At 38.7% G+C, this 72,089-nt stretch overlaps 1 long non-coding RNA gene across 1 annotated transcript; it reads left to right on the plus strand.

The window, feature by feature from the left end:
* The first annotated feature begins 7,244 nt into the window (after window positions 1–7,244).
* LOC116508743 lies at window positions 7,245–35,565 on the plus strand. Its single transcript, XR_004255414.1, has 3 exons — window positions 7,245–7,398; window positions 12,203–12,302; window positions 34,864–35,565. It is a non-coding gene; the product is annotated as an uncharacterized LOC116508743 (long non-coding RNA).
* Window positions 35,566–72,089: the final 36,524 nt, after the last annotated feature.

Consider the following 72,089-nt stretch of genomic DNA (forward strand, 5'->3'; position numbering starts at 1 on the left):
TGGGCTTACTTAAAAGCAGTGAGTGACATCCCAAAGAGTTTCTACTATCAATCATTTATAGGAAGGTTTGGATCTTCCTCTGATAGTTTCTGCTACTAGTGTGACAAATCCTACATGATGTGTAGTTTTCACACACTTATCAGAAATCTTACCTTCTTAATTAGAAGGAAGGAGCAGAAAGTCTCACTCAAAGGACTCATCTGCATCGGAAACAAGTCAAGAGAAAACTCCACATACAGTGAATTAGTATGGTTTTCACTGTGGCTTATTATGTAAAATGTATGGTGCACACAAATTTAAAATATATTAGGCTATATGACCATAGATACTTTAAGGCTCCTTTTCATTTCTATGTGATTTACAGGATTCAAGCTTCATATATGCATACGGATCTCTATGCTTCCCACCAAACTGTAGCTATGGTACTTCTGGGTTGGGGGCTTCCTCCTTTTTAACACAGCCATACAATAACAGAAAAATGCTGAATCTGAAGAATTTGACTCTTTAGAATTATTGGGGCTGGATCTTTGCCAGATATTAGATGGATCTTCTGGAAGATCAGTAAAGCTGTGGAATAGACTTTGCACCAGGAAGGAAGAGACTATGAGATGAGATTAAGAAAAGAGGTTAAAATGAGCATTGCCTATATGTTCTTGTTTTATTGTTTAGAGGTCTTTGAGACCCAGCCCCCTTGTGTTTTCCTCAATCTTCTGGAAAAATAAAATACTTAGCAAGTTCCCTGAATGATTTTGGGGGCAGTTTTTGGTTCTTGCCTTCCATTCTGTTATACAAAAGTACGGTTTTTGCTTTCTTTCCTTGTAATTTTACCAAAATACTTTTGGACTGGACCCTCATGCTCATTCTAATGTGGACCTCCTTTGTGTACAATGCGATTCCTCTTCCCCTTTTGTCTGGTCTACACCTTTTGAATAAGTTATGCCTTCTAATACTTCCATTCCACTTGTGAGGTTTTTCCCCCCTCACTTCAGTAATGCTTACTTAATCATATTCACCTTTCTTCATTAAGATTCCAAGTTCTTCCTGTTCATTCCCAATACTCTGAGCACTTTTACAGATACACTGGAATCTTTGGGTCATGTAACTTAACCTATTCCATTCTGTATTTGCATACTCATTTTCATATACCTTTGCATCCTGTGCATTCCATACTGTTTTCAGAATTTAACATTGCACTATTATTCAGGTTCACTCTCACACCTAATTAGTTGAAAGCTGTCCTGATCAGGTTTTAAGGTTTCTTCTTGGCTTTTTGTGAGCAATAGCTTGTCTCTAATTTATGATATGAAGGGTTAAAAAGAAAATCTCCCAGATTAGGTACTGAGAAATGAAATGGCATTAAAATATCAGAGTAGAAAAGTGATGAACACTGAAAAATAACAGTTAACCTCCAAATATATGATATTACTATGACTTCCTCCTCAGAAAATTAGAATGGTGTTCTGCCATTCAAAAAGCAAATCAACATTTAACCCTAAACTTACAAGTCTTGAGTAGACTCAAGGTTTACAGTCTTATATTAGAAATGGTTCATACTAAATGTTCCATGTAATTTTGACAAAAAGAATTGAATTTCAAATTTTATTCTTTCAACATCTAGAAGATAGCACTCTGTTTATGAAGGATGACTAGTGTTTCTATAGTCACTCACTAGTGTAAGTGAGATGAATTGCTAGTCTGTTGAATGAGTTGCATATATTTATCAAAGGAAGAGTATAGGTTTTATAAAAGTGCAATTGTCATATGTGATTGATGTTTTCAGGGGGTGGTGGTATTATAGCAAGCAAGAATCATTAGCCCTTTCTTTCCCAATATCAACAACTCATGAAAATACCCCTCTGCTTAATTACTGGGATTTTAAAAAACCTTAGAAGGTGCAAATTGAGGCTTTTAAATTACTAAATTGTGATATGGAGGAAGAAATGAAAAAGAGGCTATGGGCCAGATGGGAAGGTGCTACAGGCCACATTCAGCTGATATGTTCAGCTTATCAACTGGGGTTCCCACTTCTGCTACAGCATTTTCCATACAAGGGAAAGATATGAGAGACAAAAGAAATTGCCAAAAATGGAAATTATAAAAATGTTTAGAAACATGAATCATATCAGAAAAATGATGACCGCTGTTTGTCTTGTCAGACAAGAGTATATTTGCTTATGGAACCCTGTTCTGAATTTTTTCATGATTACCATGTTGCAGTCCTATCTTTAAATCTCTATGTGCACTACAAGATAAAACAACAGCAGCATTTCTCACCTGGACATTCCTTGCTAGACCCTTGCTAGAAGGATATATTTGTAATGTTAATCACTATATTACAGGAGCAAAAAGAAAGAAGTTCATCTTTGCAGTGAATTTCAAGATGCAGTTCAGTTTTTCAGAACTTATTTGAGCAAAATCAAAGAGTTTTAATTTCTATAGGTAGGTCTTGCTGTAGCTAACCCCTTTTTTCTGAGACCAAAGTGTTGAGCTATCTGGAGTTGTTATTCATCTGAATTATTGTGCCAGAATGATGGATCAAACCCCTAAGAAAGTTGCCTCCCACTCTGTTTTGTATAGTTTTAGGTATCAGTAGAAGAGATTTTTGTTTATAGAAGCTTTCAAAAGTTTTATTTGGATTCTGTTTATTTTAACCAGTCAGTTCAATGTTTCTTTGTTGTATATTATTAAAGTGTAGAATGTATTGCATAATCCATGGGGTACAAGATAGTAGAAATCCACTTTATAAATGTTAAAATAAATTATGTTGTATATAATATAATGAATTTAGAGAACTAACGAAGAACCATATGTTCTCTTAGGAGGTATGTTTCCTAGAAGTTCTGCAAAGGACTTTACCTGAATCATCAATGTTTCAGAAGAGTTCCAGAAGATGGAAGTTTAATGCTTAAATTTCATTAGAATGTAAGGAAGTTCTGTTCAGGGGTGAAATTCAGCAGGTTCTGACAGGTTCTGGAGAACAGGTAGCAGTATTTTTGAGTAGTTCGGAGAACCGGCAAATACCACTTATGGCTGGCCCCAGAGTGGGGAGGGAATGGAGATTTTGCACATCCTTCCCCTGGAGTGTGGTGGGAATGGAGATTTTGCAGTATCCTTCCCTTGCCACACCCACTAAGCCACGCCCACAGTACCTGTAGTAAAAAAAAAATGAATTTCACCACTGTGTTGGATCAGGACAAACTAGTCCAACATCCAGTTCCCATAATGATCAGTCAGATATCTGAGAGAAGTTCCTATACGTGTATAGGGGGGAGGGGGAGAGAAGGGAATAAAAGGAGGAGGTTTTGGCAAGAAGAGGAGGAGACAGAAGGAGTGCAAGAGGAGAAAGGAGAGAGTTTCCTGGGGGAAAAGCTGGAAGGTAAGGATAGGAAGGTATGCTTGGGGAAAAAGAGGCCTGAGAAGATAGGAAAAGAGACTTAAGGGGGAAATGGAGAAAGAGGCCTGGGGAAAGGGAGAGGGAATGAAGGCAATATGGAGGATAGGAGAGGCTTCTGTGGATCAAGCAGAGGAATCCAAGAGAGAGAGTGAGGGGGGAGGGAGGGAGGGGAAGGGAGGAAGGCCGACCAGCCACAAGAATACCATCTCATCATGTGACCTGCCTGCTGGGAAAAGACTGACCATCACCCCACCACGTGTCCTGCCTACTAAGAGGAGACTAACCACCATGACACTGCATGACCCAGGCCAGTAAGGGACCAGTGTGGATCAGTGGCCATACCAATAGAATCCGGGCTCATGGGTAGCACTGTACAAGTCTCCTTCAATCCCCTGTGGAACATTTCTCACTCAGCCTTGTACTTTCACACAAAGAATTTCCAGAGCTACCAATCACAGAGCATTGTAGGGCTATCTCTCTTTCCTTTCTTTAATATGGTTTTGGTAAAAATGGTATGAGTTTGCTAAAAATCAAAGATGTTGACATCTGGGTGCCCCGTACTATTTGCAGAATAAAAACTTCCCTGAAAGCAGACTATGAAAACCTCCATATATGGTGTTTGTGCTGATCCATGGTCAGCTTTGTATTGATCCCTCAGTTTTATCCCTGCTCAGCAACTGAACCAATTTATTAAACCACACAGAAACTAGTTTGTTTTGATAACCTGCAATTCTGTGAAGCTTGTGACTCAGTCATTTTTCTTCTTTGTGAAAACACTTGCTTGGACTGATTCCTAAATTGTAGCTGTATCAAAAAGGACTTCCAAGGAGAAAGATGGCTTCATAGCTTGAGTCAAGCTAGCATGTGCCCAGGAATTGTTTTGATGGCCCTCAGAAAGCTGAAACAACATATTTCACTTTACAGGTTGATCCCAGACTGTCACTGAGAGGTGATTATTATCAATACTAGTAGCACTATGACTATGTGCTCTGGCAGATTTGGTTCAACTTCATGAATGAGCATGAAACAGTTGGGTATGAACCAGAAACTGTAATGTATACAATCAATGAATGGATGGACAATGTGCTATACAGTAGATTGCATACAACTCCTTTTTATTTAAAACAAGGAGCTCATGAAAATGAAAATCTGTAGTTTTGCTCAAGGATGAACTGGCAACTTGTAATTGTGAGCAGTCCACACTTGTAAAAAGGGAATTGGGCTTTTTCAATGAATGATTAAAGTGCTACTTGCATATTGTCAAAGGGAACTGTGCTAATCTAATCACAATCCATCTAGTAGTGCCACATCTGTCCAACACCTCCACCTCTTCATTTCCAATCATCTTTAAATAGTACGTAATTATTAATATCTGTCAGCTAGAGCAGTGGATTTCACTGTCTTTCTATATTAAAGATATAGTGCACATCTAATTTTGTAGATAGTACTGGAATAAAATCTTAGTGGATATGTAACAGTATCAACCAGGTTTCATTGCTACTGGCCACGAACAATATAAGGCCAGCATTAAATATAAACAGTTATAGCCAGTCATGGAAACAGGTAAGCAAAATTAAGAGGAAGAAAATGCAAAATAAACACAGGACATGCATTTTGGTAATACGGATTCTTAGGGTAGCTTGAAAATAGTGTGCAACTATCCTATTTCATTTCATGATTTTTATAAAATGTTAACCATTAACCATCTTCTTTCATCTGTGACTTTCTAGAATTTCCTGACATTCTTTTTCTTACCAAGGGAGACAAAAAGAGAAAAAAAATGCATAATATCATTTGATTGCTATTGTAATCTGTAAGGAATCACTCATTAACTGGCCACTGTTGCATTATCGTAATATTTGGTTTAGTGCAACAGCAGAGATATTAAATAAAATAGTTTTTAACTTGAGAAATTCCAGATAAGAAAAGGCCATCTGAGCCCTGGAGATGTGCTGTTAATTAATGGAAACAGTGTTGAACTAGACTGAGAAGGTATAAAATATTGTAATTTTTTATACCTAGAGTAACTTTGTAGTACTCTCTTTGCTTTTTAGACGTGTTACATACAAAGGCAATAACTTGTGTATGCAGTATCTTCCTTCAGACATATACTATTCTGTATATAAATTGCAATAAGAAAAAGAGGGCTATTTTAAGTATTATTTTTGGCTACTCCAAAGCACATATGAGCACCATAAAGATGGTGACAATATTAAATGACTCTCATTGCTTACCTTGGTCTAATTCTATGCAAGGATATACCTATCATACTTAAAACAGAATTGGGTGTCCTAGATATTGACATGTGTTCAAATATCACTTTGAAAGAGTTAATCACATTTCAATAGCCTTTAAGAGCTATTATAATTTTAACTCAGACTTGGGAGTACTGTTCAAGATGTTAGCCAAAAAGTAGGCACTGAAACTAAACCTGCCATCCAATCCAAGGACTTGAGGAATCATGAGAACTTTCCAAACTTAATCTTGGTTTTCTCTCCAGCCAAGCTGTGAGTTTTTGACTCACATGACTCTTTTAGCAAAAATGTGCTAGCACAAGAAGTAGAGTCCTAATAGTTCTCAATGGAAAGGGAGGGAGCGAGGGAGGAGAAGGAAGGAGAAGGAAAGAAATAAGGAAGGAGAAGGAAGGAAAAAAATAAAGAAAGAAGGAAGGAAGGAAATAGAACCATACTGATCAGATAGGAAGTGCCTCATAAAAGTTTAAATAATAGGGGATAGCTTGTAAACTCATGAAACAAATATTAAATGTGGATGTATGTGTATATACATATACACATGCATACACACAAATATATACAAAGCCCATCTATGCTTTGCAGGTGACCAGGATTTAGATGGATTTGGGGTTGAAAGATGGCTTGTTGCATTTCACAGTTCATTCCCAAATAAATCCTGCTGGCTGTTTCAGTTTTTTCTGGCAGCCTTTCTTCTTATAGAAATATGCTCAGCACGCCCAGGAAGAGAGAAATTCACACCATCCTAGGCATTTAAAACAGAGAAACTGAAAGAAATTGTGCTAGAAGGGAGCGAAGCAACAAAACCTGACCCTTTATATTGTTTTTCCATAACTCCTGCCTTGTATTACGAATTAAATGTACATGAGATAAAGTGAGCTATAGGTTAAGGAGAGGTAAGAATTTGGCATGAGCTTATCTTCATTTTCTTGTATTGTATGTATGTGTTCTCAGAAAAAAAATATGCTTCTATCACATATGGTCTCATTTTGGGGGCATTCTGAAATGGTCTTTCTGTTGCTCCATTTTCTAATCTGAGCTTGAATAATTCAAGGCCTTGGAAAAAAAGCTTCTTCCCTTTTTCCTCTAAAAACAAAATATGCAGCAGGATGCAGAGATAATACACCTTTCTTTCTGGTCTCTCTTCAGATGTATTACAAACCTAATGAATGGCCCTGAGGGCTTTGCGAATTCTCTCTTGGCACAAAGAGGCTTTATTTTGTTAAGGAGAAGATAGTTTTCTCCTCAAGCCTGTCAGGAAACCATACTGGGATGGAAGGCCGGTGCAATTTCTTTTTTATGTGAAGTGGAACAAATATTTGATGGAATGAATAATTTTAGGGGACCTATAACCTGCTGAGCCAAAGAATATTGTGGGTTCCTCCCTTCAAGTGTTCTTGATGGACAGTGGAAAGCTACTGCTATTTGTCCTTCATCATCAGCGCTCCAATAAATGTAAGGAGACTGGTGTTTATGAGGTTAGATTTTCTGGATTCGAAGCCCACACGTTACCTTAACGTAGCTGGGGTAGAAGTATATACCAGCTGCTCTGGAACTTGTATAATCGTTTCCTTTCTTTCTAGGGAACGAGAGAAAAAGAAAGATCATCCAGAGATGACCACAAGATAAATGGAAGCGCTAAAGCACGGCACAATCTAGGATTTCTCTCTGTGTCTAGCTATCATTTCAGCACTTTAACAAGACAAGGCTAAAACTTCAAAGACAGCCAGAAAATTGTTCTGCAAACAAAAGGTTTGCCTGCTTCTTCTGATTTAAGCCTGCAGTTATACCCATAGAGATGGAACTTGGGGACTTGAAAACGGCATTGCTTCTTACTATTTCAGGATAAGGTTGGATTTGGGCTGGTTGTTGTAGCTGGTTTTATTATCAGTCTGTTGGATATGTACATGCTTTCTGGAGTCTTAGCAAATTTTAAACTTAATCAAAGTTAGACCCCCCCCCCCCGTTGCAACTGAAATTTTGATTAGGAGGGAGGGGGGAAGAAACCCTAATTGACGAGATCCAGAAATGGATTTTCAACTCTGGGCAAGAACTGAAAAAATAAACATGGTATTTGAGCATCTTTTTTAAAAAAGTGTTTTATTTTCTCTTTTCTGAAAGTTTTGCTTTTCATCTTGCAGTGGAAATGTATCCAAAAATAGGATAATACGAAATGTCACAAATCTATGAAGGTATATTTGAATATACAAAAGTATATTTAAAAATATGTAAAAGTAGGAATATGTGAAAGAGGAACAAAGACCCTTGTTTATAGTGACAAACCCTTAGTTTTTGGTAATGCACAGCAATGCCCTTAAAGCTTCTGATAATTTGACCCCAAGCTGGGAGGCCTAAATAGAAGGAATCCAGCTTTTGTTTCCTCCAAACGCCTCTCCCATGCAATCCCATGTATACAATGGCATAACTGGTGAAAACTAGAACGCGCCTTTCTAATTTCACCAAGGGTCAGGAGGAAGGAAGGTTTAGTCACAAGAAAACACGGCTGCACATACTTGAGAAAAAAGGATTTGGAAGAATAGCTGTTACTTCTAGAGTCACATTAACTTCACTTTTTATATAATTTTATTAAAGATTTTTTTTAAAAAAAAGGAAGATAAAAACTAAAATAAAGCAATATAAGTCAAAGAAGAGAAAGAAATCAAACAGAAAACTATGTGAAAGAATTGAAAATAAAAATAAAAGAAAAAAGAAAGAAAAATAATAGAAAGAAGTAGCTTCCAATCTACTAAAAATAAATGCAATTATAATTTTACTTCTTACTCTATAATTGCAACATAACTCTTTTTTTCTATAATCTATCTTCAAAACCATAAATCATACTTTAATTTTATTCTGTTTCATGCAGAATAATGTAAGGGATTTCCAGGAAGAATGCATGTAGAAATTGAGAAATTGTTATTTCTTTGATCAAAGAAGTCAGCCACCTGAACAAGTTGAGATTATCTTCCCCACCATTCCTCCATAGTGTAGAATCCTTCCTTCTTTGTGCATACAATAATGCTGGTGCAATTTTCATGTACAAAAACAAGTGTCACATGAATATTAATGAATTAATTCTTTTAAGCACTCACACTTTTTTCAGTTGGTGCAGAAGGTCCACATTTTTTGGATCATTTTTGAATTGTGTAGGCCTTTTAGATAGCTTCTGATTTGCTGGCTAGAATAAGGACATCAAAGATGGTACATTCTTTGTAAAGTGACAATCAGTTTTCTTAAACATTCCGGTTCTCGTTTATCCCCCGTTTGTTAAAAAATAAGAAAAGAAAAGGAGGAGGAGGAGCATCGATCAACATCCAAGGAGGCTCAAGATGATGTCTTTTCATTTATGCTTTTTGTAATGAATTGTGAACATGTGCTGAAATCTGAGATTATATTTAATAAAGTGATGTGTAATTAGTTTAGAAAAGCTGTTTGTATGGATGTTACTCAGAAATCCATACTGTTGTTACTTTCTCTCTCTCTCCCCCCCCCCCCCCCGCTTTTCCCTCTTTTCCCAGTATATTCTGTTTGGCTTCATTGGTTTAATTTGGAATTTCTCATTAAAGCCTTCCACACATGCAAGACTGCTTACTTCTAGAACTAAATCATGCCTTTTAGAGTTGACCAAAAGTTTATTAAGTTCTGTAATTCTGGATTTTGAGCAAAAAAAAAGGAAAACACTTTTTATTTCATGGAACTGAGTTTAAAAGAAAGCCCTGAATAGAATGGCTAAGAATTACTGAGCTAGATGGATTAAGGAGTAATAAGAGGTTCAGCCGGATGGGTTGAATAAAAGTGAAGTTTTAAATGATTTTTCTTCTTGATTCCTCATAGCCCAAAGGAGAAGGACTGTATCTGGAGTCAAAAAGTAAGAAATCTTACATGTAAACTTTGAAAAGCCTGATAGGAAAGGATGAGGCAGTATTTCTCTGAAAAAGCAGTTCTACAGCCTGAAGTTGTTCTTGACTCTGCACTTATCCCTGAGTGCCCAAGTGAGCCCAGTGGCAAGGGCTGCCCTCTTTCAGCTGCACTTGGTTTATCAACTTTGTCCCTTTATGGTTTTTATGGTTCATGTCATGGTAACCTTTGAAATTGATTATTATAATGTGCTTGATGTGAAGATGCCTTTAAAGGAAATCTACAAACTGCTGTGGCTACAAAATAGGACGGCTGAACTTCTGTGCAGGATTTTTTTTTTATTGTAAGCTGCCCACTTTGCAAAATGAGATTTGAAAATTTAATTTGATAAATAAATAAGTGATACAGGCCCTCTCTTGGTTGCAATGGCTTCCTGTTGTTTTCCAAGACAGATTCAAATGGCTTGTTTTAACACATGGATCATTTTATGGCTCGGATTTTGCCCAGCTAATACAATGACTTTTCCATTATGTCACTAACTGGGAGTTCTAGTCATCCTTTAAGGATTTATTGCAAGTGTTGCAGAGAAAAGAGGGCTGTCATGAAGCTTCTAGGATCAGTGCTTGTTCAGTGGTGGCACCAACACTGTAGTATCCACTCCTCCCAAGACATGGTTTTCATCCTGACCTGCTGGTTTTGGGATAACCTTGAAAATCTACTTTTATGAACAATCTTTCTTTTCTTAAACCCTGCATTTTATTTCTATGTTTTATGGATGATACTTGTCTTCAAAGTTTTTCTGTGGCGATGTTTTTATATGATGTTTACATTTTGATTGATGTTTTATGCTTTATTGTTTGATTGAAGTATCGATATTTTATGTTATACTGTTGTTTTAAGGCTGATGTAGCTACTACTAATGCTATTTCAGTGCTATATGTAAACCACCTGGGTCTGGTGTATCAGAATGAGGATATAGGTTTGACAATCAATAAATCAAATAAGAGAATCGTAGGGTCTTTCAATGCAATCCATAAATTATGCAGGCAGGTTATGGTTAGTTTAGGATATTTTGCTAACTCAGGCAAAAGTGAAGTGCCTTCTTTTGCTAAGGTCACATAGATAGGTTGATTGGCTTGGCACCCAAATCATACTCCAGTATTAACAATAGTATAGCCCTCTGACATCTGCTAAAGTAGTGCCCTGAGTCCAGTGTCTATAAGCCATGGTTTAGAGCCCGCTCAACACTGCCTTTGGATACAAGGAATAGCCAGTCAGTTCAGGAAGGTTGGTGTGCTACTTACTGAAATCTCATTTTATTTGGCCTAAGGATAGAGTGGGAAAGCAAAAGGCATGGCCTTGCCTTCTGTCCTTACTAAGCAGCAAAGAAATTCTTATAGAAATCATAGGTTAATATCAACTGGCAGAAAGAAGGACTGGGTCAGACAGGATAGAAACTCAAATACTTATCAGTGGCTAAAGTTTACTACATGGGCATGCTATAGTTTGAAACTTCTGATTTGTTTGGTTACAAACTAATAAATAACTGAGCCTCACCATCTGGCTGGTTTCCATTCATCGGTTGGAGTTAATCTTCAGTTTGAGATTAGCAAAGTTTTCTTTCAGACATCTCTTAAAGGGCTGCCCTTAGCTCCTTTTTCTGGCTCAAAGCAATAATTTTGGTAAATTTTTAAAAAGCATAGATAAGAAAAACAATGCCAGTCTCTTGTAATAAGACTTTATCTCCCAATAGTTTATTGCTTGAAAGGATAGCATTGAAGAGAGGTTTGACCAGGGCTAATTATGTGGAAATGCTGGCAGATTTGCATGGATAGTCTCAGAAATATGGTGTTTCTCAGAACCCCATAGATTTACCCATCTTTGTGAAAAATGTTTTGTAGATCATTGCAAGATCAGTGTCATTTCCATGTTTTCCAGGACAGCTTTTTTTGACTCAGTGAAACTATGAAAATATTGGAATTTGCTTTATTCTTTCAATCTGATTGAATTTTAAGTTTTGTAGAAATAAAACACAAGAAGGACAAACAAGATCTATCACAACACTGTAATGTGTAATACTCCTATGATTTCTTACAGCTGGTAGAATTGCTCTCTTCCTCAATATTCTTTTCCACTCCCCGTCCAATCCAATTTTTGGTATCCCCCAATTAAGAGCTTGAACATATTTAGTGTCCCTGCACACATACTACTCGGTTTGGGGGATATTCCCTAACTGAGGCTTTTGTTCCTAAGTAAAATTGTATTTCTGAAAAGATTGGACTTTTCCTACTTCTGCAGATACTTACTTCTAATGTATGGGTACTTTTGCCTTGCCTACTTGTTTTGGCTGAGTCAGCATTGACACTCACACCAGAACATTGGAAACAGAAGGAATTGTTATGTAGCCATCTGTTTCCTGCAAAATACCCATTGGTAAACAAAGGTAATTAGGATGAGACCATACGTCACCTCCCCTCTGCAGAATTATTGCCAGCTTTCCAATTTCTCTCTTTTAAAATTACTAGCTGAATGGGTTATCGCTATTACCACTAGGGGGCATATTACAGCTTGCATAGCATGTGGCAGCCTAACTGTAAGTTAACAAGAGTAACATAACCTTTCCATTTTTTCTTTTCTTTTCTCCTTTTATTATATGGGATCATCTCTGGACACCGCTTGTACTTTGATCGCTCCAAAGTTTGGCATCATTCCTACAAAAGGAGAGAAATCACGAGTGAGAGAAAAGAGGTCTTTGTTCTCCACAGCTGCTGTCATTCTGTAGAAAAATCTCAGCACAGGTATTAAACACTCATTATTGATCGGTCAGCCGGTGGTCCAGTTTTATCTTCTCGTACCTGTTGGAGTGAGGTTATTTGCACTACAAATAATTTGGTTCCTGAGGTCTTGCTAAAGTTAAAAGCACAGGGTAGGCTGGAACGCTGATGAAAAAATGTTGGAGGACCTGCAATGATGGCTCCTATCCAATAAAACAAGCCCGTACTCCCAGTGGCAGGCTGTTAATGCAATTCCAGAGGCTGCATCAATAGCACCATGTTCCTGAATAGTCATATTTTCATGTAAAGCAGGGTCTGTATGAGATGACCATACTCCCGGGGCAAGCAATGATGCAATTATTTGAAACACTACTGGGCAAGACTTCACAATTCTGTTGCGGCCAAGTTCTTTCTTTCTTTCTCTTTAAAAACATCACTGCACTCATTATCTCTGTGCTTTTCTTATAATGATATTCTGCATGCCAAAACTTACGGATTCCTTCCTGCCAGGTTGTTAATATAGCACTGAACTATCACAACTTGGACACACATCCACTCCTTTGAGATAATGGTAATGGGCATGGCCCTGTATAGGTATACCACTTTTCCCAATGTGGAGTCCTTCAGTTATGTTGGGACCATTTTCCAGACCAGCAATTGGTCATGCTGCTTAGACCAAACAGCTGGAAAACATCAGATTAGAGAAGATTGACATATCCTTCAAAGTAATAGCCTTTTGTGTGTTCTTACCATATTTCTAATTAACATCAATATTTTTTCCATTGGCAAGTAGCCTTTTTGAGGGCTTTCCTCCATTTGCACTTAATCATAGAAGAAGTATTCCCGGGTTATATCTTTTTTCTTCTCTGTCCTGTGATATCATCTTCATTACATGCGAGAGATAGACTAAAGTCATCATTTAGTTGTACCAGTATAGATATTGTACCACTTCAGTTAACATCCATCAACACCTGCAGGTTGTGTTAATTCTGTTATGCTTCACTGTTTGTTACAGCAGAGGAAGTTGGGTGAACAGCAGCCAGTGGGATCACAAACATGTTTACTGACCATTGTGGGCTAATGTGGGCACCCCCATTCCTTTGAGTCCCTGCTAATATTGTGTCCCCACATTCTACTATTATCATTGTTAAGGGCTGGATACAGTGACACATTAAGCCACAACTAACCTGGTCATGAAACAGTATGAAGTGCCTAATCAGCTGAAACACTGGAATGCGAAGACCTAATTACAGGTAGTCCTCGACTTACAACCACAATTGAGACCAAAATATATGTTGCTAACTGAGAAATTTGTTAAATGACCTCCCCATTTTATGACTTTTATGGCCACATAAAAGAGCCATGGTGGCACAGTGGTTAGAGTGCAGTTTTGCAGCCTACTTCTGCTGATCACCAGCTGTTCAAGTTCAAGGTGGACTCAGCTTCCATCTTTCCGAGGTCAGTAAAAAATGAGGCACCAGATTATTGGGGTAATAGGCTGACTCTGTAAACCACTTCGAGAGGGCTGTAAAGTGCTATGAAGCAGTATATAAGTCTAAGTGCTAAGTGCTAAGTTGTTAGTAAATTAGTAACACAGTTGTTAAGTGAATCTGGCTTCCCCACTGACTTTTCTTGTCAGAAGGTTGCAAAAGGGGATCACATGACTGCAACGGTCATAGATATGAACCAGTTGTCAAGCATCCAAATGTAACTCACATGATCATGGGGATGCTGCAACAAATTGTCATAAGTGTGAAAAACTTCATAAGTCACTTTTTTCAGTGCTGTTGTAACTTTGAACCAGTGATGGGTTACAACTGGTACATAGGGAGCACCAGGTACCATTCTGGTATGGTGCTCCGGAGGGCCCACTTGTCTGCCTGCGCTCCTTACCGGTATTTGAGGTTTTTTGGGCTTCCGCAATGCTCTGAGCAGCTGGAGCATTGTGGAGCATCGCAGGCGATAAGTACGGATGCGTGCGCCGCGCGTGTGCACACGCACTATGCATGTTCATGTGGGGGACACCTGGTCCTGTATTGGTTGCAACGGGATCTGGAACCTGCCACTGCTTTGAACAGTCACTAAACAAACTGTTGTAAGTTGTAACTTTCTCTCCACTAACTCCCCAACCAGTAGGGAGGAATCTGGAGGTTGGCATTTGTTGCATAAGTAAAGAACAGAGAGGGAGAGAATTCCTAAGCAAAGGTCTTGCTTGCGACTGTGCTCCCTTTGCAGTGGTGTGTTTCAAATTTTTTTAGAACCTCTTCTGTAGGTGTGGCCTGCTTTGTGGAAGTGGCTTGCCAGCCATGTGACTGGGTGAGAATGGCTTGCCAGCCATGTGACTGTGTGGGCGTGGCCAACTTGTAAAATGTGGTGAAACTCACTTAACAATGCTTTTGCTTAGTAACCAAAATGTTGGCTCAGAAACTCTGGCATTTGAACACACAAGTCTTAAAGCTGTCAAGTTACAAGGCAGCTTTAACACTTGTGGACTTCACCTCCCAGAATTCCTCCTCCAGTCATGTTGGCTCAGGAACTCTGGCATTGAAGTGTACAGGTCTTAAAGCTGTCAAGTTACAAGACCCTTGCACCCCTAACCCTTTAGAAAAAAAATCCCAGGGTTGTTCAAACTTGACAGCTTCAAGACTTGTGGACTTCAACTCCCAGAATTCCTCCTCTCGCTCTTCATCTTGATGATGTGCGGACAGGCAGGGGGAGGGAGGTGGAACCGGTTCTAAACAGCACTGTAGATTTGTGGAACCTCTTCTATAGAAGAGGTTAGAATTGGCAGGAACCGACCCCTGTCCCTTCGTGACTCCAGTCAGATATATTTTATTTTATTTTATTTTATTCATCTTGGGTTATGGCAGAATGAGATACAGAAGAAGAAGCACTGGGCAGGCAGTCTTGCAGCTATTTCTGCTGTAATGCAGAGATTGACATATTGAGCCATTTTTGAGTGAGCAGCCATAAAAAAAATGACAGAATGAATGAATAGTTGTGTGTTTTTCTGCTGGTTGGCAATATGCAGGGTGAGGAGGACAGCAAAACCACAGGAACCAGTCACTTTCAAGGAGAGATTCAACCTGGAAATAAGGAGAAATTTTCTGACAGTGAGAGAAATCAACCAATGGAACAGAAGTTGCCTTCAGAAGTTGTGGGAGCTTCATCACAGGAAGCTTTCAAGAAGAGACTGGATTGTCATCTGTCAGAAATGGTGTAGGGTCTGCTTGGGCGGACTGGATGACCTACACGGTCCCTTCCAACTCTGTTAATCTGTATCTGTATACTACACGAGCATGACAGGACAGCACTATTTGACACTGAATCTGAACAGAGATTATTTCATGTCTAGGATGATTTTTCTGCTGACCGAAGGAAGAATGGATAGCATTTTAATTCAGCAAGTGAGGAAAAGTCCTGGATTAGCTTTTATATTTGACTGTGACATGCATTTATGATAGCATTGGGATTCATTGGAACCTCCCATATACAAAACTACCATCAAGACACATCATAATGCTGTTAATTGTGTTCAAACCATCATGGAAAAAGGAAATGGCAAGCCATTTCCATGCTGTTGTCAAGAAATGCGTGGAATATGCACATAGAGTCCCCAGAAGAAAAAGTATTCTCATGGTAGACTTTATCTTGCAAGGGCTTCCTGATTGCATCCTTTCTCAAAGCATCCTAAACTGGTAATAACCTAAAACACAATTCTTTCCACTTTTATTATCATCATCTGATGACCTTTTTAATGTTTATAACACTTCTACCTCTGCCCTAGCAAATCTCTTTGTGGTCCCTTGCCCACTATTACAGCAATTTCACATATTCCTTTTTCTGGCTGAGAGCTGAATCATTTTGCTGGCAAATGGGTATACACCAAATCGTAAGAATAATTTTCTAAACATTTCCATTTGCAGGGTATCCCAGATTTCTGATGGCCCTGAATAAGCTGTTCAGCTTGCTGCATCCAGATGTTATGAATATTCTGCATAATAATCCGGTTAAATTGTTAAGAATAGTAGGATTCTCCATATGAGCACGTGGAGAGAGAGACATGCTAAAGTTATAATAAGACCATAGTTAATACAAATGTTAAGGGACACGGTGGCTCAGTGGCTAAAGACGCTGAGCTTTTCAATCAGAAAGGTCAGCAGTTCGAATCCCTAGGGCCACGTAATAGAGTGAGCTCCCATTACTTGTCCCAGCGTCTGCCAACCTAGCAGTTCGAAAGCATGTAAAAATGCAAGTAGAAAAATAGGAACCACCTTTGTAGGGAAGGTAACAGCATTTTGGGCGCCTTCGGCATTTAGTCATGCTGGCCACATGATCACAGAGAATGTCTAAGGACAGCACTGGCTCTTTGGCTTTAAAACAGCACCACCCCCTAGAGTCAGGAACGACTAGCACATATGGGCAAGGGGAACCTTTACCTTTACCTTTAATACAAATGTATTACTATTTCAGAACATCTGATAGAAAATAGTAAATACTAATAAGAACATAATTCACTCTTTCTGAATCTAATTCATTGCAACTCCCTTGCCGGAGAATTGTTAAAGCAAATATTTAGATATTCCTGCCCATTTTATGAAGGCTATCTTTCTTTTATTTCTGAAAAGAGAATTTGTTCAATTGATGCGGTTTCCAGGAATTGTATTACTTTCATGAAATTTATTGAAATGATGTCTAGTTACTTAATAAAATATGTTATATTAGGTGGCTTCCTCGTATCATGAAGTTGACAGACTTCTTTTAACTCCATTTAAAGTGGCTTACATACTACAATGAAAACATTGGCTTGATTTACTATTTAGTATTGTGTGAATCCAGAAATTTGTGGTTTGTGACTCATGTTTATTGTACAGTGTGTACTGTAGTGCACACAAAACTAGTTGTGATTTATTTTAGAAAATATGGATAAACAACATGGTTTAGCATATTTTTCTGAACCGAGTCAAAATCTGCAGCATATCAAATACAAGGATTACCACCGTAAGTATAGAAAAGGACACTATACATACGAATAGCTCCCCATCCACTTATTTAGTTGACAGATATATTACAATACAGTTAATGGACTAGTTGCAGATAGGAATTATTGTTATTTCCAAGTATCCATTTAATCTGAAACAATATCACTTGTGTCAATTTATGTCAATGGGTAAAATTGTATAGAAATGGGCACAAATCATGTAAGTTACATCATTTGCAAGTGACATCATTATGCAAGTGGATTAATTTGCATTAACAATAACATTATATAAATGTTGTAAACTGTCATGGAAGTTGTAAAATTAAGACATAATTGATATATATATTTAATTGCCGGGCTAGTATATTTCAGATGCAGCCTGCGATTTGGAGAGATGTCTAGATAGAAATTTGTCCATTGGAACTAAAATCTGCTGAATGGGAGTCACTGTATTAACTTAGGTCAGATCAACTGGTCCATCTAGCCCAGCTTCCTGTTCCCATCAACCAGATATTTGTTGGGTCCTTCAGCAAGATGTAATAGCAGTAGTCTCCTCCTCCTACTTAAAATAAGTAGCCATCATGATTGGTACCCATTGATAGGCTTAATTGTCAATTGCTATCTAATGTAAAGCTCAACAGGCTGATGTCTATCATTAAGCCCTGTGTTTAATTATATGCTATGTGCAGAAGTTCCTTTTTATCTGTTTTTAAATTTAATTATGAAGCATCTCGCAGTATAAGAGGGAATCATTATTTTTTCAAAAAAACAAAAAACTATCCCCTCCAATGTAATGTTTCCTCTCTCCTTATTGCATTGTTATTTTCTCATCCTTCAGTGCAGTGACCAGAACATTATTCTAAGCTAAGTTCATATCATAGATTTGTGGGGAGTCTTTATGATATTGACATTTTTATTTTCAAGGCTGTTCCTAATGATCCCCAATTTGGAATCTAACTTTTTTTTTTACTATAGTAAACTCAGTCAATACCTTTCATTGAACCAGCACAGCATAATCTATGATTAGTGCCAATGGTGATGCAACTCCCTTTCTCTAAGCGGGGAAGAAATTAGAGAAAGCTAAAGCAATTCACTTGGCTCCGAATAGGATTTTGGTGAGTGTGCATTTTTAGATATGTTTAACCTTCTAGGATACATTGATACTCTTCTTCCCATATTTTACTTGGGACATTGAAACTGAAAAATAAAGTTTATCTAAGGCTGCCCAGCAGAGGGGAAACATGACCTTTGCTAAGCAGAAACCTAAAGTAGTTTAAAAAAACCCAACAGCTCCTCCTGCTCCCAGGTATTTGCCTTGAACCTCACACCTGCCCCATTATCCACAGCCAGATGGGAGCAGCAACCCCCATACAAAGGACGGTAAATGGGTGTTGCTTTTTGAGAAAACTGTGCTCTTCTTTATCAGATAGCTGAATGTGGAGTCCTCAGTCAGAGCCAGTAAATAAAGAATGGAAGGTACAGAAGCAGCAATGGAGGAGATTTCAGCACGGTCTGGCTCCCACATGTGCTGAGATTGTTAGAATGATTTATAGGAAAGAATGCCACTCTCTCCTTGCCTCCCCCCCCCTTTTTGCTTTATAATAATACATTAGGCTTTTAACCTTTGACCAAAAGAGGTGGAAAGGAAGATTCAGAAAACACCATGGTGCTCAGCTCACAGCCCAGCCTGACCTGGGAAACTGCCTCCCTTCCCTGCCTCTCCCCGCCCCCACCCCAGTTGGCCTTGGCTCTTTGAGCTACAAAGGGAAGGGTGCTTCCACAGCACATGAGGGGTTAAGCCAGGCTTTGGAATGCAAGAGTTTAGAGAGAGGCATCGGCTGCCTTAAGGTCACCTGTGAGGGATTAGCCAGGACTTGCAGACAGTTGTTGTTTGAGGACTGTCTGAGGCCTTAGAAAGGGGGTAGTGGGGGGATGGAGAAGGGAGGGGGGGAAGAATAGCCCGGCGGGAGGGATCTTCCTGTCCTGCTGGGATTATACAACTATCAGATGCATTTGTGAAAGCTGAACTGTAAACTCTCTGTCTTTTTTGTTAAGGAAATAAATCCATCATCAGCTTCGGGGAGAAAGCAGAGAAGAAAAAAAATGAAGCGCTCTTCTCAGCGTGTTTCAAGGCAAAGGTGGAAGTGACCCGGCAGGGATAGTGCCTTGCACATGCTGGCTAACTCTTTAGACAGGGGGGAAGCCTTTGTGGTCCCAGGCAGTGGGGATCCCTTGTCTTCTCCGGATGAAACTGGCCAAGCAGGATTGCCCGACCCCTCCTTCTCTGGAGCGGCTTTCTGTAGGAGAGACAAGGATTACTCAAAGGCTGGGAGGAAGAGGGGGTTCAGAAAGGCCATTTTCTCTAGTGGGAGGGAGAAGCTTCTTTCTGGCACACTTCAGATCTTCTCAAATGGTCCTTGGGGCATCCCAGAGGAAGTGGGGCTCATGCTCTAAAACACAGCCCAAAGGAAGCCCACTGAGAGCTCCATTATCCCTTCCTTTAACTAAGAGGCTCTGGGACTGTCTTCTAAACACCTCGTTTAAAGTGATGAGAACAAAAATAAGGTATGTGTTAGGTGAACACCTAGAGGAGGGTTTATGTCTTTTCTTACTTTTTTGAGTAGCACCATGTTGTATTTCCCTTTTTTTTTTTTGGTCTTTTTTTTTCCAGTCAGGAGAGTGAGGGAAAAAGCATAGGCTCAGGATGGTTTATCCCTCCAAATCTATAAAAAGCCTGCAACCATTAGTCCCTCTGGCAATTTCCTTGTTGGATTATTGCAATGTGTAATTGGTAAGGTTGCCTTTGCAAATGGTCTGGAAATTTCAGTGTGTTCTGACCCAAGGAGTTAGCCTCTCACTGAGACTGGCTGAACCTCCATTGCTAGTTCTTTGCCATCTGCACTGAATGTCAGTCTGTCCAGAGACCCAATTCAAAATCCTGATTTTGGCTTCTAAAGCCCACAACAATTAGGACCAGGGAACCTAAAGGAGTATCTTCTCTCCTATGCACCTACCTGGGTCTTAAGATCATCAAATAACGCCTTCCTCCAGATTCCCTCACCGAGGGAGGTGAGATGCGCTTTTCAAGGTAGAAAACTGTTTCTGTGGTGCAGCACATTTATGGCACACCCTCCCCCAAGATGTGCAACTGGTGCCCACATCATTTTGGCAACAAATAACGTCTTTTCCATTTTACCCAGGCTTTTAATTGTATTTTAATATATACCATTTTAGTTTGTAAATATGTGCCTTGTATTGCCTAGCATATATAGTGTTTTTAGTTTGTATTTTTAAAATTGTATGCATTTTACTGTATTTGAATTGTGTTTGATTGTAAACTACTTTAGCTATTGCATATAAGGAGTCCTTGCAGATTTTATTCTGCTATTTGTTGCCAACTATAGGGGCAATGTTCATCCCAGTTCCAAGGACCATTGAGTCAGCACTGTCCAAAGACATTTCCATGGTCATGTGGACAGTATTATATTATGGAATGCTGTTACATTTTCACCGAAGTGGTACCTATTTATCTATTTGCATTTGCATGGTTTTGAACTTCTAGATCAGCAGGAGCTAAGGTGGGGACGAGAGCTCACCCCATCATGCAACACTTGGATCTTGATCCCAGACAGTCGACTTTGCAGCTGACAAGCCCAACTTAACCACTGAGCCATCACACCTCTATAGCTAAATAAATAATAAATAAAGATATCTCAGGTCATATATGTGAAATATTAATAGAAACAGTACACATCTCACAAAAGACCAAAGGAGATTGTTCTTCTTCAGAACCTCTTAATAACTACAGAGGTGACTTCTTATTGACAGCAAGGTTAGGCTTTGGCCCATTTATCTAAGAACAGAGAATTACAACCCCTAAAAACTTAGGGTTAGGTTTCTGCTTTCATTGATGTGCCATACAGTCATCCTAATGTAGACTGGCATGAGAGAAGTTAGTATTTGGATTATATGCCTATGCAGAGACATTTGCAGAGAGTTAATAATGTCAAAATGACAGGCACACAGGTTTCAGGCATTGCTTCTGTGTAAAGATAGGTGGGCTTCAATTGTCCTGCTCGTGCCTGCCGTTTTGAAGTTGTGGGTCCCTCTGTGGATGCCCTTGTGCCTATGAATACCGTCTCAAGAAACTTTCTGTGTCATGGATCCATAGAGTTAAAATCCTTCTCCATGTTTTAATATAGTTCTGAAAATCAGTTATTCTGGAAAAAATATCACTGATTATGAATATGTCCTGTCCAGCTGGTGTCAACATTTGGTAACGATAGAGCTAGATCTTCCCCAGGATGATCTGTCCTAAACTTGATCCTTTAGGTCAAATCTATGGTATGGTGCCACTAGTGGCACGCAGAGCCATTTCTGAGGGCATGTGAGGCGTTGCCCTGTCAGCTCCAGCATGTATGGACGTGCTGGCCATCTGATTTTTGGCCTTGATTTTTGGCCGTTTTTCGCCCCCGGAGGCTTCCCTTTTGGGACCCGAGGCAAAAAAGGTTTGCCATCACTGTTTTAGGTCTTCCAAAGTTATTAGTTCATTGCTGTAACTGAGTCTATTCACCTGGCTGCTGATCTTCCTCTTTTCTTTTCTTTTTCCAGCATTATGGATGTCTCAAGGGAGGTCTTTAATGTGCCCAAAATATGATCATTAATAATTGTGTCTCAAATGAGAAATCTGGATTGATTTCTTTTATGATCCATGTATTTGTTTTCTTGGCTATCCAAGCTTTCTCAGGCATCTTTTCCGACAGGAGATATCAAAAGCATCAATACTCTTTCTATACTTCTTTCTTCAAAGTTCAACTTTCACTTTCTGAGTGTCATATGGAAAACCATGGCCTGCACGATTCTGATCTTTCTTTGCAGTGATATATAATTCAAAAGAGAGGAATTATAAATCACTGTAAATCTAGAATCATTAATTTTTAGCAACAACTAAATCATTTTAACTAAATTTAGCACAATTTGGCTAAATGTGTTCATAATCATCCAGGAACTCTTATCAGATATGCAGCAGCCCTATAAAACAATTAAATTTAAAGGTATTTAGTTGATTAAGGATGAGTTCATACATGCTGCTTATTTACTGGGATCCATTATAATCTTCCAAAGTGTTTAATAATAAGTAGGCTTATTTTACTTGTGCTGCAAAGATCTAGAGGACTTCCACATAGTAGAGTTGCACTGAGAGCATATGCACCAAAGAAAAATTCCTTGTGTGTCCAATCACACTTGACCAATAAAGAATTCTATTCTATTCTATTCTATTCTATTCTATTCTATTCTATTCTATTCTATTCTATTCTATTCTATTCTATTCTATTCTATTTTAAGGAAAACTTTCTTTTCCAGGGGATTGTGAAGGATAGAAAGGGCTTCTTTATAGGCTCGTTTCTTGTTTGTTTTTATATCTTTGCTACCATCTAGTGGTCATCTGGATTTTTGTAATTTAGACGTGGCATGATAATAGCCACAGATTGGGAACTAAGGAGGATTACCTTTTACATTTTCTATTTTTTTTGTTCCCTGATCCAGATTGTCACACTTATAAAGAATATTGGCCATCTTTTTTTTCTTTTTCTTTTTTGTAATGTCAAGTATCCCTTTTTTATGATCTGGTAGAAGCAGGATTGAAGCAATTGATGGGCTACCTCCACCGTCCCCTCTCTTACTGATAGTCTATGTTTCTGTCTTGCACTGCAGACTATCATAGATGGATAAAAGACACACACCTTTATTTTGAAATTGTGATGAAGAGCTTATGAATTTAGTCCAAGGGCTACTTATAGTTCCTGGTGTAATGCCAATATGCTTTTGCTCCATAAAGTAAATAGCACTCCAGGGCAAGAACAATTTTAAGAGAAATTTAACAGCATGAGAGAAAGTTCCTTTCATGTTAATTGGGATTGACGGCTATTAATATATATTTTTTAAAAAAATCCACAGATCTTGAATGCTGATGTCCTGCATAACATCTGGTTTGGCCTGTAACTGTAATATTTATACGTGTAAAATACTGCAGACTAAACACAGATAGCCTTTATTTGATATTACTTAACAAAATCACATGTGAAAAATCACTAAATCTAAATTTTTCTCTGCAGTGTTATCAACTGGGGGGAGAGAAGAAGGGAGGTGAAAAAGAAAAATTATGAGTTTATACTTACAGCTTCAAGAAAAAAAAAGTTTTCATGCTAATGGAGCTACATTGCTTTAAAGGGTACAATGTCTAATCCCAAAAGATCAAGACATAAGAGATGACACATTTTAGGAAATAAAGTTGAGGTAGATGATGTCATTAGAAGAACTTTGAATATTGTTGCTTTTTTGTCCAATTTATAGAAAAAATAAAAATATTGGTCTCTGTTCGGTAGAAACCTTTTGGTAGGCTAAATATTGCTTCCAATGATGTAAAAAAAAAGACTTCTGATAAATACTTTGACAATCCATACAAAGAATGTGAATCTTGTTGGAAGTTATTCTGAAATGGTTCCATTCAGAGGCAGAGCTTACAGATATGGACCACAAATCCCAATTAACATGGGAAGGCAGCAAAGAAATACAAAATCTCTTTTATCTGTCCTGCCTTCTTTGCTGCTACAGAAAGTGACTATCTGGATTTTTGTAGTCCAGATCTGATAAAACAGATTTTATTTCTTTTTCATTTTTAACATTTTATTTTACTTATAGCCTGACTTTTGTTAAGAAGATGACATATCTGGGGCTGCTTCCAGAACAACAACCAGATGGGGTAGTTTGGGCTGGAAAAGGACTAGTTCAAAGTCACCCAGAGAGCTTTGGTGACTCAAAATGGACCTGAACCAAGCTTCCCCAAAACCATCCTGGTATATTTTCAGAGCATCTGTGGGAGGAAATGATATTATTTCAGAGGTGGTATTCAGCCAGTTCTGACCAGTTCTGATGAACTGGTAGTCGAAATTTTGAGTTGTTCGGAGAACTGGCAAATACTACCTCTGGCTGGCTCCACTCCTATCTATTTGCTGCCTCCAAAGTCCCAGCTGATCGGCTGGGTCCTCTTCTGTTGCCCTGAACAGGAGAACGGAGCTGGAAAGCAGGTTAGTGGAGTGGGGAGGAAATGGGGATTTTACAGTACCCTTCCCCAGCCATGCCCACCAAGCCATGCCCACCCACCCATGCCATGCCCATAGAACCGGTAGTAAAAAAATTTGAATCCCACCACTGTATTTTATCCTGATCCAGTAAGCTATATATTATGTTCTTTTATTCGTTGATTGATTACAGATAGTTGTCAACTTACAACTATTCATTTAGTGATTGTTTGAAATGGCATGACCTTTTTCACACTTATGATCATTACAGCATCCCCATGATGGTTATGTGATCAAAATTCAGAGGTTTGGCAGCTGGCTCATATTTATGATGATTTTAGGTCATGTAATCATCTTTTTTTAACCTTCTGACAAGCAAAGTCAATCGGAAGGCAGATTCACTTAATCACCATATTACTAACTTAATTGATTCTCTTAACAACTGTGGCAAGAAAGGTCATAAAATGGGGCAAAACTCATTTAACAAATGACTCAGTCAGCAACAGAAATTTTGAGCTCAGTTGTGGTCATAAGTTGAAGACTACTTGTATATGCCATCAAGCTGGTATTGATTCTTTTCAATCACATAGATTTTCTCTAGGATGATCTATCTTTACTAGATCTTTCAGATCTATTGACAGGGCATTCAATACAATACAATACAATAGCAGAATTGGAAGGGACCTTGGAGGTCTTCTAGTCCAACCCCCTGCCTAGGCAAGAAACCCTATACCATTTCAGACAAATGGCTATCCAACATCTTCTTAAAGACTTCCAGTGTTGGGGCATTCACAACTTCTGAAGGCTAGCTGTTCCACTGATTAATTGTTCTAACTGTCAGGAAATTTCTCCTCAATTCTAAGTTGCTTCTCTCCTTGATTAGTTTCCACCCATTGCTTCTTGTTCTGCCCTCAGGTGCTTTGGAAAATAGTTTGACTCCCTCTTCTTTGTGGCAACCCCTGAGATATTGGAACACTGCCATCATGTCTCCCCTAGTCCTTCTTTCTATTAAACTAGACATACCCAATTCCTGTCTCCAGTTTCCTAATCATCTTTGTTGCTCTTCTCTGCATTCTTTCTAGAGTCTCCACATCTTTTCTACATCATGGTGACCAAAACAGAATGCAGTATTCCAAGTGTGACCTTACCAAGGCATTATAAAGTGGTATTAACACTTCACGTGATCTTGATTCTATCCCTCTGTTTATGCAGCCTAGAACTGGGTTGGCTTTTTTGGCAGCTGCTGTACACTGCTGGCTCATATTTAAATGGTTGTCCACTAGGACTCCAAGATCCCTTTCACAGTTACTACTGTTGAGCAAGGTACCACCTATACTGTACCTGTGTATTTCATTTTTGTTGCCTAAATGTAGAACCTTACTCTTTTCACCATTGAATTTCATTTTATTAGATAGTGCCCAATGTTCAAGTTTGTCAAGATCCTTCTGTATCTTTAGCCTATCTTCTGGAGTGTTGGCTATTCCTGCCAGCTTGGTGTCATCTGCAACTTTGATGAGTTCCTCATTTATTCCCTCATCCAAATCATTGATGAAGATGTTGAAGAGTACTGGGCCCAAAAGAGAGCCTTGGAGTACTCCACTGCATACTTCCCTCCGTGAAGATGCAGTTCCATTGAGGACTACACGTTGAGTGTGGTTGGTCAGCCAGTTACAAATCCATCTGGTGGTGATGCTGTCTAACCCACATTCTTCTACTTTATCTAGTAGTAGGTTATGGTCTAACTTATGAAATGCCTTACTGAAGTGCAAGTAAACTATATCGACGGCATTCCTCTGGTCCACTAATTTTGTCACATTATCAAAGAATGCAATAAGATTAGTCTGGCATGATCTGTTTTTGACAAACCCATGTTGGCTTTTGGCTATTACTTTGTTTGCTTCTATGTGTTCGCTAATTGGTTGCTTGATTATATTTTCTAGAATCTTTCCTGGTATTGAGGTCAGGTTGATAGGTCTGTTCATTGCCACTGTAATGGAGTCCATCCAGATGTGGGCTGCTGGGGTTCGCAGGTGTTTGGGAGAACCTCTAGCTAAGATTCTGTGCAGTTTGGAGAACCCGCAAATCCCACTCCTGGCTGGCCCCGCCCTGCCCACCCCATCCCTCCTAGGAGTCCCCAAGCGGCCCTTTTTGGATGCAGGTAAGTGCAGGGCGCACACAGGGGCTCGGGGAGGGCAAAAAACAGGCCTACCAGAAGTTTGGGAAGGCCAGAAATGGGCCCGTTTCTGGCCTGCAGAGGGCCTATGGAGCCTGGGGAGGTGTTTTCGCCCTCTTGGAGTTTCAAGGAAAGCCTCCGGAGCCCAGGAGGGCAAAAATGCCCCCCTCCTGGTGGTGCAGGAGGCCGACTAGGCCATGCCCACTATAGCCACACACACCCAGCAACCGGGCAGAGAACCCCTTGCTAAAAATTTCGAAGCCCACCCCTGAGTCCATCCATCTTGCTGCTGGTCATCCACTTCATTTTCCTTCCACCTTTCCCAGCATGAGAGCCTTTTCATGAGAGATAGATCTTTGCCTAATGTGTTCAAAGTAGGATAGTCTGAGCTTTAGTCATTTGTGTCTCAAGTGAAGCTCTGGATGGATTTATTTGATGATTCATTAGTTTTCTTGGCTGGCCATTGTATTTTAAGGAGTCTTCTCCAACACCGAAGTTCAAAAGCATCAATACTCTCCTCTCTCCTGCTTATTTAAAGTCCATACTGTGTGTTTTTTAGAAAGGCAAAAATATACAGAGGAGTTTTGCTTTGTTGCTTCATCAGTCTATACAAGCAAAAGAGGAATACTCTCTACTGTGTTCCTTTGCCTGGAAAATGTGAACAATGAATCTACCACAAGTGTTCTCTCAGTGGTCTCTCTTGGCACTCTCTTCATGGTGGAATAGTAAATAAATCATGCTGCTCTGCTGTATTATTCACTTATTATTTTTGATTAAATGTATTGGAATATTGCTTCGCCTTGAATACTATTTTCTCATCTTTAGCTATAATGTGAAAATAATTGCTTTGGATAATTGATGTGTAATTCCAATGATTAACTCTTATTCCTGTAGGTACATCCAAACAATGGTTTCCAATGCTTCTTACAGATGTCATTATATTGCTATTCCATCCTTTTTGCTTGCTTTTGGAAATTAAAAAGGCAGGGGACACCTCCCCCCCCACCAAGGAAAAGGCAGGGGGATTAATACCATCTAGGCCTCTTGTAAAATTCTGTCAATAAATTAAACATTAAAAGCCTAAATAGCCACAATAACAATTCCCTCTCATTTATTCTGACAAAACTAGGACTTTTTAAAAGTGTCCATCTCATATGCATCCATAGTAGAAAAACCCTAAATCCAAAAAAGATTCTAGTTCTTTCAGTTAAATAGAATCATCTGTTGAAGGTGTCCCTCAAAGTACCCCTTCTCTATAGAAGCATTTGCCCTGTGGAACGAGGTTTCCCGTGAGATCTAGAGGACCCTGTTGTTGCTGTGTTGTGAAGACTCCTTGACTCCTTGAGTCTTCACAACACAGCAAAACAGGGCCCCTCTGGACACAGCAACAACAGTATCCTCCTTGAGTCTTCACAACTCAACGAGTTTGAGACCCACAATTCATTCCACCCGATTTCTCATGCTTGCTGTATTGGTTTTATTGTAATTTATTTAATTGTTGTGAGCCTCTTACAAGAGTTGTTGGGAGTTGGGTAGAAAATTTAATGATACGCATACACACAAACTTATTTAAATGTGGCTTCCATTTAGGAAGCAGAAACACGATGATGTAAAAATGAATAGATTTAAAAATGAATAAATTGAGTTTATTACTACAATAGTTAAACATATTTTATTAATTCTATTCTAAGAGGGTATTGTTATTTAGGCATAGATATTATTATCTACAATTCCATTGTGGATAAGTCCAATTTATACAACAATGTTGAGATTATTAAATGAACTTCCTGTGGAAAAATTCCAGCAACAAAAACTTGCAGAACTTTGCAACTTTGATTTGTCCAATAAATACATTATTGCTTCTGAGTTTTCAGGAACGAGGCTAAGAGCCAAGGTGGTGCAGTGGTTAGGGTGCAGTACTGCAGGCCACTTCAGCTGACTGTTATTTGCAGTTCAGCAGTTCAAATCTCACCGGCTCAAGGTTGACTCAGCCTTCCATCCTTCCGAGGTGGGTGAAATGAGGACCCAGACTGTGGGGGCGATATGCTGACTCTGTAAACTGCTTAGAGAGGGCTGAAAGCCCTATGAAGCGGTATATAAGTCTAACTGCTATTGCTATTGCTATTGCTATAGTAATTGATCATCCCAAATAACATAAGACCCAGCATGGGAGATTGGAGCAAAACTGTTATGATTCTCTTCATGGCCTAAATGGCAAACAATCAGTTTATAATTTTACAGTTTTTTAAAAAATGCTGTAATCAAACAGGGCAAGACAATTGTATTACGACAATGCAAGGATATTATACTTAATCTAAAGAATTTCACCCAACTGTTCTTGTATTAGAATTTGTAAATTTTTAATCTAAACCAAAGGGTTCCTTTAAGGAAGAGACAAGTTGTCTTACATTTTCAAGGTGGACAGCTTGTTCAGCGCCTGCAAGTAACATCCTAAATGTGTCATGCTTCAGTGCTTCCTGGCTAATTGACATCTTTTTTTTATTTACACATAATTAATATAATTTGCAAAAGGAAGTGCATGGATATGGTAGATACTGAGCAACAACAGCTGGTGGACGTTGTTGCACTTGTTGGGTGGTGCTATGATTTATGCAGATTCTGATGTGAGACTAGAAGTGGCAGTTCTCAGCTGAGAGCTTAATTTACACTTATTAAAATTCAATGACAAAAATATTCACTCACAAATGTAAAGGCTGCCAGACAGAATGGTTAGTCTACATGTATGTTCTAATGCATGCAGATCTGGTAAGATCCTAATACCTGTTGCCTTTCTATAGCAAAAAACTAAACAAGAAAAAGAAAAAAGAAAAAACAGAAAGCCAAAGCCCAGAGGTCATTCATGACTATAACTTTGAGGCAGCTCAACCAAGTTTAGACATTGCTCTTACTTTTTGCAATTATTCTATCACTTTTCCAAGAGTTGTCACGCATTCAAATTGCATGGCAATTTACTCAGTATAAGTAAAAAAAAAAAGATAGAATCTATAATCTCCTACTGGAGAGATCGTCTAAGAAAGGGAGTACAGAAGTAAGTAGGGCCACAGATATGGATCACTCCAATAGATGTACAAGTTAAACCAGGATATATACATCTAATAAGTAAAATGTTAATGATGACACCTCATTCCAGATACAGTATTCTAGTTGAAAAAATGTGGAGAATAAAATGGAATTAAATTGGGCACCATTGAATAAAGTAGAATATGTTCTTTTAACTTCCTTGATTTGTATAGGTGACGTGTGTGGTATATTTTATTAATATATGATAATTGATATTGTTAATATTAATTTATATGGTATGTGTTTTCATACTATGTTATTTCACTTGAAAGATATAAATGTACTAAATGCATACAGAATTGTTCTAAGGACTTCATGAACACAAAGAAGCAATACAGGCATTAAAAATCCCAGTCATTGAAAATTTTAATGTATATTAGCATCCAAGATCATGAAATCAATTAGCAGGAAAAATAAAAGGAATCTTGTTGCATTCTGCTGCATATAAAAAAACCATATTCATTTGCCTGGTACAACAATACATATTATCCAGCTTGTAGTTGCTGATCTACTTTTAATTGCATAGAATGTAAATACAGATCCAGAGTAAATATTCGATATAACTGTGGGATCAGAGTGTATTCTTGTAAATGTATACTGTTCTGTAATAAAAAATGGGGTGTTCAGCAATTAACAAATAGGCATTTCCCCACTAGTAATGTTCAGAATCTTCATCATCAAGTTGTTGCTATTGTAATATCTCTTCACCTCTTCACATTTTGGCAAAATGATAGCTGCCTGTTGATTGGAGATGTTTTAAGTTGGTAATGAATTATCACAAAGCATTAAGTTTGCAGTCATGGACAAAGGATTCAGGGGCTGGGTCAATGTTTGGAGGTCATAAGGGCCTGGATTGGGAGAGGGCGGGGGAACTAGCTGTGACTCAAAGACAGAGTCCTTGTATATCTTTGGCTTTCCAGGGTCAGGATAGTTGACATCTTTGGAAAAGATAACAGTCTCCTGGATGGATCTGATAATTTGGAGGTCCTTTTGGAATCACAGTTCATGCTGGTTGAGCAGATGGCAACTGTGGTGGTGGGCAATTGCACAAATTCAACTTGTGTGCCAATTGCACACATTTCTGGATTGGGAAACCTGACTCACAGTAAGTCACTCATGCCTTAGTCACCTTCTGTTTGGAATATTGCAACACACTATATATAGGGCTGTGCTTAAGGCCTTCTGGAAACCACAGCTGGTCCAGCATGCAATAGTTTAGAGTCCCATGATTCAGCCAAGTTATACTACTACTGCAGCATCTTCTAGTTGTTTTTCAAATTCAATTCAAAGTGGTGGTCATTGCCTGTAAAGCCCTACGTGGCACAGGGGCAAGTTATTTGTGGTGAGAGGCCTTGGAGCTACATCTCAGTGGCTGCCCCAGACTTGTGGAATAGTCTCCTAGCTGAGATCTTATACCTATCCTTTTTGCCTTTGGAAAACCATGAAGACCTGCCTCTTCCCCCAAACCAATGGACTAGGGTAAGGGTTGAGGTATGTTAGGTCTGGCCCCTGGTGGTGGGAGGTTATTTTTGTGTTTATTTATGTTTTTATGGATTGTTATGAGCCATCTAGAATCATTATATAGGTCCTGTAAATAAATCTCATTCGTATCCTTCATATCTCATATTTGAAGTCAGACAGGTGAAATGTTAAAAAAGTAACTTATGATATAATCTTTCTTCAGAAGCTCACTTGACACAAATTGAACAAGACATTCTCTCTGTCTTTTTTTGCCAAGGCTTTTAAGTACTTTACTTTGAAGATAGCTTTATTTTTCATAGTTGTTTTGCGTGTTAGATGCAGTTTTATTTTATTTGTTTTATGATTACATTACTTAGAATAACATCCTTGGAATTTTTTTTTAAATGACAGTTGCTTAATTTACCAAATCAATAAAATAGACATAAAACATTTTGCTTGATCTTAGGAATCTGCATTCAAGATTAGCTTACATACCTTAGAAAGAAATCTTATATCTTCCCTCTGAAGTCCTGGCCCTTCTTTTGCATTGTCTTTCACTGTGGTCACCAGCAAACCTTTCACATCCATTTTGATTACTGTGGCTTGCAATCCAGAACAGTTCAGCTAAACATAACCATAGTTTGGATTGCAAAGATGATTTGTTGCAACAAAACATAATTAAGGTTAATCACAGTTTTAAAAGTAATTAAAATTTGTGGTTATACTCATTTAGCTCCTGCTTTATGATTTGCTGCTGGCTTCCATGACGAGCTGCTGATTTATGGAGGATTACTTTTGCAACCAGCAGCGGAATAGTCATGCAAATTATTGCCAATTAGAAGCAGTTTTCTGGCCAAGCAAAGTATCCCTTTTATCATTGCCAGGTTCTCGTTAGCTGGTGATGGACATGAAAACAAAACAGGACAACAAGTAACATGCAAGAAAACCAACTTGCACTTGGAGAAACAGAAACAATGAATAGTGATAACTCTAAAGCAGAGCCAAGAAGGAACAATGCTTTATTAAAAGTATGCTTTTGCCCCCACTTCCAATATCTTGCTGCCTCTTATTTCAAAGGTAGACAAACACAGCACTGTTCTGTAGGGTGCTGCTTGCTTTAAATCTCTCTGTCTTCAAGTTCTTGTAACGTGAGTCGACAGTACAGAATCTAACCCATTCTGAAAACCTATGTGTGGGGTAGAAAGGGAAAACCTTGCCATATTTTGGATTTCTGTTTATATTTTTTGGGCTGAATCTGCAAACTTATGTCAAAAGATGGCTAAATGAATTTGCGGTTGGGAAAATGAGAAACCAAGTGAAACAGAAATTGGCAGATACATCTAGTCCCATGCAAGGGCTCTAGGCATAAGAACACCGAGAATTAATATAGGATAGTGATGTCATACAAACAGTGTACTTGGGAAAACATTGATGCTTCCTTAAAGACCTGGAGGGTTTTATCGGCAATTCTGCAACATGGATTATCAGTTTATAAGACCAAAACTAAAAATGGAAAGAGGCAACAAAGGCAAAATGCGGTTGAAACAGAAAATAGAAGCAGAGGTACATTAGGATGTGTTCTGCAGAATGTGGAGGTTTCAGTCATTGTTTTTCTGCATATGTGTTTTACAATGCATCTTCAGGAGAAATTTAATAAATTGTTCAGAAGAAACTGAGACACTCTGGGTGGAAGGTTGTGGGGGGGAGTCTAGATTTGAAACATTTTTGTATGAATGAGATGTAAGTGAATTTTTCACTTCACTGCTTTTCTATGCCAACTTTTTGAACCCAATCCGTGATACTTCACTTTGGGCTTTGACCATAGGAAAATACTTCCTACTATTAGAGCTAATTTGACCTAAAATTCCTTGTAATACATGACTGCAAAGAACATTGCATTTACTCACAAATAATTACCATTCTTTTTAAGAACAACTGGTTGGTGCAGCTTCTCACAGCACTTAACTGAGGCAGACAGTCTGCTGGAAACATATTGCTTGCTATCTTCTTACCATACAGCTGCACCCTATCATCTAGCTGTACACACCTATTGTAAGGAAGAATGGTGAACATGAGAAAAATCAGCAAGCACTCTGTAAAACTGCAGAGGGAGAGGTGAGAACTTTCCACTGTTTAACCTTGGAAATAGTTTCATCAGGATGGGAGCCTCACCTTCAAGGCTTCTGGCCTCCTCATAAAAGCCATTTTCTGTAAACTGCCCTTCCATTTAGCCTGTGGTTCTGCTGTTCCTTGTTTATTTGGTTTTTACTCAAACATGGCAGCTTGAAAGCCTGTGTCTCCCAAGTAATTTATCTCTCTGTGTCAAATTCAAGTCAAATAAGACATGCTCAAAGTTTCAAGTATACAGTATTTGCAAACTGACGAATACCTTAGAATTTCTAGGCATATAGCAAAGTCTCCAATGTAATTTTCCATGTTCTCTCTTTCTCTTGGTGTGTATTTATCTAAACATTGCTACTGCTTTCCTATTTGAAAAATTCAGAAAGCAGCACATTTTGTTTAAACAATTGCAAACATTTAAAGAATACCAACCAATTCCTTGATTCAATTCACAAAATAAAATGTAATTTTATCTTTCCCCCTATCAATCTGTAATGTATGAAATAAATAAATCGTCAAAAGATGAAGGTGAAGGAATTAAAAAAAAGCTACAATCTATGAAGGATTTACAGTCCAGGAGACAAAGTATAAAAGGAAACAGAAATGGAGAGGATGAGGAAAAATGAAAATGGCAATTATCAATTTCTAAATTACAAAGTTCAGAGTACAGCAGGTATTATAGAGATCATAGAGTTTGATTTAAACACAATAGAAGATCAATATTTTTCTCTTTCATGCTTAAATTATGGCAGAGTGGAAATAACAACATAATTACATTTGTAGGAAACAACAACTAATAAAAGCAAACAAATTCTGAAAAGTGGCCCCAAATCTCACTACTCAAATTCTGATATTTGACTGTTGAATTTCAGTAGCAGAATTTCATGGGATGTCCATACAGACTTTATACTTGAATCAGGCATTCTTTAAGTCTGGGCATACCATTCAAACACTCAATTTTTCCTTCAGGTACTTTCTTCTATTTCTACCCACCCCTCATGATCGAAATTTCAGCTGGCTGTATTGAAGAGATACTTCTACTTTTTACACCTCAAGATGTAACATCTTGTATTAATGGTGAGATTAGGTGAATCACTGTCAACCTTGTAAGGTACTCCAGGCAAAGCATACCCCGATAAGTAGTTTAAACTTTATTGAAAAGTTACATTAACAGAATACTGCAAGTCTAAAAGTACACCCCCCCTCCTATCACCTTTACAGCCCAAGAAACAAGAGATTGTAGAGATTTTTTTTGTCATGTTCACATTACTGCTGCTGGTTAAACTACCTGTTATCTGATTGCTCCCTTAGCTGTGGCTCTTTCCTGGCTCTCCGAAAATCATTGCCACAAATATTAAAACAGTGAGAAGTTGATGATAGAAATAAGAAGATAGCAATAGGATGCTTACCTTCTTGCATCTAACTGCAATAGGATCTGCATTTTCTTCTTTGGTATGTAGTGATGTTCCACTGAGTTGTAGTAGAAATGGAATAAGATGTACCCATGCGCCACCACTTCTAAGTAGGCATTCCTTTGGTTTACTTAGCATCCTTATCTTTTTCCCTATATTTCCTATATTTTCCTATATTTACTCAAAGGTTAAAGACAAAGTCCTTGGTAATATTTTCTTTCTTTCTACCTATCAAAGGGTTAATATCACTCCCTTTCTTCTTCTTCTTCTTCAGATCCTGATACAGTTAATTGGAGCTTCCTGAAAGCCTGTATTAACAGATGAAGCACTAAGAAGACATCTTGGCAGAAAAATATCATTATCAGTTTTGAGTTGCAGCCCCAAATCCTCCTGCGGTCAAAACACAATTCTTTTAACTAAACAATCAAGGATTTGAACACGTGTTGCTGCCATGAATTATCAAGACTAAGGAGGGGCTTCCCCTTGGCAGGAAACAAGCTGAAAATGTTGGTGTGGGGGGAGAGACACAGAAACTGAGAAGTTCTCTTGCAAAAATCCCTTTTGAATTCTATGTCTATCCCCCCCCCCCCACACACACATCCAGTGGGGCTTATATGGATGAAATTCCTAGTGGAATGTCTGATGGCAGAACTCATTGAAATGGAGAGGTCATTATTTAATACCAGACATACAAGCAAGAGATAGTAATATCAATTCAGATATTTTCATGGTTTCATTCTCTAGAATAAGAGATATAGTCGACTGCAAAGCATGCAGCTATTGGAGCAGCATTGTGACAGATTAAATAAAAAAATGTTTAAACCTTCTATGTTCTTTTGTGCCAAATGTGATTTTTACAGGAGTGAACCATTGCAGCAAATGGTACATTTTAAATTCCTGAGGCAAACCTTCCACTCTGCCTAAGTTAATTTAATGTAAATGTCCTTGAAATAGATTTAATTGTTATCCAGTGTTTTTCAGCCTTGGCAATTTTAAGATGTATGGACTTCAACGCTCAGAATTTCCCAGCCTGGAGAGGGAATTCTGGAGAATTTTAGGAAACAAACGCCATAAAAGTATGAAGCTTGAAAACACTGTTAGTCTCTAGAGGGAAAACTTAACTGCCCTGTCTATTCTTTCCTAATATGAATTAAAACCAAAGTTAAAATTATTTTTGAATGTTTCCTAAAGATTGTTAAGACCAAAAGATAAGGACAATTCAGCTGGCAGCATCGATTTATCCTGAATTTGTTCAGTTTTAGCAATACAGAGGGCAGACCCTTTCCAAGTACAATCATCCAGCATTGTGAGAAAGTCTGAGAGAAAAATGTTCATAGATCTATAGAACGCCAAAATATTGTTGTAGTACATAAAGCTATCTGTTACAATGTCCTACCTGTCAATGAATACTTCACCTTCAACCACAACAACACACAAGCACACAATAGATACAAACTTATGGTAAACCGCTCTAACCTTGATTGCAGAAAATACGACCTCAGTAACTGACACTGTGGGTCCTTCTCCAAACCCCCAAAACTTTAACCATAGACTGTCTACTGTTGACCTTACCCCATTACTAAGAGGTCTTTAAGGGGCATGCATAAGCGCACCAGCATGCCTACTGTCCCTGTCCTAATATTCCCTTGTATTTGTATTTATTTCATGTATTCATAATCATGTTTATACTTATATCTGTTATCCAATTCATGCTTGATGAAATAAATAAAATAAAATCATTGGGGAAAAGTTGTTCCTCAGGGCACGTGCTGAAAAAGTGAAACCTTAAGTCCCACTAGGTGATGCTGTTTCAAGGAAGGGATATGAAGCAAGGCCAGTAGAGATGAGCAGAGACAATTGGAGACAAGCAACCCCACAAATAGTCTGACCCTGTGTCAGGAAGGACTTTATGGGTGATGAGCATCACCTTGAATTGCGCCCGGAAGCCTAAAGGGAGCCAGTAGAGCTCACAGAGCATACATGTTATGTGGGAATTTTATTTCCTGGGCTTCTCCCTCTCAGAGCAGAGATTAAGTCAGCAAAATATCACACTACAGTATTTCTTTGCACATGCCTTGTAAATTGAGCAGAAGGGAGATTGGTCAGTTATCATAATCTCAGATGGTACTCTTAGTGTATCAAGGTCCTCCACTTTTGGGGGAGTTGGTAAATAAAAATGGTGGCAGTGTGAAAATGCCTAAGCCAGCCATAGGAAGATAGAAAGGAAAGAAGGTTTAGTATTTTATCTTCTATTTACAGTAACATCAAGAGAAAGAAAGGCAAGAGGTATCTTTGAAATTTTCCTTGAATAATCCAAAAACTGCAGTGGAGCTTCCTGGAACATGGATCATCAGTAATTTGATTCATATAGTATTTAAATCCTAGCACTGAATAATGTTGTTTGCAATCTTATCTGGAGTACTTGATATTGTGTTAATTCAAAGTGATACTGGTACACGACAGAATGAGGCAAAAATACTTTCACGTTAAAAAAAACCCTTGACTGATTTTCATATTGTTTTTGTTATTTCTGTTGTTAAGATTCTATTTTAGTACAATTTACCCAGAGATTTATTTGGTATAGCCTGATCTACTTTTAGCCCATTCCTGATGAACAATATTCTCAATTCGGAATTGATGGGTTTCACAAATTGTAGCTTTGCTCAAGGTATCCAAGGCATCAAATATGATCAGCTGATTGGAATGTCTAATGCAATCTTTATATTCCCAGTCTCTGTCTCCAGTCCCAAAAAGGCATGCAAAACTGTCTGCAGTTTGTCCCTGAAGCCATCATTTTCAAAAGCTCAGGTATTCAGCTTTACAATTACCTTACCTCAATCTCCAAGACGAGGGAAGACCCACACCTAACCTTCTGACAACTGCAAAGAAGCGTCTCATAAATGTATAGATTAAAATATGGCTGAGGATCCACAGGCATTTATGGTCTTCAATGACTACTCCATTGTAGCTTCTGAAATATTGTCTGCAGGTGAATGAAAGTATTGACTAGGTGACCTTTGGAATGAAAAGGTAACAAGATGGACAGGTGCTTTGTAGCAGAAGGGTTAACATGGGAGAGAACGCACGTGAGAGAAGAGAGAGGATGCTTTTAATTGTCATGGGGCACAAGAAGGAGGAAAGGATTTTAAAGAGATGCAGAAATATTCCAGGGTAATAAAATATCCCCTTTTTCAGTGTCAAAGTTAATGTTCCAGGCCTCAGGTGAAATCGGCTTCTTATCAGAGAGTGGTTTCCCCTTGAGAGGCCTGGCAACGCCATTGCTGAGTGCTGCCACTTCCCCATTATATTCTCAGGAGAGGCGGCTCCATACTTCATTTCGGAGAGGCTGATTATATTGAAAGGTGGAGAGGTACACTTGGAAGTGAGGGGAAAAGTCGGTTCGTGTAAATAATATGAATGAGAAGGATGCAGTTAACCCAGCCAAGGCTGATTTCTCTCTTTCTCCAGGTGTTCCTTCGTTCTTTCTTCTCTAATCTGACTTTATGGCTTCCTAACTAAAACTCAGGATAATAAGGGAATAGTACCAAAGGTATTTCCAGCCCTTCCCCACTGGTTACGCACATGTATTTATAGTAGTCAATGTAACCTTCACGAAGGTTATCTCAGCAGCCTAAGGAAAGAAGTTCAGTTTTCTGATGTAGGAGCTTCCCTAACATGATCCAGCAAGTTCCATGCTTTAAGAGATTTGAAACTGGTTTTCCTATCCTTAAATTAAACTCTATAGCTATTTTCTGCACTGCATTGGGTCCCTCTATTTATTATCGTGTCTTTTAAAAGAAAAAAGATGTATTGGAGATAAAACAGGAGAAGGTGGGAAAAGTAGTAGGAGATTACTATGTTTTCCTCTGAAAATGTGTCCAGACTTACATTCCAAAATGGGCTCCATTTTGCCCCACACCATTTTTCAGCTGAGGCAGATTTCAGTGTGGCAGGAGGGAAGCTAGAGAAGAAAACCTGGGTCAATTTTCTGCGGGCATGAATGGAACCAGCTTAGAATCTAGTCACTAACTGGGTTCATACATCATGTTAAACCACAATATAGTTTGTTTTGTCTTGACTTACATGCTATTCAAATTCAGCCACTATATTTCTCGTGCGCAGTTGAAGGAGAAAAAAAAACTGGCTAATGTGAACCTGGATAATGCAATACACCAACACACGTGGCATAGTGGAACATGCAACACCAGGCTTTCCCTGGGCCCTGCTTCTTTCAGCAATTGGCACCTATCCTGTGCAATGTGAAAACTATGCCCTGGTATGTTTCACTAAAGGACGAATACTTTATGGATGTTACTCGCCTTCCTCAATACAGATGTAGAAAATGCTAACTGGGAAAGTGAAAGCATTAAACATTTAGAATTATATTGAGTAAATTGAAACTCTTATAGTAAATGAAGAGAATTATAAATCCACCTCATATTTTGCTCTGAAATTAAAATTATAGATTGTATTATCCTTTGGAGGATATACACAATACTCATTCTGTCAAAACTGATGTAAGTTTTACATGGACAGGTATCATACTAGGAACAAGAGAATCATACTGTTGCTATTATAATTTCTTTTCTGGAATGGAATATATAGACAATCAGCCTTTTCCCTAAAATAACAGTCTTTTCACTGTGTCTCAGATGGTACCATACCAAGTGCCTTAAAGTTTATTCTTTTGAAAGTACAGGAACAACGCATATTACCAAATAAATGAATAAAAAAATGGATTGGTGCATTTGAACATAAATATGGAAGTGAACACATACTGTAGGATTTACTATTTCTTTTCATCTCAGTTGTATTTTGCCTTTCAGAATAATGCTTTCTCCATATTATGTGTATCATGTTGTTTCTTTCAGGATAAGCAACACTATAAGTAAACTTTACATCACAAAATACCTCTCTATTCCTTTCCGTGTTTATCACCAGCAGCATCTGTAGGAAACAAAGATGCCATCATGAAAAAAAAACATGATTAAGTATTTATATCATGTTATCATTCCCTCTCTCCCACCCACCTCTGGAAGGATATGGATGCTTGCTTGGCATCTTTTCTTGTAATGTTGCTATACATTACTTCATAGATTGCTTTTTGTTCTTTAACACAGTTGACCTCTCTCTTTTTGAGGATCTCATCAACTTCATACAATCATTATTTTCTTGGTCTTCTCCTTCCTCTCAAGCCTTTCATTGTTCATATTCTTTATATGAGTTAATGCCCATTCATACACTTTAGGAGACCACAATACTAGCATGATGCTTCTTTCATACTAGTCACTTACTTTTATATTGAATCCCCATTCATTCAGAACTCACTCATTCCTGACCTTATTTTACCACAACCCTTTTGAAGTATCCCATTCATGCTGAATTTTATTATTTTCCTGACTTATTCAATTCTCACTTGCGTATGACAAAATGGGAGAAATACACAGCTATTTTTTACATCCAATCCTTGCAACAGACTATGTATTACCCATTTGTCTACCAGTATTTGAATGTCTTAGAATTTTTCCAGAATGTCTTGATATAAACAAACAAGTATAAATACAAAAGCAATACATTCTTTTTTTTCAAAGGTAATTCTGGGCAGTTTGGGTAATAATTTTTTGAATGATTCTGGCATTATGCTACCCACCTTTGTCCATCTCTTCCCAAGAATTCTTCTTATGGTCAGCTACTGGTAATCACCAATCTAACCAGCTAATTTCCATTATGCTTTCCATTCTGCATAATTAAAAAAATTAAATTCCTAATACTAATGCCTCTGAACATTGGCTGAGTAATTATCCTCATCATTGGTTAACTACAACCAAAGCCTTTGAATTTAGAATTGTGCCCTTTAAGTTATTTGAATTTTAGGTTAGCATGTACCTGGCCCATACGATTATCAAAGGAAACACCTTAATTCAATGTGCAATTTTTTGTAAGCCTTTACTCATGCAAGCATCTCTAACAATATGTTCCTATTTATTTTCTTTGGAATGCTTATCATCACCTCTGCCACTGTGGTATTGGAGGACTCTAGACAATAGAGCAGTACACAATATAAAAATACTATAGTCATAAAACTCAACAATTAAATATAGCAGAAGCCCAGAAAATCATCAGGAAACTCCCCAAGGGTTCTGTGGAGACTCCAGCCTATTAAGCACTTGAAGCAAAGCATTCTAATTGGTATTCAGCAGAAATCCATGGCAGGGTCCAAAGTTTGATGAGAAAGTAATTTAACATGACAAAGTATTAAATATGTCTTTTATATTCATGCTCATCTGCTCCAAAGCAAAGACTTTACCAAGTGTATGTGAGTTGGGGCTGAGAATATTTGCTACAAACTCATAGTTGTCATGGAATTTATGGAATTCATAAGCTTCACCACAACCATATTCCAGGACATGGAAGTCAAAGCCCTCTGGAGCCAACCTTGAGGTGAGATCCAGGAGCTTGTGAAGGGTTGCTGCTGGATAGCTTCAGGTTGGTATATCAATCAGACGAGATTGGCCCATATTTCATGTACAGCCATTTATATCTAGTTACCTCTGGATGATGTTTCCCCTGACTTCTAGATGTTGCATGAAATACCATAATAAGGGAATAATTCCAGCTGACATTGCTTGAAGATGTAAATCAGTGTTTTTCAAACTTGTCAACTTTAAGATGTGTAGACTTCCTCTGCATGCCGGCTGGGGAATTCTGGAATCTGAAGTCATAGAAGTTGCCAAGTTTGAAAAACATTGATTAAATTGTCTATCAAGCAACAAGTTCTGAAACAACGGAAAGAAAATTATTTGACTGATCTTCCTCAAATGGATCTTCATAGAAGATGTTGAAAATGCAACTCCAGCATAGTTGAAAGAATCACAAGGAATCAGGTTGTGGTTATCTCAAGACCCCTTAGTTTGTGAAGGCTGTGGCAGGGTAAGGCCTTGTTCCATTTTTTAACCTTTGTACAGATTAGAGAGATTTTTGGTATAGCAACAACAAAATGTGCTTAAATCTTAATAAAGGGATAAGCTAAAGCACCTAGCCAGTCTAACTGGGATGGTAATTAGTCACTGCAGTCTTTTTCCTTCAGCAAACTTAAACCGAAGCCACCCAAAACATCTAATCCTTCGACCTCCTGAATGCACTACATCAAAAGAATTGGCTTCTGTCAATAGGCTTACTTTTTCTGACAAAAATCTTTTAAACAGCCTCTCAGCTTTTCCATTCTAACTATGTGACCTGCTCAGTGAATTTGCCAAGTTGTTATAATGCTGCAGGTAATTGACCAGTGAGATATCAAAGCAAAGTTTGATAAATTTTAATAAATTTCATACAAGAATCTGAACTGTCAGGGGCTCTTTTGAAGTAAACCTCTGAACTTGTTGAAGCTTTTCACATGATAGCACATGCATACATATATACAGAAAAACATCTCTGCTGCTCCCCCCAACTCAAGCCGCCACCCCACCTCATGGTATGTAGAGCAGCTGGCTGCATTGCTAATAGAAGAGACAGCCTGGCTTAGATATATCAAAGGTTATATTTCACTTTGTAATGCAAGTTCAGGATTGTAAAAGGGCAGGTTATGGCTTGTAGCAGTTTCATTTATACTAAGCAATTGTATTTCGGGGAGGGGGAAATTGGTGCAAACATAATGAGGGGAAAAAAGCCAGGTTGTGATCTGTTTTCCATAATGTTTAGATGAAATTATTTTGAGAAGTTCAAATGTGGCCTCTTCACACTTCAGTGAGAACACAAGTCAGAAAGGACAATTTCCTGCTACTTTCAAAACCATTCAAAACCAACACAGTTTAGTTTAGCACAGCCTAAGCACATTTAAGAACGCTGTGTATCCCTTGGTGGTAGTTTAGATTAAAAGTCCTTGCTGCTACAAGAACTGCATTATCCATATTGGCAGCAGAATTCATACAGGGCTGTTCTGGGTGGAAGTGAGATCACAGCTAGTTAAGAACTTACTCTGGGTCTCCTGTTTCTGTTTCAAAAGTTTTCTGCACCAGACGTTAGCAGAATATGTCATGACTGTGCCAACATTTGCATCCTCTAATCTCAGCATATCTTGCTATGGTACTCTTTTAGGAAGTGTAAAAATTGGCAACACATATTTTGAAACCTGTTTTTGTTATAACCTGTCATTTAGTAGGAATGATCAGGATTGGTTCCAGGATTGAGAAAGTCTTGGGCAAAGTGACCTCAGTCTGTGGCACCAAAGACATCATTTTTCCTCTGCCCCTCCAGCCCCCCCTCCCCGGCTTCCTTTCCCTTTTCTTTCCAATTGAGGCTACAGTGATGTGGAACTGCAGCTCTGATATGGCGATGGCGAGGACTTGAATGTAATTGCAAATGTACTAACTGAGGAAAAATTATATGGAATTAGGGAAGCTTATTTCTGATTACATATGCATATAATTAATTTAACGTAATTTAATTCAAAGAAGGGATTGCTATATCTCTACAGGACCCTCACTGATGTTTATAGTTACACCCCTTTTATTAAGTAAATGGAAGTATGATTTCCAGAATACAATTACAATTCATAGAAGTCTGTCCTGAGGCAGAAGTTGAAGCGGCACACAGAACTCAAAGCCATATGATGTAACATGCATGAGTAAGGCTTTAGCATAAAATTTTGACACACTAGGATTGCTGATTCCAGACTTTGAAAGATACATCTTGAAAAAACCCATGATGGAAAGGAAACTTGGTAGATGCACTTTTTTTCCCCTGCAGTCTAGCTCAACAAACATATATCTACCACATAGAACTTTTAACGTAAGTAAATCATCCAGGGTTGCTTTGAGGCGAGTTTAAATAAATCATTAAAATACCCAAAAAAACTAAGATAAAGGAGTTATCTTCTAGGTAGGTGCAGTGTTCAAGTAAGCCCCTACAAAGCCATGACTGAAATTCTGGTAGTCAGGACTGACACAAAAGAAGAATATAGGCAGCTCCTACTGATGATGTATAGCAGGGGTTTTCAACCCTGGCAGCTTAAAGATGTGTAGACTTTATTTCCCAAAATTCCCCAACCAGTATGGCTGATTGGGAAATTCTGGAAGCTGAAGTCCTCACATTTTCAAACTGCCAAGCCTGAGAAACACTGATGTATAGAATTATTAACAGAATAAAGGCTATTAGATTACACAGTGAGTTATTTTGAATACTACAAAAGCTCATTTTCTTTCTTCTTTCTTGGGGGAGGAAAGAATAGCTGTGGTACTTTCTCATCCTTTAAGCCACATGCAAACCATGACAAATTTTTCAGAATGTGATTTGCCCAAGAGATGTTGCCACAATGAAATCAACAGTTATGTTCAATATCCTATTTTAGTTCTGAAACTATGCAGATGTATCCCCCCCTATTTTTCTTTATTTGCTTAGTGCATTTTTTTTTGCAAAAAGAGATACCATATTCATCAAAGCTGGCTTCAGACTGAGGTTAAAACAATCTTTCTGATATGTATGGAAGAAACATTTAGGGCAGAATGTGTGTGTGTGTGTGTGTTTGTGTGTGTGTCTGTGCCTATCTCTGCGAATGTGTAAAACTATAATGTTCCTAAGCTTCTGTATTACCTTCTGGGTTTATTTGTGTAAAGCTCCTTGTGTCTGCAGCTGTCATTCTTGTTTTGCATACTCATTTTCATAGACTTTAACATAAGCATATCTTCATCTGGGGGACAGCAATCCTTAAAACCTCCTTAGGCTATAATCTTTAATTTTATACTGTGGCACCTTGGAGATATAAGCTAAGGATGAAAACATTAATCAGTGCAATTAATAAATAAATTCATTATCCGCAGATTAATGATGGGCACTTTTCACTGGTGTTTTGGCTCTTAAAAGGGTGTTCATTGTGGTGGCCACTGTTGTCAATATTTTTTGCATGTTTCTTCATTGCAGCTGTGTGCTTAAGCTGGTCTTCAAAACAACAAATGATTCTCTGCAAATTTTGCTGAGGAAAACAGCTATCTTAATTAAATATCCTCAAAATGCCACTTGGATTGAGATTATGCAATGCTTATTTTAATTGGTTAACTGATTGATTCATCAGTGGGAGGAAAAGCCTCCAGGCAATTAACTGACAGACTGTGCTGCTGCTTTAGCTACCACATAGAAGAAACTGGAGCCACACTTACATTTTAAAAGCAACGGTCTCTGATTCCCTTCCTCAAAATATTGCTCCCCTAAATCTTTTTCTCCACTACTACTAAAGGCTGATTCAGTTGCTGAGTTACTATTGAAATGGACTATGCCTTGGCACGTGATACAAGAGATTCTTTATGGCTCTGTCATCTTCTCCTCACCTGCTCCATTCCCACCTTCCAATAATCTCTTACAAAACATTGTTCTTGAACCCATGAAGGACAGAATTTAGATTCCAACGCAAGCACCAAATTGAAAAGATTAATTGGATGTCAACATTGGGATTCCAACTGATTTTTTAAAATCCCAGTATTTATATCTTGCCATATTCTTACGCACATCAGTCTGGGAGATAAACAAAGATAAAATACGAACACATTATTTTACTCCAGTAAAAAATATGACTATAATAGCTCCAACAAGAACAGGTAAAACTTGTTCATCCAATAAAACCAACAACCAAATAAGAATGCTACTATTCTGCAAAAGGAACTGATGAAAGAAATGTCCTTCTGGGTTCGGCTCCAAGTGGGGAAAAAGGCACTGGAGACACGGAGGCTGCTTGGAAAGATGGTTTATTGGTGGACAGGACCACATGGCTTGAGCCCTGAACAGAAAAGGTGATCACATGCTTCAATGTTGGTGGAGAAGAGAAGAGAAGGGCTGAGATGCTGAGTCCCTCATTTTATGCCCTCTCTGGCCTTTGATCTTGAGCTTGTATTCTGATTGGTTGTCAGACTCCCATGGGGCCATGCAGGGGCAACTCTCTAGGCTGCGTTTTGAATCCAGGTTTGGTTGAGTTCTCAGATGCCATGTGGTGAGTTGGGTAAAGGTAAGATAACCAGATTTTCAGATTGGTAAAGAGGGACACCATTGACCGGAGGGGGGGGGGGCTTGATTAAAAATTTTATATTTTGTCAAAAGGTCACAAAAGGCGATTACATGACCCCAGGACACTGAAACCATCATAAATATGAATCTGTTGCAAAACATCAAAATTTTGATCACGTGATCATGAGGATGCTGCAACGGTCGCTAAGTGTGAAAATGGTCACTAAGTGTGAAAAATGGTCATCAGTCACTTTTTTCAATGCCCTTGTAACTTTGGTCACTAAATGAACTGTTTGAAAGCTAAGGCTAGCTTGCATTATAATGCCTTATACTAGCTTACATTTTCAAGAGAGAGAAGCTAAACTCCTTGTTAGAATTGAAATAGAAATGAATAGAGTAGAGTAGAGTAGAATAGAATAGTTTATTAGCCAAGTGTGATTGGACACACAAGGAATTTGTCTTTGGTGAATATGCTCTCAGTGTACATAAAGAAAAATAAAATAGTAGGATAGTGGAATCCTTGCTGCACCAAGCTCAGAAAGCAGCAAGTATCCCATTCTCCCCCCCCACCTCCTCTTTCTCCCTCTCGTTCTCTTTTTTGGGAGGAAGGAGGAGAAAGGACAAAAAGGAGAAAAAGGAAGAAATGGCTGCAGGGAGAGCGGCGCCCGAGAGAAGCGGGCAAAAAAAAAAAAAACCAAACTTCCGACGGCTGAGCCACTTGGCCCAGGACCGAGCCTTCTCCTCGCTGTGCTGCCGCCACCAGAAAGCTATCACTCTTCCTTCAGAAAAACGCTGTACATCGGTGCGCGCACGGACAGGAGAGGAGGGAGCCTCGCCCCTCGTCAGGCGCTGTGAGCAAGCTGAGTGGAGAGAGGGAAACCTCTAAAGGCCACACCGGGAACAACACTTCAGAGAAATAAAAACTTTTTTTTTAACGGCATCCTTTTTAAAATTGATTTTGTTTCTTTTGGAAAATCGGGAGTTTTTGAACACGCTGCGGGACACGGGACAAATTATTAAAAATTGTGACTGTCCCACCAAAAGCGGGACGTCTGGTCACCTTAAAAATAGGCCTACCGGAAGTTCGGGAAGGCTGGAAACAGTTCCATTTCTGGCCTCCAGAGGGCCTCCGGTGCTGGGGAGGCCATTTTTGCCTTTCCGGAGGCTCGAGGAAAATCTCCAGAGCCCAGGGAGGACAAAACCATGCCCGCCCCTCTGTGGTGCAAAGTCAATTAGGCCATGCCCACCATGCCCACACCCACCCAGCAACCAGGGAGAAAACCTTTGCTAAAATTTTCAAAGCCCACCCCTGGTTCTATGCTCTAGTCTCTAGGCTGGTAGGAAAGTCATTTCTCATGAGCCCCACTAACATCTTCCACCAAAGCTGACTGTTGCACTTTAAAAACACAAGAAAGGCATTCAACAACCAGTTCTAGTTTCCTTAATTTAAGTTTTTCATATATAGGGTCTGGCATCCTGCATCTTTAGGCAATGATGCCTCCACTGGACAATCCAGAAGGTGAGAGGAGAAGGACCATCATTATAAGGCTCAACATGGTAAAATGGAACCCATCACATTGGTGCAGCTCACAGTTATACTTTTTTCTATCTTTTAAAAAAAATCTTAATTAGGAGATAGCTGGTTGAGGATTTTGCTTTATAGAAAACATCAATTTCAACCAAAATAATGGTGCTTATTATCAAATGTATTTAGTATTAGAGGAGAAGTAAATTTCATTTTCTTTTGGTATTCATAATGGTACTTTGATTTTAATATGCTGAAAATGTGTGCATGCCAAGATTTTCCTTCCATTCCCTACCCCCATCTGTATTTATAAAGAGGAATTTTATTTTCTTTCTTTCAATTTGGGGAGGGGGTCTTATTAGGTAACTACAAGCAGTATTAAAGCATGGAATGACAATATCAAAGAGAAAGAAAATGTGATTGTGTGCTATGTAATTGGCCATCTGAAGTACCTCTCTCCTTCCTCACCCTTATGTTTAGGATCTAATATTTTCTGGCTGCTCCATTGCCTTCAGCATAGCTGAACATAAGCTCAGGCTGTCCCCAAAATAACAGATGTGTAGAATTGAGTGGCTAAGTCAGTAGGACCATAGAGGATGGTGATTCTGCGCATTTATATTTTCAGAATTAGGAGTTAGAAATCTAACCCTCCTCTTAATTTCCTGAACTCACAGTTACTGATAAATAATTTGCCCAATTGATTTTAATCAGATTATGGCTCTTCCAATTTGCATTTCCAAACTTTGCCCATCCATGACCCTCCCATGAAGTGAACTTCCAAATCCCTCATTTAAACATCTCTGCAAGTTTTAAGGCTAGTGTGCAGGATAGAAAATAAATCCCCAAAAGAAATCTTTTGAGAGATTTAGAGCACTTCTGCTCAGTGTTCTTGTTTGGACATCTCACATTTTATTGTACCTACCAACCGTCTAAACAAACAAACAAGCAAGCAAGCAAATCCTTGTATTAAATTCAGTAACTGGCCCTGGTTGCTGAGGCTCCTTACAGTATTTCCTGGGGAGTCCACATATTGCCACCTGTTGCTATGGTGAAGTCTCTTTTATCATAAACACTGAATAAACAGCTGCTGCCAGAGAGCCTCTTTTTTTCCTTCCCTGGGTTTATTTGGAGAAAGTCATTGCGGAAAAATAAACATTCCATGTTCTTGGGTCTATAGATCCTTGCAACTCAGACCCGAATGCAGCCCTTCAGGCTTTCAGGGCAGCTCAGTTCTGGCTGTTTCCCAAAAGTTATGACTTCAAGCAGAACATTGCATGTGATTTTCGTAAGTTTTCAAGAAAGCCTGAGAACAAAGAAACAAGAATAATTGTAAAGTAGGCATCATTAAAACAGTGTCTTCCAACTTGCCTCTTCACATAACCTCATGCTGCATAGTCACAATGCGGAGAAAAATCCTCTTCAGCATCCTGTGTCTGCTCTCTTACAGTCAAGTAGCACTATGGACTTTCTTGCAAACATGACTTTTCTTATTAATTTTGCTCTAAAAATGGAACTGATCACACTATATGAAATTGTGGGGATTCTTTTTCAGGTTTTCAATTAGGCACAGCTCTTGGAACCCTGATCATTGTTCTCTTTGGGCTGTTCCGGAGTTCCCGTTTAGAAATTTTTATTTTCAAAATGATTTGCTCTCTTGAGCCTATTGATACTCCTTCCTTGCACATTTTGCTTCTGCACAAGTAACAAAGTCCATAATAACTACAAATAGGAAGAACGAATATTTACCTGAACCTGGAACTGAGAGGGACTGAGAGGGTTACAAGTAAATAAATAAAGCAATAAGCACAGGCATCTCTTCTCTAATTTTAGCATAGAGCAGCGGTATCAAACTCACGTCATCATGGTGGTGTTTTGTGACGTATCGGGACTTCCCCCCCCCCTTCGCTAAACCGGGCATGGGCATGGGCATGGCTAGCAGGTGACGCATCTGGCCTGCGGGCTGGGAGTTTGACAGCCCTGGTCTAGAGCACTGTTTCCCAAACTGGGCAACTCTGAGATGTGTGGACTTCAACTCCCAGAATTCTTAGCAACAACCATGCTGGCTGGGGAAGATAAGGAGGATCCATGGCTATGTTGTTGCCAGGATAAAATCCACTGCCCCCCCCCCAAAATCTGCAACCTGAAAAGCCAAATAAAGCTATCATCATTTAATCAGGCTGAGCCAACAAAACCTAAAAAGTGATAAACAATTCACAACATTGCTCTTCTCCATTTAGAAGATCAGTCTCAGAGGGAGGACAGCCACAGATTGCACATCCAAATAAACATGATGTTTAGGGTGCTCCATATGTTAATAATCCTGTTGGCGATAGGGGAGAATAGATGGAAATATAAAGGAACAGCAGCTTTTATAATCAAAAGTTTCCCAAATATATTCTCTTCCTTTCCCCCTTCCTTCCCTCCCCTTCCCCTCCCTTCTTTCAGTGGCATACCTTTTGGGATATAACTTTCATAAACTTCATGTGTGTATGTGTGCGCGTGTGTGTATTTATGTGTGCACCAGCATGTATGTGCAGATTCACAGACTCTGTTCTGTGTGTGCTTGCAAAACCATGGCAGAATTCTTCTACGTCTCTTTTTGAGGGATAGTATTACATTATCCAAGTAACAGGGGGGATGAAGGAATTGGGCACCAATACATTCAGACAGAAGTGAGAGATGAGATGTAAGTAAGGGAGACCACAAAGAAAAAAGTTTTATTTGTCAAAGGGAGAAATAAACAGAGCATGAACCAGGGTTTTAGTTGAATGGACAGAGAAAATGGGCAAATTATTGCTGTGTTTTGCAGAAGGCAATGATGTGACTTGATTTGTGAGAATGTGCTGAATCAAGCTGAGAACTGAATTTTGCACATGATTGTGGTTGCACCTGATTGACTGGCTCAAGACTGCAATGTGCACACAGTGGACCTTCTTGTGGTTGCCACCCACCTCATGGCTATATGAAAAGCTTCTCGCAGTGAGACTAATCTGTAAGAAATACAAGTTTGGGAACCGATCTTTTGGGTGGGGGGAAGGAAAGGTTTTAATTGCCAAGTTTGATCCAGACATATTCAAAACCCCAAACCAGCTGTGGAATTTGGGAGTACATCTGGCTTTAAATCTCTTTCCGAAAACCACTTGTTTTTCTTGTTCCCAGATTATAGTGATAGCTTTCATATGGTTGGATGACATGTGTGGTATCTTTCAGCTTGTTCAGAAAGCACTTTCATAAAAAAAGATATTGGGTTTTTAATTCCCTATAGAGAAAGTTTTGGTTTGTAATATGTGAATATAACAGGTTAGAAAGTAGGGGTTAGGACTAAGGTTAGAAATTAGAGGTGTGCATGAGATTCAACTAATTCCTGAGTTGAACTGAGCCCCTTTGGACCAATTGTGTGCATCTATGAGATAAAGTAGGATCTCTTTGAAATGGAGGAGAACAGAAATTGGGCTCTTATGAGGATTTGTAAGTAATCTCAACTAAGACAAAGACAAGGTTCTCACTGTCTTTAAAAGAGATTGGGAAAAGCATGGAGGAACTGAAGCCTTCAGAGCAGCTGAAACTCAACTGAAAAAACTTAGCACAACCATGGAATCAGTGGAAACCCAAATTCAGTCTGTGTGCAGATCCAGAACTAACATTGCATTTCCCTGCATTGCCAGAGAGTCACTGTAAAAGACAATTAATCAGGGACAGGAATGTTCTATTAATGAAACTCAGAGTTCAGGCAGAGATTATCAAGAGTGGTAAGTTATACTCTTACAAACACCACCAAACTGCAATGATAAATTCTCTAAACAAAAATTCAGATGATTACTAAAGAACAAAAATTAGTCAAGGAAATCTACAAATGCCAGACACAATGCAGTCCTGATAGCCTAGATTGCTAGCTGATTCTGTTGGGTGCTTGTTGCCTACCTTTGGTGCACCATGGGGGGCAAACTAGGTTTACACCAGTTCACTAGCAGTACTCACGTTGCTGCTCTTCCAGGCTCCTCCTCTGGTCTTGCTTCACCTCATGTTCATTGCCTTGCATCCAGCCAGTTCCAGTACCCCTTCTGCTCTCTTGCACACATGAATGCAGCTAGGTTTTCACCACCGAAGTGTCACCTATTTATCTACTTGCAATATTGCATACTTCTGAACTCCTGGGTGGGCAGAGCTGAGGAATGATTGACAGGACCTCATTCTATCCCGCGGAGCTGGGCTTGAACTTCCAGAATGCAGACCATCGCTGTCTGGCATTTCCAGCATTATTAACCCATTGTGCCACCATGCCAAATAGCAGCAGCAAATAACAGCTATAACCAAGAAGATCAGCCAATATGAAGTTCAAATTGCACATTATAGGCCGAATCCCCAATCTCCAATTTCAGTTTAGTCAGAAATGTTTCTATCAATCCATCCGTGGACAGATTGCAGTCAACCATTAAACCAAGGAATCAGTGCACTTCTGAGTGCAGCTATGGGACAATCCAAATGCAACAAGAATGCAGCTTAGATAAAAAGAAGGTGGATGAGAATGAAAAAGAAGCTGAAATGAAAGAGGTTGTACTAACAGCAAGAATAGTATGAAAAAGAACAAAGAAGATCAACTAGGTAATGATAAAATGCATGGTTTTTGATTGAAATAGTCTAGAGCCACTCATTGCCAAGCAATTTAACAACATACTGCAAAGGAGGTGAAACTGAACATTGGTTAACATCTGAAAAAACCTACCTGATAATAGATCCAGCAAAAGAGGCTGCCCAGGCAACTACAGTCCAATTACCTGCTTACCAACAACTTTTAAATTGCTAACTGGTGTGGTAGTTCATGCAGTCTAACAACATCTAGTTGAAAACAAGTTCTTTTCACCTGTATGGAAAAGAAACTTCACACAGCAGAGGAACAAAAGATCAGCTCCTAACTGACAAGATGATTTTGGAAAACAGCAAGTGAAGTCAAGTGCCTAGAAATAAGAGGAATCAGTAGAAACTTCATAAGCTTTGTTCAAAGCTCAAGAGCACAATGGAAAATACAGATGTTGGTCAACGGCCATAAATTGGGAGAGGTTAATAACAAGAGAAATCCAAAAGGTGCTTTTCAAATGGACTTTCTTGGTTTTTTTCTTGAAAAGATTTTGCTTCTCATTCACTTGTTCAGAAGTGAAGTGGATGAAAAACAAAATGTTTTCAAGGAAAAAAAACAAACCAAGAAAGGCCAGTAGCCTTTGGAAATGCATCTTTGAGACAACCATGACCTGGATGATTTAAAATCTCCATAGAATCAAGAGAGGAATCTTTCAAAGAGATTCACAATCACTACTACTGTTTATGATTGCACTGATTCCTCTACCAGGAATCAACAATATAAACAAGCCAGGGCATGGTTGTAAAACATCAAAAACACCTCCCTGGCTATCACCTCTCTTTTATACGGATGATTTTAACCAAATGGAAAAACACTATCTGAAATAGAATTGCTGTTCAACATTGTCCATATATACAGCCAAGATACTGCAATAGCATTTGTAGTGGACAGATGTGCCACCATCAACAGGGGAAAAATAGTCAAAATTAAGGAATCAAGATGTCCTACGGAAATAATACCAAGGGTCTGGGTGAACACAATTATTACCAATAACTGGACATCCTTCAAGATAACAACATCAATCACAATGAAGTCAAGAAGATGTGTGAATACATCACAAGAGTGAAGAAAATCTTAAAGTCTAAACTCAGTGAAGGAAATATCATCAAAGCAATTAACACCTGGGTAATTCCAAATAGGCAGCTGGAATGGTGAACCAGACTCAAGCAGAACTAAAAGCTCTGGATAGGAAGGCCAGAAACAATAACAATGAAACATGCTTTTCATTCACACAGAGATGTTGACAGACTCTACTTCCAAGGAAAATAGGTGGGTGTATAATGTTGCAGGAATAACAGACAGTTGACCTTGAGGGACAAGAGAAAGAGATGTTGAGTACTAGGGGACAATCAGGTTAAAGAGGAAGGAGTCTCCAACTGCTTAAGTGCAAAGAAATATAAAAAAAGGATCTCCACTAATGTAAAGATAAAGGTTCCCCTCACACATATGTGCTAGTTGTACCTGACTCTAGGGGGAAGTGCTCATCTCCATTTCAAAGCTGAAGAGCCAGCGCTGTCCGAAGACATCTTCGTGGTCATGTGGCTGGCATGACTAAATGCCGAAGGCTCACGGAACACTGTTACATTCCCATCAAAGGTGGTTCCTATTTTTCTACTTGCATTTTTAAATGCTTTAGAACTGCTAGATTGGAAGAAGTTGGGACAAGTAACAGGAGCTCACTCCATTACATGGCACTAGGAATTCAAACCACCAGATTGCCAGCCTTTCTGATCGACAAACTCAGCATCTTAGCCACTGAGCCTTCCCTAATGTATCCCTCCACTAATGTATCAGGCTGTTAAAAGTGATGGCAGAAGATTTGTATTTTCAGACTTGCAAGGTTCTATTAATGTAGCTTGACAATAAAGTAGAATTGGTTCATCTGGTTGTGTTTTCCTGTGTGCTTTACCTGGGAGGGCTGACAGGAAGGGAAGGGAAGGAAGTTTCTGAAGTAAATGGAAAAAAAGGGAAATAAAATTAAAGAATTGGCAGAAAGATAAAAGGGGAGAATCTCTTGTAACCTCTGGCTTCTGCTATGCTCCAACAGTTTACCTCCTGCCTTTAGCAGAAGCAAGGTTCCCTATTTCTGCCCTAACATTTTTTTTGGCTCATAGCAATGATGTATAGCATAATCTCATGAATCAGAGAGCTATGAGAGCAGTATTAGTTTATGGCTCCTTATCATGTGTTAGAAACTTTTGGGGTGTCTCTCATCCTGAAGCAGGAAATGTATCAATGGGTACATTAAACATTTCATCTACAATTCAGATTTCTGTAAGGATGTGGCTGAGTCATTCCTTTCTAACTGCAACAGGAAGATTTCTGATTTCTCAGGACTCTTTTCTTTCATAACTTTGCCAAGGTTATGATTTCTCATTAGTCCCTAGAAGCCATAGATAAAAATCTGTCTCTGTTTTAATGTTACCACCCTAGGTAGATATATAGCTTCTTTTCCAATGGTAGACTTATACTGGGGAGATCAATGAAACTCCTCAGAACCAGATTCAAACAAGAACTCTAAGCTTTTAAGCGTCTGTGCAATGTAAAAAACCCAGACTAAAAACGATATGAGTATTGCTCCTATTGCTTGACCATCTGCAGAACTTTGCATAAGTCATCACTCCTGATGCCCAGCTTTTTAAAAAAAACTATTGTTGTAGTTCAAGGAGAGAAAATTTAAAATAAGTTGTCTGCTTGCTCTTGTTTGCCCTATAGAAGCACCCACATTTTTTTTAAAGGAGAACCTTTCCTCTTCCACAGACATTTCTCAGAGGTGAAGGAGAGGTATAGCAGACAGGATCCCCCATCGAAATGGGATGTATAGAACAGGAGCTTGGAGTTAACACATACAGACTGTAATTACAACTTCAAGCTGATGACATCTCCAGAAGTATATATATATATTTTAAAAAACTAACAAATTGATGGCTTACAGTACTTCAGTTTTTCCCCCTATGAGATGATTATAGGTGTTGTGACAGATTGGTGGTGGCCAGATAGATATATAGATTTTTGGAAAACTTCCCTCACCTCCGCTCCCCTTCCCCTCCCCTTTTGTTTTCTTATACCTAGCATTGTTTACCCACACCTAGTCAACGATAGTCCATGGTCATGAAAACTTTGCCATGCAAAAATGGAAGAATATTTGCCAAGAAAACACCAGGCCAAAGTATATATGAGAAGAATTATGACAAAAAAAATGACTTTGACATCGAGAGGCCTGAGCTGACTGGCAGGAATTTGGGCTACAGGAACCACTGACAGGAAAACGAAGGCCTCCAAATTCAGATCGGTATTAATATTTTCCACACTCAGACTTCCGGGTGCAATGGGATCTCGGACCATCTCTAGAATAATTTTCTTCCCAGTTACCGCAGTCCCTATTGCAGGCGAGGACATTAGTGCCGAGACGGGGAAAAATTTGATTTTAATGCAAGTCCCAGTAATCAGCTATTTGTGATAGAATTTTCTCTGTCCTGGTCTCCAAGGGATGAGAAGCAAGCAGAGAGGGAAGCAGGGTCAGAAATTAGTATGCAGAAATATCTGATCAGCCAAAGTAATTTTCTTTAATAATCGTATTCATACTGGCTGCTCTTCGCTCACTAGAAGAATTAAGTATTTAATAGTAATATATTTCATCTGGCAGCAGTTCCGTTTCGTTAGGAGCTGTGATGCCTCGTTGGGGTGGAGGGAGGGAGGGAGGGAAGGAGAATGGGTAGGTGGATGGCTGGATAGGTGGGGTGAGGAAGGGAGAAACTGAAATGAAAGATCTAACCTGAGAACAAAGCTTGTTGTTAATAAGAGTAGAATATCTATCAGTGCACCAAATAGCCAGAAAATCTATTTCTGACCAAATGGGGAAAGATTTGTATTATTCCTTAACTGGAAATGTATGTGCTTGGCTCAGACTATCTATATTAGCATCCTGCTTCTTAAAATTCTTGAAGATCTTTGTTTGAATATTTGAATATTTTAAAAATGGGTACTGGGATAATGATTAAAATGTACAGTTTTGACCTCTCATATGAAAATGCAGCTGCTGGGTAATAGAAAAACTCAAGTTGAGCTTGATTTCATGGTCATGTCTATGCAATTTTCTTGGCAATAATCCTATAGAAGTGGTTCGCCATCGCCTTCTTTCAGAATGTTTTTCCAACTCCCCAATCTGGCCTACAACCCAAGGATTTCTGTAGCCTCTAATGGATCCCACTGCGTAGTTTTTTCAGAAACAGCCAAGCTGACCTGCCACCTTGCAGACTGCTGGGATTCAGAGAATGCATAAATTATGGTTAATATTCCCCAAAATGTTTAGCATGCCATGGGAACGTGACATTCGTTAGACTTATTGTTGCCATGCCAGGCTCACAGAGTAGGCTTACCCAGGAAACTCCTAAGATATAAGCACTGCAACATGTCAATGATGCATTACCCTCCAGTTTGATGCTTTGGTTGTTTCTGAGATTGCAAGAAAGAGGGAAAAGAACTTAACTGTAGCTATTTTCTCTTGGTAATTGTTGAAGGTCATAAACACCTCCCTCCTCAAAGCCTTCTTCAAATTGAGCTTGACTCCTGGTGATTTCCTGGCCATGACTCCTTAAAGCTTTTGACAAGATTGGGGAAGTCATTTGGCACTATCTTTTTCTAAGATGGCTTTTCAAATCCTCAAGCAAGTTTGTTACCCCAATATTCCAGGTCTCCCATTCAAATAGTGACTGTTCAACGTTGCATCGGCACTGAAAAAAGCGACTTATGACCGTTTCTCACACTTACAACCATTGGAGCATCCCTGTGATCATGAGGTCAAAATTCAGATGCTTGACTCATATTTATGACAGTTGCAATGTCTTTTACTAACTTAATAACTGCAGTGATTCACTTAACAACTGTGGCAAGAAAGGCCATCAAATGAGGCAAAATTCACTTAACGGATGTATCAGTTAGCAACAGAAATTTTAGGTTCAATTGAAGTCATAAATTAAGGACTACCTGTATTACCAAGCTAGGACCTCCCTTAACTTCCAAGCAAGCCCAGCAGAGGTGGTATTCAGCAGGTTCTGACCAGCTCTGCAGAACCGGTAGCGGAAATTTTGAGTAGTTCGGAGAACCAGTAAATGCCACCTCTAACTAGCTCTACCCCCATCTATTCTCTGCCTCCCAAGTCCCAGCTGAAAGGGAGGGAATGGGGATTTTGCACTATCCTTCCCCTACCATACCCACTAAGCCACGCCCACAGAATCGGTAGTAAAATTTTTTGACTCTCAACACTGAAGTCCAGGTAAGGTCAGTCAGCTCCTATCATCTGCTGAGGCATGTACAGATATTTGGTCATCCTTTCCAAATACACTTATTTAATTAAGGCTTTGCAAATTGGTCAAAGGCATTGAACTTTTTTTCTCCTGATATGGAATTCAACATAAAAATTTGCAACTTATGGAAAACAAAGGAGAGTACTTCATCATCAACAACAAAAAAAGTACATGGGTTTGTACATGTATTTTGATGAATGGTCCAGTGTTTAATTTGTGTAATACAAATCAATTCTCATAAATGTACGCTTTCAACTTCTACACTGTATTTTAGGTATTATATTCAGCCTGGAAAAATGAACAAAGAAATTCACGACCTGAGGACAGTAACAAAATGTTTGATCATCGCTATTAATGTAAACATAATGCAGGACTTCTTGGGTTACAAAGCAGCAAAGCTGTTTAATGCGCCTAACACACATTCTGAGATTTTTGTTGCTTTATCTTATGTGTGTCCACTGATGATTTCTTGAGAGATGTTTTTAGTGGCACTGAAATGTCAATTTTATAACAACAGAACAAAATCATAAAAACAGCCAAACCAATTGTCATGCTTTCCTGGTCTATTTTCTTTCAGGTATGATGGGAATGAAAGGAATAGAGAACATCAAGCTGGTATCCGAGTTCTACTTGGACTCAAACAATTGAAAATAAGTAGAAGAAATGTTTTACTCAGCTACCAGAATCTGTCTCTAGTATTTTATTAAATGATGTGAGATTCAAGACTACTAAAATTCACTGTTACCATATAAACAGATAACACCAATGCAGTTTTAAAGAGTACTAGACCAGGCAACTACTAAACTTGATACCTAAGTATGACTTATACAAAGTATTTGAACTTCAGTTCCAGTATCTGTTCTTCCAAAGAACATTAAGGGTTGATTTCCTTTAGGATTGATTGATTTCATCTCCTTGCAGTCTAAGGAACTTCCTCAGAATCACAATTTGAAAGCATCAACTCTTTGGCATTCAGCCTTCCTTATGGTCCAACTCTCATGGCCATGTATTAGGAAAACCATAGCTTTGGCTATATGGACGTTGGCAAGGTGATGCTTCTGCTTTTTAATATGCTGTCTAGGTTTGCCATTAGCTTTCCTCCCAAGAAGCAAATTTCATGCTTGTATCACCATCTGCAGTGATTTTGGAGATTAAAAAAATAAGATCTGTCAGCATGCTGCTATTCAGGTAGTCTTCAGCAGTGGTGGGCTGCAATTTATTTTACTGCCAGTTTGCTTGTGCGTGATTGCACGTTCAAGCAGGTGGGCAGAGCCTCCCGCTGCCACCACTAACGGTTCACCTGATCCGTGGCAAACTGGCAGCAACCCACCTCTAGTCTTCAGCTTATGACCACAACTGAGCCCAAAATTTCTGCTGCTAAGTGGGACATTTGAGTTTTCTGCAATTGTTAAGTTAGTTACACAGGTGTTAAGTGAATCTGAGTTCTCCATTGACTTTGCTTGTCAGAAGGTCACAAAAGGAGATCATATGATCCTGGGATACTGCAACCGGTATAAATATGACTCATTTGCAAGCATCTACAATACAATACAATACAATACAATACAATACAATACAATACAATACAATACAATACAATACAATACAATACAATACAATACAATACAATACAATACAATACAATACAATACAATGGCAGAGTTGGAAGGGACCTTGGAGGTCTTCTAGTCCAACCCCTTGCCTAGGCAGGAAACCCTATATCGTTTCAGACAAATGGCTATCCAACATCTTCTTAAAGACTTCCAGTGTTGGGGCATTCACAACTTCTGGAGGCAAGCTGTTCCACTGATTAATTGTTCTAACTGTCAGGAAATTTCTCCTCAGTTCTAAGTTGCTTCTCTCCTTGATTAGTTTCCATCAATTGCTTCTTGTTCTACCCTCAGGTGAATAGTTTGACTCCCTCTTCTTTGTGGCAAATTTTTCTAAATTTTGATCATGTGACCATGGGGATGCTGCAACAGTCATAAGTGTGAAAAACTATCATAAGTCACTTTTTTCAGTGTCATTGTAACTTTGAAGGGTCACTAAATGAACAGTTGTAAATTGAGGACTCCCTCTATTGTGTGATAAATGGACTGCAGTAATCATTATAATTGCTTGAGGGCAGCAAAATGTTTTATGCATCTCTTTGCTGCCAACTAGTGGTTATGTGAATTTTTATATCCCTGATGCTGCAGATACCCCAGATACAGTGTGTGAATGTTTTCAGACTTTGAATGTTATAGGAATGGCTCTGGTGAGAGTTATTTGTCACTTTGAATCATTGTAAATGCTAGTACAAGGTGTATCTGCAAACTGCTTAACTGGAGATGGGTGAAATAAAGATATAACTGAGTTGACTTTTGCAACCAATCAAGAAGGCATGTTCTGTTAGAGAGAGAGTTTTCTTTTCCAGTTATCCTACATCTTCAGCATGTTTTCTTGAAGGACTGGCTAAGCTGAGCAATTGCTTCAGTTCTATTATCTGAGTTCACATTATGTGTCTGGCCACTCTTACTCAAAACAAACCCTAACTGCCTGGCTGATTGGGTTCCCCCACCCATGACCCACTTAGACAAGTAATGCAATCACAAACATAGCGTAATAATTATAGTCAGGATTGCAGACTTTGGCTAGAATGAAGACTGAATTGTGTAGGCTGAAAAGCACACTATAAAGCAAGTCACTCTGCTCCTTAGGATGCCAGCTGCAACTGCTATCAAAGCATCAGGAAAACAAGTCCATGGCCTTCAGCCCAAAAGTTCATTTACTACTTGGAAGACCAAATTAATTTGTGCTTGGATTTAGACTACAAACTAAATGTGATTTAATATTTAAGTTTAGTTTAAGTTTGTATTTAAGTTTGTGATTTAGCCAAGATGCTTACAGGGCATATTGAATTACAAACGAATTGCCCATATTTTACTTAGTTTGTGATATGAACCAGAGGTGGTATTCAGCCAGTTCTCTCCAGTTCAGGCGAACAGGTAGCAGTGGCTGCAGGAGGCTCTGTCCACCCGCCCCAACATCATGCACGAGCACTGCGCATGTGCAAAAGATGGTGTGCATGCAAAGATGAGGCGCATGCACTTACATTTGCAAACCAGTAGGGAAGGTAAGTGAATTAGAGCCGAGGTGGCGCAGTGGTTAAATGCAGCACTGCAGGCTACTGCTAGATCAGCAGTTCAGCGGTTCAAATCTCACCGGCTCAGGGTTGACTCAGCCTTCCATCCTTCCGAGGTGGGTAAAATGAGGACCCAGATTGTTGGGGGCAATATGCTGACTCTCTGTAAACCGCTTAGAGAGGCCTGAAAGCCCTATGAAGCGGTACATAAGTCTACTGCTATTGCTATCCCAGCTCTGGTACAAACCAAAGGCGACTGGGTTGTTTGAACTCCATGCTTAATGTTTTGTGTAACATGCAGGTTGAGTAAACTATGGTTTAAGTTAGCCATGGGCAATACACTTGTGTCCCTGAGTAGTAAGTAGCAGGAAAACACTGTTTTTGTTGTTGAATGGGTAAACAAGACTCAGACTTCAGATCTGTCTCAATCATGTAGTTTAGAAGTGCTAAAAAGCCTTTTGTAAATTGGCAGATATGTTAACCACTCATATATATTTTGGAGTTTTTCACATCCCATTCTATTATTTTAATGACTTTTTTCTACTTTGCACAATTACGAAATGGATTTCTTAATTTCTCTCCTAGTTTTACAATTAGTACTCATTATATGAAGTGAGAATTTAATCCACTAGGAGCTAATAATTGTTTTTGAATTAATGTCTCTGAACTATGCATCTGCCCTAATTTCTCTGTGTTCATGCCCTAAGTCTTAATTTTCATGGAATGTCCTTGATATTAATAACTAGCTTCAAAATTCCAAAGAAAAATAACCAATGAATGGTAGCATTATAAATATTTTGTTATGTAAATAGCTCTTATGCAAAAATATGGGTTTTTTTGCAAAGGAGGTCATATTGCTTTCTGCCTATCAGTGCTAAATAGTGGTAAGGGTTGGGGGCAGTGAAGGGGGGCTGTTTCTCTAAAGCTGCTTGTTTGCATTTCAAAGAAAACTGCCATTGGTGCCCATGGAGGCTACTCTTGAAATGTAAATAGGAGTGTGAATTTTTTTCAGGATTACAGTGGAAAGGGAAACATTTCAGTTTTCACCCTAACCACAAATACCCGACTCTACCCATATTTTACTGTAGCTATTGATCAAACAATAGTAATATGCATGCATATTTAATTGCATTGTTAATGTCACATCTAATTTGGCCCTAAGGGTTTTCTGATGGATATTTCTCTCAGAGATATTTATTCCTTTGATTTCTATCTGATGTCTCTGCTAAGATGTTCAGGATGACAATATGAGATGCCTCATTCCCCCCCCCCCCTTATAGTAATTCCAATGAGGAAGGGTAGACACAAGATGACCCAGTGAAATAGTCTGGCTGATATCTTAACATTACCCTGCATTTGCAAGGATGTCCGATCTTAGCCCTTTCCAAAGTCTTGTTGGAAACATCTAGAGACCCTTCTAAAATGGGAGAGAGCATATTTGTTTGTTATACAAATTATTACATTGATTTCTCTATCTTTACACTAACCTTTTGTTTAACTGTAGCGAATATCACCCAAAAGTGTTTGCCAACAAAGTAAGTTTACAGATGAGGTGACAATACTTAGTCTTCTGTTCAATGCAAAAATAATAATAATAATGCATCATTCTCCTTTATTTCTGATTTCACCTTCACTTTCTCTTAGAAACTGTGTTCTAGAATATTTGTAAGAGATTAATTTCCTCCCATTAGTATTCAAAGTTCTCTGTAAGATCTTTTTTCCCACCAAATGTTTTGTTTAAGCACTTGTTCCTCAGTTGTTGCTGTTACTCAGAGTCTGTGTACATCACACACATACATTAAATGTACACATACATTTTTCTAGAATGCATCACCCCAGTACCTTCTTTTCCTGAATTGGCAATCTTTAGATATATTGAAGGTACAAATCTCAGTATTCTCAGCCAGCATAATTCCCATTGTGGGTTATCTTGAGAGTACCAGGATGGCGAAAGCTTGGTTTGAGATCAGTTGGATCCGAGTTTGGAATAGTCAGTTTAGACCATCTGTCAGATTGCTTGAATATGGATACAGATGTGCTCTGTGCCTGTGTCCTGCATGTTGGCCTATTTCTTAGTATCATTCTATTATTCCTCTGAAAGACCATGACCGCTTTATCCAAAATTAATCCAGCAGATTGCAGGGAGATATCTCAGGAAAAAGGCATAAACAGTGAAGCAGAAGAGAGCAAATAATAACAAACAAGTTATTATTTAATAATTTAATTACTTCTACGAGGGAATGACAGAGCCAACCGCAATTCCATTTCTGTCCTTTCAGCCAACAACACCTGGAAATAGGTTGGGTATGGTGAGAAGATGGAATCACATTGGCTGCCTTCCCATCAAAGTAATAAAACAGGGAAAATATAGCCATATGTATTGTTGGCAGAAGCAGAAGAAAACTTATAATGCACCCAGTGGTGACAGCTGGCAGATCCGAGCTTTCTTAAAATGCATCAAAAGACTAATGCTCTCTCTAAAGATGGAGTTTCAAAATGAGATTAAAAATGAAACTCACCCCACTGTACTCTATCTGCTTATAAGAGCCCCTATTAAGCTTTCCAAACACTTCAGAAAGCAGCAGTTAGGTATTATGAGGGCAGATAGCTCAGCAGAAGCTAAGTATCCTGAGTCACATGGGACTGAAGCCAGAAATGCCATGAAGGATAGTGCCCAGCAACTGGATGGAAGAGGGCAAACCCAAAGCAGGCAAATCACCAACAACTACGGATAGATCCCACTCTGACTGCATCTACAGCTATACGGGTGTCAAACTCACCGTGTCATGTTGCAGTTACGTGATGTTTCATGACATTTCTCCCCTTTGAGGAGCTGGGGTGGGCATGACCTGTGTGTGACACATCCGGGCCACCAGTTTGACACCTCTGCTGTAACATGATGGAAAAAATGGAACAGCTACAAGTGATAGTAAGTTATTTCTGTTATGAGTGGCAATAAAATAAAAGCAGGATCACAGCAACATGTCTTAAAGAATGGATACTTGGGCTTCTACATACAGGAGTAGGAGGAGGTGAGGATGAGCCTTAAGATAATTTTGAACTTCTGTAGATTTGAGGTTTCCAAAACCTTCCTATGAATGCCTTCATTTTTTATACAACTGATCTTCTAGCTATATAGAAGTAGCATTTAAGGAACTGAGTTGTCTATAAATCTCTTTTAGCTTTCCCCAACCTATGCTAGAATTTTAAGATGGTTACACAAGCTTGGAATTCTGGGATTGTGATCTCAGTGGATTGGGGAGGGAGGTGATTGTAAAAACTTGATTTCCTTGACTAAATTCTGTGCAATTTGCAACAAGAAATGGTGGCTGAGTGTTTTGGGGTATGATTCTATACCCACCATTCTGTTTGTCCTCCGGTTTGATTTTTCTCTCCCAACTGTTAATTTCCTGTCCTTATACATCATGCCCCAAAGCTTGCTAATATCTCCTTCTTAAATGTGGATGGATAATTTAAAGACCAGTCTTCTGAGTGACTAGCAGACTATATGATTATTGGGCAAGATGAAAAAAATATTTTAATTTGCACAATTTATACAAATTAAATAAAGATTCTGTCTTTGATGAACAGTACTGCTGAAGTATTAAACATATTCATTAGGTTGGTAAACAAATCTGTGTTCAAAATTTATAGTATGGCTGCTTGCTAGGAATTGTCATAGAGGTCACATGGTATTGTTTGCCTCTCCTGATTGGACATCTACTCTAGTAGTATTTTGTCTCCATCTAGTGGTAGCTTTTTCTGTCTAATGTGATAGCAACCTGGTCAAAATCAGCAGAAAATTATATACTATCAACATGTACAGTTATAGGAGGATGGAAGAAAGTTTAAAGCTAGGAGCAGTCACCAAACCAATGAGAGTTACTCTTGAAATGTTCCTCAAAACAGAGTTTGGGAAGAAGTTTATATTGTTTATAATTCTGAAGAATCCTTGCTTTGATTTCATCAAAGAACACTTTCATTTTCACCAAACCTGAACAACACCTATGACATCACTGCCAGAATTCAAAAAGCCTTGGGCAATATAGACTTTTGGGTACTGTACTGGCAAGGTTTTTTCCCCTTCCAGTTCTTCATTGAAATATTTCTTTGAAGGTCATCATGGCAAAGATGAAGATTCAGTATTGCATTAAAAATATGGGTAGAGCCAAAGTTTTCCAGAAGTTTTTCCCCATCAGTCTTTTGGGAAAGTTATATTTTTTTTCTTTTTTCCCCACTTTAAAAAAGAAAAACCTGGAATGAGTGTTATATTAAAACTTATATAAAATGTGTTTCTCAAAAGATGGAGAGTAGATAAAGCAGCTGTCCCTTCCTGATTTTTTTTTTCCAATGTCCAATGCTGAATCTGTGCCGATAAGTCTACACTTCACAATAGCAGTGAAGGAAGCTATGTTCAACCCACTCTTATAGATTCTTCTAGACAAGTGTTTATTGTGAAATCACTATTTTTTCATCAAATTCATTCATTCTCCCTATGTGTTTCTCCCTTTCCCCTCACTTATTATTTTTCTTTCTAAAAAATGTTATGTTCAAGATGAAAACACAGCAGCCTTTTGCCGGGTAGCACCCCTAATCTGCTGCAAGTAGCACCTTGCATTTTATAATTGTACAAATGCCAATAATTTTATGTGAAAATAATTTGGTGGATTATAAATTTCAGGACTACAGACCCCATAATACAATGTTATTAAGAATACAGGCAGCTCCTAACACTAATATTTCACTGTTGTTTTGCTATACAATTGATTTTCTAATTGTTGATGACATTTCATTTTTATATGTTCATCCCATTATTTTCTCTACATTTGTGGATATGATAGCTAGAACCGGTGGCAAATGCTTCTCAAGTTTGTTTGAAGGCTTTTTCAGGAAGGAGCCTGATCGATAGCTAAACACATTATTTATTTAACTTTTAAACTCTTAAATATGACTGCCTCTTCATTATTCAGTAATTTTCATTACTGTAAATATTTTTTAAAAATCGCCTTAAAAGCTTAGTGAAGATAGTATGTTTAATTAGAGGAAAAACACTTTGTTACAATGTAGTGACCAGAAACTTTTCTTTTTATTTAATCAGCAATTAAGAGCAAGCAATGTAAACAATGTTATTTTTTAGGTCATAAACATATATTTAACCCTTCCCCAGCTTGGTTCCCTTTGGGTGTACAGAATTTCACCTTTGTATTTCTAGTCAAAGAAAGCCATAAAAATGGTGGACTATGGGAGCTGAAGTTCAATATAACAGGAGAATTCCAGAGAGAGGAAATCTAGGTTAAGAGCATTATGATATTTCATTGGTATTTGACATTGAGAGACAGAGAAAGATAACACACCAAATGTGGTGTACAGTAGTGTTTAGGATGCTGGATTAAGAACAGGTAGACTCAAACAGAAGCTGACTTTGGGTCAGTCACTCTCTTACAATGCTAGACCACCAAGTTTGAAAATATCAATCTAGCAATCTGAACTGGATCAATTTATGGATAGAATAACAGAGTTGGAAGGGACCTTGGAGGCCTTCTAGTCCAACCCATTGCTTAGGCAGAAAACCCTACACCACTTCAGACAAATGGTTATCTAATCTCTTCTTAAAAACTTCCAGTGTTGGAGCATTTATATGTTTGGATGTTTGTGAGTGATTTTTATGATGTTAAAAAATGATTCTTATGATTTTTCTTCTTTGTACTGCACCTCACATAAAGAAAATAGGAAAACTGAAAAGAGTTACTTTCCCATTTCTCTTCTGCCCTGTTGCTTAGTTCTCACAGCAGTTCAGGATTGCAAGAGAAAAGAACAAGTTTATTCTGATTTTCAGTCATCCAAAATAGATTACAGAGTTACTGGAAAAGTAATCCAGAAAGGATTAGAAAAGGCTGACTTAACTCTGGAAAGGAACCAATATCATCTGATCAGAGAGGTCTAGAAGTGGCATAATGGCCTCATAAGATGCCTTATGAAACATGCTATATCAAAGGAAGTTGTATGCATCTCCTTATTTTTTATGGTTCCAAAGCATGTGGAATAACCCTGTGATAATACTTGTCAGCTCCACAAAAGACTTCAAAGATTTTTACACTGTTCATTTAAAAAAAACCACCAATTGTCTGCAAGAAACAACATTAATTTTGCTTTATCAAGCTTTAGCGTTCCAATTTCAATTCCTTAACAGCCTTCTTAAAGTTTTTGTTAAGCAATTCTTTTTTACAATATGCCAAACATCTGGCAATGCAATTCAATACATTGGCTGAAATTATGCATGATAACACGAATAAATTGAATCATAAGATTGGGAAATAGAAAACCCACATTTCATCGCCATCATAGCCACTCTTCTGGACATCTGATCTTGGTCTTAGCCAATCCACATCCTTTTCTTTTGCCCATTTTTTTAATTCCATAAAATGGGATACACTGATACTACAGATGTCTTATTTTATTACTATTATTTGACTGTATCTTCAAAGGGCATAGGTGAGATTTCATTTTTATAAAGCTATGCTGAACTTTATTTCTTCTTCAGTATTTATTTCTTCTACAGTATTTAAGAGAAGGAGGCCCCAAGAATTTCCTGCTCCTAGGAAGATTTTCAGAACTAAAATCTAGTTGTGTGCCAGGGACCTGTTTTCTCTCCATGGCAAACCAGGGCCTGCACCCACCAGCTTCTGCTTTTCTCCCATCTTAACTTCCTCAGAGCGCTGCTGCTGCTGCATGCGTGTTTGTGAGCTCACAGGGAACGGTGGGACACGGGCCTTTCTCTCGTCTCTAATGAAACCCTTTAATCATATTCAAATAGGTTACTGTTCAGGGGGAAAATAGAAATATGGATTTGATAGCAATAAATTTCCCTGGCTGGCTAAGCCCAGTTCTTAATTGTCCTGTCCCAGGGCTCGCACATTTCATTGTTCGTTAGGTGCTTAAGTCCCTGCTCTCATTTTGTGGCGGTGACATTACCGCTGATGGCTCTAATACTCTCATAATTTGAAAGGGGATTTGCATGATAGAACGCAGAGTATTAAAAGAAAAAGAAAAAAGGAGAGTTAAAAAAGGAGGGGGTATAGCGCAAATGGGGGTGGGGGCTAGAATGGGAGGACCAGATCCAGCTTTCACTTTAAAAAAGTCACTTTCTTCAAAGTCAAATCATTGTTTTCATTAAAGTAAGGAAAAAAGAGGTTTCTTTAGAATGAGCCTGTCCGGCCACTGGTATTATCCTTATTATGGCTAATGGTTATTAATTATTATTATCCTCTTGCACAGTGTGCTGCGGACGTGATGTCCTTAATGTCCTTGGGACAAAGGAAGAGAAAGGGTGCTGGAATGGGGTTGGGAGGGGAAGAAAAGGCCTTTGCCAGCAGCCACTTGAATGGTAATGGTGTCTTTAGAAACCTACACAGTGCTTCCTGATCTTGAAGTCTTGTAGTTATTACTAATATGCCTGAGATTTCTTTGTGGTTTCCTTTTATAATGGATCCATCTTCCTATTTTGGAGGCACTCATCAATAGTAGGTTTGTAAGCATACTGTATTTGCAAATTGATGGAGATGAATCAACCATAGGCATAAAATTGATTGATGTCTGTGGTGGATTCATCTCTTTCACCAATGGTCTTAAGGTGAACCTTGAACTATGAACCTCTAAGGTGAACAATACTTTTATCTTAAAAAAAAACTCAACTTACAGTATTGTATGTTTTATGTCTAATTATGTGAATAGAATTATAACATTGGATTTGGGATCCTGTTTGTAGCACCTGGTTTCTGGAGCTGGCAAACTGAACTTCAGCATTTTTCAGATTTTGACTGGATCCTAATGTGGCATCACAGAAACAAAAAAACAGAAATAAGAGGGAATTAAGAAAATTATGGTTAATGGAATAGTGCCAATTTTTCATTTCCAAATTAATGCTGGGATAAAATTACAAGATGACTGCCAGCAAAGTCCATATCCCCACATGAAGGTTGAATTAAACTGATTTATTGCTAAAAGCCTATGCAGAGGAATCTTCTCAGCTAATGGTTGGCACCTGCTTGGCGTGAAATAAGAGTCAATGCATTCAAGGACTTTGTTCTCTTGTGGCTATGTAGGGATTTTAGACTGATCCCCTTTTTCACTCCGCCCCCAGATTCTGCCATCCTTTGTCTTGCAATGGCATTCATATTGGCAAGTTCCTGTATTAAGGTACGTTCATGTGTTTTATTCCTAGCAATAACCTATGTATAATATTTCAGTTTGTTATGCTTATAAGAGACAAGTTATATTTTTTCTGGTATGAAATCACATTACTTATTTATTTAATGTACTAAACATTTCCAAGAATATTCCCTAAATCTTCAATTAATATTTCTTAAATCTTTAGTTTCTTCTGGCTTTTTTCCACATGGATTTATAGGGAAAGGTTCAATGGTTAAACCTCCAGTTGCAAATCAACACGCCTCCATTTTAATCACTTGACACTTGAGGATTTACACACTCAGGTTTGGATACAATCCAACAAATGCTAGTGCCCATTGAATTTAACTGAAGTTGGTGTTTGATTTCTGAGCAAGCTTTTAAAAAAATTGAATAAAGAATGTCTGGTTGTGAGCTGTTGCAGACTCCTCTGAAAGTTTTCTCTGAATGTGAAGAGTTATTTTACATGTTAACACAATGCTGAATTACTTTGCATTTCTCCATGCAAAGGTATACTGTATCGTGGTCAGTCCTAAAGTGTAATGAGAGCACAACTTTGCACATTTTAGCAATGTAAAATGTTGTTTATAAACCTACAACCGAAACACGTTTCTTAAGGAATTCTATTAAACTCTACGGATTTTCCTAAGGTTTATTTCCATAATAAGCAATATTCCCCACCAAGTGATAAGCTGAGAGTAATGTACCCCCTCCCCCAAACAACAACAATCCCAAAACTAGAGGGATCTTTGATTGCACCACTGTGGCTGCTATCTTAATTTACCATTGGTGCCCAGAAAAAGTTTCTTATGATGACCTTTCTTTTATGGAATATTCTTTGGCATGAGGATAGGTTGACATCCATTCTGATGGCATTTCAGAAACAGATGAAAACTGAACTGTTCCAGACAGCACTTGTATTGGTCTTGTCTTGCTTTGTTATCATTGGCTAATTGTTTTTACTGCTATATTGCTATGAATGGTTATGATTCTCTTACTATATATTTTAAGTTTTTTTTATGGTAAACGCTAGCAGTTTATGCTGATTAGGCAATGCACATAACTAACAAATAACTGTAGTTCTTTCACAGGTCTATGAAAAAATAATATCACAGTGAGAATGAAGCTAATATATGATAATAATAATAGGATTATAATGTTATAAATTGCAACATAATTGAAAAGTCTATCTCACTATTTATAAAAACAAATAAGCCTCATTGTTAGCACACTTCTACACAGAGTTTTAGCATCATTCTTGATCAGGGCAGGATTGGAACAGGTTCAATTTCTGAAGTGCCTTCTGTTCTCTGCATTTGAGTAGATACTGATCATGTCACTTATGCATAAAGCTATTTTTTAAAAAATCTATTTTAAAAAAAGACAGCAACCTAACATGTTTGTTGAAAACATTGATTTTCTGACACCTCCTTTGGACCTAATAAAAAGGGCATTAGGAAGTTATAGTGATATGGGATAGAGAGCACCTTGAAATAGTTATATCCTCTAGAAAAAGTCATAAGCCTACAAAGTAGAACATATCAAGAACCCAGAACTGCAGTTTATGGTTTTAACTCCATAACTGATCCCCTGCATTTTTGCTGGTAATAGCAAATTCAAACAGCACCATTTCTCCTGCCAGATCCACTATGCTATGACTTGCTCCTTGATTACATCATTTTGCATAAAAGGGGATCACTCAGGCCTTGGTTTCAGCTAAAACAATACTGCAAATTAGCTAAACGTGTGTTCTGGGCGTTTTGATCTCCCCCCCCCCCTGCATTTTCCATCTCTTAAGGAACAACGGCTGTGCATATGGGAAAGGCAGCCTAGGGAGGTTAAAATTAAACCCACTCCAAGAGGCAAAGGATTAAATCACTGTCCGATTTGGGGAGCGTGGGGGGCTTGGAAAAAAGTGCATGCTTTCAGAACAAATCTTGCCATAAGAAACTATCTTAGCAATTGGGAAATTGCTGAATCCCCATTGGCTTTGTTATCTCGGTTATTTAGCAACTTTCAATATGGCAGTCTTCTATTTCATTTAGATGTCCTCCAATGTTCCCAACAGTAGAAGCCATACTCTGTCCAGGAGCCTTTTTTTAACCCTGAATGTCTAGTCCGTTTCACCATCTTCTGCCCATCTGACTATAATGCGCTGATATGCACAGGGGCAACCCAAAGTTCTCAATCTCACTCTATGATGGGACAATATTCCTTTGCAGAAGACCTTGCTTGTCAATCTAAACCTCAACAAAGACATTCTCCAGGAATGTGCTAGAGCTGGAATAATCTTAAATATTTTCATTCATGCCAGTCACATGGGAATTGGTGTGTGTGTGTGTGTGTGCATGTGGGTGGGGGGGGGGAGGTAGAGAATAAGGAGAAGAAAGGGGGGGCAACATAGGGGGTTTAATAGGCTTCAGTGACAGCACAGTGTCCACATTGGGAGAAGATTAATGACAAAAATTAATCGCATGACCTTTCTTTCGAGGAGCTGGAGGTGAGGCGAGCCATTAAAGCCTCTTATGTTGTAATTAACGTTTGAGGGGAGAAAAGACTGGCTTCAGAATGGATGTGATCATTTAATTAGGGTTATGCGTCAGTGCCACAACAGGTTCAGAGAAGTCATAATTTAACTATAGCTTTAAATTACACAGTCAGAATGCGGATGGCAGGGTTTAATGGCAGGAGAGCCCTACCACAGCAAAGTAAGAAAAACAGTTAAATAAACACCTCAAAGAGAGAGAGAGAGAGAGAGAGATGGAGAATATAAGACCAAGTGGTGAAGAAGATAATCTGGGCATGGAGATCTGGGAAGTGTCATTCTCTGTCTTTAAGGGGGTTCCTAACAATAAATTTGGAGCAAGCAAGCCAAATCTTAGAATCCATCTGGTGCTATTCCTCTATATAAACTTTCCATGAAATATTATCTCAGGTGTAAATTGACAGCAGTTTCACTGGAATTTAATCTACCTCCCACTAACATAGGAAGGTTATATCAGTGGAAGGCAGTGCAATTATATTGTGATGCCTATGTAGAAAAAGGAGTTGAATTATTGAAGGAGGCTTATTCCCAAGCAAAGGCATATTGAGCCAGACCCTTATCAGCCATCTAGATCCTGCTAACAATTCCAGTTTAGTCAGAATATAGACAAATGTGGTTAGTCAAGAGGCCTACCCAATGGTGGGATTCAAATAATTTAAAAACTGGTTCTCTGTCCTAATGACCAGCTGGGTACGCGGGGCTTGGTGATCATGTGACTGGGTGGGCGTGGCCAACTCAATGTCACTCATGTCAAGGGGCGCTTCACCTTAGCTGTTACAATGTAATAAGGGTTAACCGGAGAGGCAGTTTCTGTAAGCAGAGCAATAAAGATTAGGCTAGAAACCATACCATAATTTTCCTTCCTGCCTTCCTTACAGGATTAGCCCTGTAAAGTGGAAAAAAAATCAAAAACAGATTTCTTCCAACAACCAGTTCTCCAAACTGCTTAGAAAGTTAACAACCGATTCTCCCAAATAGGTGTGAACTGGCTGAATCCCACCACTGAGCCTACCCCATTGTCATTCCGCTGTACTGTAATGTCCTTCTGCAGGACACTTGCTGTTTGTTTATATCATCTCATATGGAAGGACTAAGAAAGTCAATAAGAAAGCTGTCATTTTACTGTATTGTGAGGGAGGCTCTCCCTAGGCAAATCCTACAGACTGTTGACAGTTGTAGGGTTTAAGA

This window comes from Thamnophis elegans, chromosome 5 (genome assembly GCF_009769535.1).
Source record: "Thamnophis elegans isolate rThaEle1 chromosome 5, rThaEle1.pri, whole genome shotgun sequence".
NCBI classification, from domain to species: domain Eukaryota; kingdom Metazoa; phylum Chordata; class Lepidosauria; order Squamata; family Colubridae; genus Thamnophis; species Thamnophis elegans.